Below are 72,089 nucleotides of genomic sequence, written 5' to 3'. Positions count from 1 at the left end.
TTCGGTGAGGCGTTGTAGCAGCTCATCCATCTTCCAAGGGGAGAGAGGGCGCCGATCGATGCTGAGGGGGTGAACAAGAAAAAAGAAAAAACAACAAATTAATGCGGTGCAGTGCCAACACTTGTGTGTGAATTCTCCTGCAATGCCCGCATTCTCCACCAGATGTCACGGGGGAGAAAACACACAACAAGGTTGGCTGGTGAACAAAAGCCCCGGAGGGTGGATTTATTAAAATTGAAGTACGTGGAGAGGTGAAAAGGGGAATTAAAGTCTGTTGTGCTGTCGTGGCTGGTGCTCCTGTGAAGTCCTCGTGCTCGTGAAGGTGGGTGTCCAGACGTGCTCAATCGGGCTGTCGGTCACTTCGCTGCCTTCTGGGAGAGGAGAAACAAAGGGTTAGTGCCAATGCGATCAGCATGAGACGGTTGTCTCTTGAAGTGTGTTTGGTGGTGGCTTTTAAAGCCACTTGATGACTGCCGGCAGCTGGGACCGATCAGCCCGTGATGAGGACGTGCAGGTGAGCTGCGTTGGTTGCCAGGGCGACGCTGATCAGCCCAGAGAGACTCGTCACATCACATATATATATATATATATATATATATATAACTCTGCAAGTTTGTTTGCATTGCAGTCCAAGCTGATAAACGGTCAACGCTGAGCAGCTCAAACGTGTCGTGTTAGTTTCACTTTCGTTTCGCGTGCCATTTTATGTTTCTCATCTGAGACAGAAATGGCAGAGCTTATGAGTTGAACAACGCGGTGGTCGCGCCAGTGTGACCGCTCACGAAAATTAGTAACACTGGCAGAAAAATTGGTCACAGTCTGGAGCCCTTTAATATTACCGCAAGTGTCCCGCGCGCTTCAGTACAAGGAGTAAACAAAACACGCGCCTGTACAATTCATTAACACAGAACCACGCATTAATTCATATTTAAACAGTCGGTTTTTGGCTTAATATTAGTCCATATCACGATTTGATTTAAGTGTAATGAACTACCTTTGATTAATGCATCAAACTTTGACAAATTCCGTGACGTTCCGCATTAAACTGTAAGTTCCATTTTGACTGGATTCCGCGATTCCGTCCGTGTTTTCCGCATCGCAGAAATCATAAAGCCCTACATATGAGACATGCTGCCGTTTTAGCAGACAAACTGCTAGCACATTTGTATTTCTTCTTCGCTGCTCTAAACAGTGGTTGCTTGTGGCAACACTGTTTGCATTCTGAGCCGCGAAGAAGAACTGGCTTCTGATTTGCTAGCGGGAATAACTTATCTTAAGAAAATGGTATCGGATCGGTACGTGGGTTCAAGTACTCGCCGATTCCGATGCTAGATTTTTTTGTGGTATCGGCGGCATTTCCGATACTAGTATCGGAATCGGAACAACCCTATATATAAATATATATATATATATATATATATATATATATATACACATATACACAGTATATGTAAATACACACAGATATACATATATCTGTATATATATATATATATATATATATATATATATATATATATATATATATACACACACAAATTTTAGATGGCAGCAATCTTCCACTACACACATGTTTTAAGTAAACCAATTTAGATATTTTTTAAACAATTTTAAGTAAACCAATGTGTAAAAATCATTACAAATATAAAGGAATACATTTATAAAAATGTAGCAGGACCTCCAAAACGTTACTAAAACATAAATACAGTCATCATTTTGCATTAAAACACCATTAGCCTAATTAAACACTGGGCATATTACAACTTAAAAATTATATGCAAATAGACTTACATTTAAAGAATTGTGAACATTAAAAAGGTTATTGAAAAAATATCTTGTTTCAGTCAATCAAAACAACTTCATGATGCTTGGCTGAGCAGGTCCACCAGTTCAGTTAGGTCCCCATCAGCTCGGTCAGATGGGATGTTCAGTTTGCAGCCAGAAGTAGGCTGGAGAGGTTTCTGTCAATCTAAAAAACAAACAAAAAAAGTTATAAAAACAGGTTGGTTGATTTAACATTGCAATTTTCACATCAAAATTTGGTCTTTTTATAATTGCATCTGTTCCACAATTTAAACAATGATATTAATTAGTAATATGATATTTTGACAGAACTTACCAGCAGAGTACAGTCTTAGCATCCCATGCAACCCAACAGACAACTCTGTGTTGCACATGGCCTGAAATTCAGCCTTGAATGTCTGGTTGATCTTGTTATTATACAGATCGATCAAAACCCTTAGAGTCTGTTTGAAGTGTGCCTCATTCATTTGGCACAATGAATACCGTACAGCCGAAAGTTTACGATTGAACTGCTCTGCTACTGCCGAGTTCACTTCTGTTCTTAAGGTGGGGCAGATGTTGATTGAGGCTTCTCAACTTCTTTTCTGGACGCTTTTGATTTTTTTGGTGGAACCTGTCATCTAACGAGTATCCTTTAGATGTCCCCGTGATCGGATGTCTTGCGGTCATTCTGTCACTACTTGGTTGTTCTTGTAGTGCTAATGGGGACCTAAGGTTCTTCACCAAGTTCGAATCAACTTGTAATTGCTTGATGGCTGCAAGCGTTGTATTTTCTGAGGATGGGGCACAGAGTCTTCCATCATATTTTCGGGGGAAAAAAGCTGCTTAGTGCGATTGTTGGTGTGTCGTGCAACCTGTCCTGCTACATCAGAAATGTAACAGGTTGGAAAGTGCTTAAAACTTAGCAGTTCATCTGTATGGTCTCTTACAAAAGTCACACAAAAGTAAATGTACTTTGGGTGCTTTCATTATTTGCTATGGATGGGTGAGCAATAGGGTTGTGACGATGAGGAAATTTCCCCACCGGTTAATCGGCATGCGACAACACCGGTAATACCGGTATCACCGTGGGGTGGGGGTTTGCTCTTTTTTCTGCTTTTAAATAGCTTATAAATGCGTGCATATTATACTTTCACTTTCAGTTTTGCGGGAATTGGCAATTCGGCGTCAATTGTTTTAATGGACGACAACGAAACTACAAAAAAAAAAAAAATTTGAACCCAAAATATTGCCAAACAGGTGCTTTTGGACACTAAATCGTCCGCCATTCTCTTTCTGTAAATTCGACTCCTCGCACAGATAATTAACACGGCCAATTCACCATCAGCAACACACTCCGTATCCAAGCACTACAAGAGAATCCCTTTAAATAGCCAAGCAGTCTTACCTTCATCATTTCTTGTTTTTAGCATCCCTCTCCCTGGGCAGGGGGAGTGCCCCGGGCTCGCTTAACATGGCTCAAACATGCTTAACTTTTACGCTGTTTATTATATGTAAGCGCGAACTCCTCACGTGATAAATGAAATATGACGCATTGTAGCTATGTTCAGTTTTTTTTCAATTATATTGCATGCTCTCGTCTTAAGTAAATAATTTAGAATGATATTTTTCATTCAATTCAAATAAATATTTAATAAAAAACGAATACTTAAAAAAAAAAAAAAAAAAAAGTGGAGACGGTGTCACGGTGGAAAAGTGATGTCACCGGTGTTGCGTCTTAAAACCGGTAACACCGTCAACACCGTCTATCGTGGCAAGCCTAGTGACCAAAACTGTATGAAACTGTAAATGTATATTCTGTATATATTGTGACGAGTCTCTCTGGGCTCATCAGCGTCGCCCTGGCAACCAACGCAGCACACCTGTCACAGCTGCCGATCATCAGCAAGTGGCTTTAAAAGCCACAACTGTCTCATGCTGAACGTACTGGTTCTAATCCTTTGTCTCTCCTCTCATAGAAGGCAGCGAGTGACCGACAGCCCGACTGAGCACGCCTGGACACCCACCTTCACGAGCACGAGGACTTCACAGGAGCAGCCACGAAAGCAACACTTACCTTGATTTCCCCATCACCTCTTCACGTACTTTTTAATAAATCCACCCTCCGGGGCTTTTGCTCACTATCCACCTTGTTGTGTGTTTTCTCCCCCGTGACAGTATGTATTCCTTCACACTTTCCTTCACACTGTAAGTTTACACAAACATATTTAAATTAACTTTTCTTCTACTGCGAAACCATGTTTATGCCTGTGTTTATTTATTGATAATTTCTTCAAAGCAGCCATTTTACAATGCACATGTGATAAATGCACAATGCACAATTTGTTCCGCCTGGTTAATTTCTAAGCAGCTCAATGGAAGAGAAGCTGACTGTCGCTGTGTCTTCTTTCCCGGTACTGTATGATACATCTCTGTATTCATATAGAGACACAACAATGAAAAATGAAGCATGGCGCAAAGTGGCAGAGGCAGTCGGTGTTCCTGGTAGGTTTAAAAGTAGTAAAAGTGACATTGTTTTTGTCATAATTCGCAAAAAAATAATAGCTATAATTAAAGCCAGCTTCTCATATTAAAAATAGGCTATTGATTTTTAAAAAATATATATATATAATACTTCACTGAAATCTAAACATAGTTGTATGAAAACAACAGGCAAAAGTTCATTTTTTTTTCAGTAAGAAAATGGCTTTCAACAGTACCAGACAATACTTTTTATTTTTCAGGTTTACAAAATTCAGTTCAATATCAATTGCCTTATTTGGAAGCCTCATGAATATTAATGAGCTCTGATCTGATTGGATGTTTCACAGAGCTGCTCATCTCTATAGCTCGCACATGGATAAAAATATATATTTAATTAGGAGCTCTAGCCGCTTTTAATATGCGGTTTGTTGAATCTGCCGTTTTGAATCGCCGATATTTTAGTCTCATTACGGTGATGCATGTGCTCTGTGTAAAGTTACAATGCAGAGGGAGTGCTTGCCACACAAGTTCAGCTGTTTGTCAGTGATACTCAAGATCTGTAAATCATTCACCATCATCAGCGCAGTAATTTCTCCATCATTCACCATCATCAGCACAGTCATCTCTCTGTTTATGTGGTGAAATCCTATGTATTGCAATGTAACAGGCTAGTGCTAGCATTAAGCTAACCATGTCCCCTCAGTGGCTTGCCTTGTATAACTGATGTGCTGACGTTACCGATGATTGGGCGATGTAAATGTTGGAGGCGTAACTATTAACGATCCCAGGAAAGTTGCGTAACAGTCGGTGTTACGTTGGAATTGACATATTTTTCGGTGGTCTTTTGCAAACACTAGATTTATATAAGGAGGAAATGGTGGTGTTTGAGACTCATGGTATGTCATGTCCATGTACTGAACTGTTATTATTTAACTATGCCAAGGTAAATACAGTTTTCCATTCTATGGCACCTTTAACAGACCTGTGTGTTTTGTATCACTAGCGCAGTGTCTGTTCTCGAAGCAAGCTCTGCCTGCGTGAGGCGCGCCGCTTCCAACTTGCAATGTTCTTTACAATTTATTAATTCTGAACATTTGTCCATATTGCACCAAAATGCAACACTGCACTCCCTTGGGTCCACAGCAAAAATCGATTAGATGAACTGTTCTCGACATAATAAAAATGCAATCAGAAAGACATTCCTGCCTTTTATTAGAGAGAAGAATATGTTCAGCCCCTCCCTCCGAAGCTTCGAATATTCGGTGTTGATTACTACCGAAGCTTCGAAGCTCAAAAAATGGTATTCGGACCAGCCCTAGATGCGGAAATTGAAAGCATGCATTTCATTTGGCTATATAGTGTGATTAAGTGTGTGTTTTTCGCAAGCGGGTGGTTGCTACGGCAGGGGCGGGGCGGGGCGGGGCGGAGGATCGTGATTCGGCCATCGGCATCTTTTCAAATTTGCCCTGAGATACAAATGGATTGTTTTCGATTGTATTTCTCATGTATTTTAAATGAATTTAAATGTATTTTTTGTGCTCATTTAATGTTAAGGTCGACAAGCCTCTGGAAATGCTGGTTATGGACCTAGTGGGTAAAGTCACCAGGACCGACAAAGGCAACGAATACATTTGTGTCCTGGTTGACTATTACACAAAATGGACCGAGGCCTATGCAATACCAAATAAATCTGCTCCAGTTGTCTCTCGCTGCATCATTAACTTCTTTTACAGGTTTGGGGCACCAAAGAGGATACTCACTGACCAAGGCACTGACATTGTCAACCAGGTTTGTTGCACGCTGAATGAACCACATTTTGTATGCATGAAAACGTTGTGTATATTAAGCAGTGAACCATAATTGCTTTGTGCAAATCACAAACCTTATGCATGTTTTCAAATATATCAATAGAGAACTCTCTGCCTTCCTCAGTGTGGAAAGAAGCCTCTGTGCCCCATACCATCCACAAACTAACGGACTTGTGGAAAAACTAAACGGTACCATTCAGAGGTAAACCTTTTAACAAATGGTTTTGTGAGAATGTTCATATTAATATTGGTTGTCTTTCAAGTGTACACTGATAACTTCCAACTCCTCTTGGTTCTCTAGACTCTAGAGCCTTGTGTAAGCTTTTCAATTCACAGCCTGAAAAATGGGATGAGTACCTAGATGCAGTAATGTTTGGATTAAGAACCAAAACCCAGCTGACAACTAGGTTCTCCCCATTTTTCTTGATGTTTGGCATGGAGGCTCTATATCCTTGTGAGGTTCCCGAGACGTTTGATGTATGAAAAATGTGCAATCTGTAATAAAATTCATGTTTCAGTTACAAATTAATTACATAATTTCAATGTTCTATATTTTGTAAAGGTCAAAAGCACAGTGGAATCTGTTATAGCAGGACACTGTGTCAGGGGCCATTTCTCTTAAGGAAAAAATGGACCACATAGTGAAGGACAATGTCAAAAGAAAACAGGAGTGGAGACAGAAAGTGGCAAATCGGGCACCATTCTGTGTAGGCCAAAAGGTCCTACGGGAAAATATAAGGACCCTGCAGAGGAAGTGGGGCAAGCTCGAGCGCAGCTGACAGGAACCATATGAAATCATAGGTCTAAAAGACAAGAGTGCAGATCAGAGGGATGAGAAGGGTTCCATATACCCCAAAATTAGTACAGACCACCTTAAATCCTTTAAGGAAGACACACCCCGGTTACCCCACAGACTTACTCTACATGAACCCCAACTTAAAAGACAAAAAGAAACTGGACAACACCCTTCACCTACACCTGTTGACCTCACCATCACTAAGGAAATGCAGTCCCCACCATCACTCCCATCCTCACCAACAGCACCAATGCTTTCACCCTGCATCTCCCCCAAATCGTCCTCTTCTCTTTCTCCACTGGACTTATCAATGCCACTTAACTCTCCTGTGTCCCCCATTACTGTAGCAATGGTTATACAAGCTGACGCCAAGGATGCAGTACATAGCTGTAAGTACTGATGAAATATCACACGTTGTAATCAATGTTGGTCTGAATTTTAATACGTCAGGTTGTGTGTGTGGGTGTTTTTATTATTATTTTTTATTCTGTAGGTATCCAAAGTGCCTGGGTTGGAAATGCAGGACTGATAGCGGAAAAAATTCCTGAGCCTGAACTTTTTTCCTTGCCCCCGAGGTGAGTAGGGGTGGGGGTACTATGTATGCGACACACTTTTAACACATAACTTGTTGGCCCCTGGGCCCAAACATATAAACAGCCTATGTATAACCCTGATCATCATTATTGTCAAGTGGCTCCTTTTAGATATTTTCATATTTGCATTATGCCCCCAGTATTATTCAAGAAAACACAGCATTTTCTTCTCAATATGTTCAGTGCCTAGATTGACATTATTAGCCCATCTTAGTACAACCACTGGAAGTAAATGCTACAGCCATACCAAGACAGGTTAGTATAAGTGGCAATAATAGTACTCCAAAGTACACAGGAATTGATTAACTAAAGGACATGAAAAGGACACACATTAATTTTTCTTTAACAAATTTAATTGCAAAATATGCACCATTCAACTGAAAAACCATAATAAATAAATATACTGTAAAAGACAGTATGGGATTAACAAAAAACATTTCTCCTTTCCATTTATTTCTTCCTTTCTGAACGTAGTTTCTGGTCCAAAACAAGGTTAATTTAATTTTGCTTTTTAAAATTCGTTTTATTTTGATATAGTTTTCAAATTTTCAATAAAATTTAGCTTAATTTTTATTAGTTTCATTAACAATTTTGTTAGTTTTAATTTAGTTTCTATTTTGTGAACACATTTCTATTTAGTTTTTATAGAGTTTAGTTTCAGTTTTAGTTTTTTGGAGATCAAACAGATCACGATTTCCTTGCAATTCTAAACTAAGCAAAATAATGTGAGACAAAATATCAATTTCTGCAGTATATTTAAAAGTGTTTAATTCATTTAAATTAATTATTAATCATTTAATACATAATATTTGTATGTTACAAAAATAATATATTTAATACACCAATTTATAATATTAAATTTATAAAAAAGTGGTTTGAATAAATAAATGACTTTTGAAAAACATTACTGGATGAATCTGCGTTTTTGAATCAATCTCTATTAATTTTTTAACAGTTGTTTCCATCTAGTGGCGAAACAATGCAATCGACACAAACATTACTTGAAGCGCCAATTACTTTCAAAAGACGTGCTCTATTTTGACCTCTACCATAGACATCAATGTTTATATCCAAACTATGATCTTTAATTGCTGTGATAATATGAATGGCTGTATTTGAAAAGACTGTTTGTGAAGCTGTTTTTTACATAAACATGATGGCTGCGCTCTCTGTCCGCGGCAGTGCAAAATCTGCAAATACAGATTTAAATGTTCCGTAAGGCTTTTTCAAATCAGTTTCTGTTGTGTTCTTGCGCAATAGCATGCTCCTGGTTGCCGGAGCTTTTGACACCAGCTTCCAAAGGGCTTTCCGTCGCTAACCACATCCTCAATCCAAGCCCAGCGCCATTTATTCTTTATGCCTTCATCGATATCTTTAATGTCTTCCCCTGGCTACATAAACATAGCCATGACTTACGGTTTGAGTTGCCAGTATGAGACACACATTAGTACAGTATGGGAGCTAAAAACACCTTCGCGCATGGAGCATTGCCTTAACCTGTATCAATCTATTTGACAAAGACACAAGGCCCGCCCCTTCCCTACTTCTAATTGGCTCATTGGCTAGTATGTCTATTGTTTGAGTCGTTGAGCGTTAAAGCTACTCTCTGACCTGCGCATCTCAGATCTAGAGAAATGACAGCTCAATATCCGCGAACCTGATTTTTTTTTTTTCCGCAGCCACAGTACGCCGGAAATCCGGCGTGGTGCCGGAACGCTATCACCCCTGGAAATGACAGCCATGTACTGCTGTCCAAAGTGGGACCGTACAAGTAATTTTATCAAGACATTCTACAGATCGGCCTCGGGAAGGAGTTGGAGAGTGAGGGTTTTTTTTTAGTATTGGGGTGTGTTTGTGTGTGTGTCAAAAGACTTTCGTGCAATATATTAATAATTTGTTTCATTTTGCCAAGATAATAAATGCATATCTGAGACCAGAAGTGGGTGAAAGTCAGCCTCACCCACTGCAGGAGGATGCTACGTCATGTGGTGTGTTTGCTTTGAAGGTGTGTGACGCAGCACATATGAAATGTTCATTGAAATAGGAGGATTTGTTTTCGTTTTTTGCTTTAACCTTTTCTTTAACAGAATCGACTGCTACACCGGCTACCCTCCTTTAGGCTACTTCAGGCCTTGATGCCACTCCACCAAGTAAACGTCCTTTTCCTCCATACCCGCGAAGTATTCATCCTCATCAAAATCTCAAATATGTTCAGTTGGCAGAATTGAGAATTTTCCATCTTCCACCCACTTAATTAAGGCAAACATAATCGACTTGTTTCTTTCCGTCTCCTATCTTCAGCTCCCTCACATTGTCTGAATTCGCACCTCAGACAATGGTTATTTTTCCAAAAAATGTAAAATAAAAAAATTAATGAACAGAAATGTTGATTTTTTTTTGCACTTACATTACTTTTTTATAACTCTTTTATACTATATATATATATACAGACGCAAGAAAAACCTTCACAAGTGATTTGTGAACAGAAATGCTGATTTTTTACGCGTATTTACTTATTTTAAGGATTAAAAAAATATTTCTGTTTATATTTTCTAAATCTAATTTAAAAAAAAACATTTTAACGTCACTATGGCATTGCGCATTCGCCGATTCTGCTAAGCGGATTAACCCATGGATCTGGAAAGAAGACGCTGCATTTTTTAATTCTCTGGAAAACTTTTTGGTGAGCACAGATTCCACACTAAATAAAATACTATATTTATTAAAAATGTTTACTGTTTGTGTTTTACAATTAATCCTCACTGTTTTCTTTTATTTTGTCATCTTAATTTCCTCAGTAGGTTACATATGATTTGCTATGATGTGCACAGACACAATGAGCGAGCCTCCACAAAGGATTTCCTATAAACGTTAGCTGTGTCTCATTTAGAAGGCTGAGCCCTCCGGAGGTCGCATTTGGAGGCTGCATACGTCATCAAGGCTGACTCATTTAAGAAAAGCAAGTAGGACACTTCAAATGAGACATTCTTTCACAGGTATTCGAAGAATGCATGAGGTGTATCCTTTGCTAATACAAATTCCTTCATTTAAGTAGTGTGAGAGTTCAACGATGCTCTAAATTTGTTTCCATAGCAACGTAATAAATTCTGTTTCCTTTTCCACCTGTCCTTTTTTTTTCCCGCCCATCCTACGAAGGCCGTCTCGTTTTTGTTCTAAGTTAAGGACACTTAGTATACACATCCTACAGAGAAAGCAGCCTCCAGAGGATTCGACCTCCGGAGGGCGCAGTCTAACAAATGAGACACAGCTTAACCGTTATCTAACTGATGCTGAAGAAGAAATTCCTCCAAGAACCCAATGAAGATGGGCACTAAAAAGAAGGTGTGTGGATAATCTCTCACTGCTAAGTCCGAGATGAAAGGGTAGTTCGCCCAAAAATTCTGTCATCTGCTGTAAAAACCCAGCTTGTCTTATTTTGTGTTTTCTAAATGATATAAAATCATCCTTCATAAGGTAAACATTCTCTGAAAATGTGACCTTGATGAATTGACTTCACCGACAGGGTCACAATTATTCATTCTCATGCTGTTCACACCGCACACTTTGTCTGCGTCAGGCAACGCTCCCAACGCATCTAGTTTGACAGATGTACGTTGAAGCTTTTACAATTTTCGTACAATTTTTGGTGCATTCACACCGCACACGTCAGGCAACGGTCCCAACGCATCTAGTTTGCACACTTCCCCTGAATAAACAATGGCAAACTAGTAGGGAGTGGACATTTTGAAATCTTCTCATGACCATGTTTTGCTAGCTAACGAAATGGGAAATAATTACGTTGAGAAAAGATTTGATAACTTAGCCGACGTCCCGATCTCTTCAGCAATCTTCATCCAAGCAAGTTCCTTTACATTCCTGTCTTTATACAACGACAAGTACGGATCATACAATTCTCTGCGATTGCAGACGGCTACAATGAGCAATATATATATATATATATATATATATATATATATATTGAAAATGATTTTTTCTCTGCTCCCGCTTCATTCAAGAAACGTGTGGTGACGTCGCTACAGTGAGACGCTCTAATTGGTTGACGCACTGCGTGAAGTGCGTCAAGTCCATCAAAAGTTCAGCTGGCTGAACTTCTGCGTCGCTTGCGTTTGCGTTTGCTGCGTTGACGCTTAAAACGCAGGTAACGTTTGAAAAGTTGACGGATCCAATGCACACAATGCAACGCAGAGCCTCTGACGGACCTCTGATGGACTCAACCATAGACTTTACATGTAATCTTGCCGCAACTGACGCTTGACGTTTGGGGCGGTGTGAACGCAGCATAAGACCTTAATTTAAGACCAACATTAAGATCTTTTTGATGAAATCTGAGAGCTTTCTGACCCTGCATAGACAGCAAGAAAACTACCATGTTTATATAAACCATGTGACATCAGGGACTGGTTGCATTAAAGGTTTAGTTGTGTCGGGTCCAAAACTAGTCAAGGGAGTATCACTTCTGTTGAGTGAAAATATAATAAGAGACCATGGGCCCTGCAGCTAGTCATAGTTAGCAGGCGTAACCACTATATAAATATTTTCCGATAAACTTAAGTAGCTTACACTACCTCACAACTGTCTTTAAAACATTTTGGAGCGTCCTTACAAATGGCGTCCCCTTCCCGAAGTGCCCTTGAAGGGCGCAAAAAAGTCATTTGGAATTCGCCCCATGATTCTAACGTGATTACCAAGTTGTTAGCAGGATTAGCAATTTGCTAGCATGTTTATAACATGATTAACATGTACCAAAATGTGGGAATTTTAATATAGGTAAGAGGTAATTTTATCAGATGATTATTATTCATGCAACAATACATATTGCTGTTAAGGTTTTCATTAATAACTATCACTATATAGATGATAACTTTGTCAGGGGCTCTTATGGATGTTTTTAGCAAGATTTTGTGAGAATTTAACTTATATCCCTGCTGAAAAACAAACAGCTAAAACCAGCTTAGGCTGGATGGCTGGTCTTAGCTGGTTTAAGCTGGTGGTTTCCCAGCCTGACCACCTAAGACCAGCCAGACTAGCCTGGCCAGGATGGAAAAGTGACCAAAACCCCTCTTAAAACCAGCCAACCAGTCTAGGCTGGTTTTAGCTGTTTTTATCATCAGGTATACTGAATGAAATAGAATAGACTTCTATATGGCCAGTGTTTGAATATTTCATTTCATTCCGTAAGCTACTGTTGTACACTGTTAACTAGTGTTAAATGCTAGTTTTAATAGTATTGATAACATTTCTGACAGATGATAACATGATGTTTCTGTGGGCTTTTTTGATTACTGTCAGTTTAAGTAAACAAAAACCAAAAAACTAAAGTAAAATTGGTACAAATCTTTCGTAAACAAGATAAGATCAAAATATTGCTTGCCCTAAACTACAACTTTCTGCTTTGCTAAAACATGTCAAATTAAGTAGGAAAGACAAGTCCAAGAAAGCTTATAATAGCTGGATCTGGCAACAAGGAGACACTCATATGAGGAGTTTTAAACAGCAAATTTGTCATTCAGAGAAATTTTATTTCTAAAAATGAATCATTTAGAGAGGACCAAACCTCTGTGACCTCATAGCTGGTTCAGGCCAGAGCATTTCTTTCCATAGGTTTGCAAATGAAGTTTCAGGTCTCTTTTATATGTGAAACTCTTCTCACACTGAAGACATTTGAATGGTTTCTCTCCAGTATGAATCCTCATGTGAGTCCTAAGGTTTCCTTTAACTGTGAAACTCTTCCCACACTGATGACAAGCGAAAGGTTTCTCTCCGGTGTGAGCTCGCAAGTGAACCTCGAGGACGGCGTTGTGTGAGCAAGTTCTTCCACAGTGGAGGCACATGCAAGCATTTTCCCCAATGTGAGATTTGACATGATTCCTAAGCAATTTCTTGTTGGTGAAACTCTCTCCACACTGCTGACATCTAAAACAGTTCTCTCTTAAATGCATCTTCATGTGCTTACTAAGGGTTATTTTACACCTGAAACTATGTCCACACTGACCACAAATATACGGTTTCTCTCCTGTGTGGATTCTCATGTGATTCTTAAAGCTGTCTTTGCGTGAGAAGCTCTTTCCACACTGTTGGCAGGTGAACGGACTCTCTCCAGAATGACATCGCACATGAGTGTTTAGGTTTCCTTTATGTATGAAACCCTGTCCGCAGTGAGGGCAAGTGTAAGGCCTCTCTCCAGTGTGAGTTCTCCTGTGGACTGTAAGGCCTTCTTTTTAAGAGAATGTTTTTCCACACTGCTGGCAGATGTAAGGATTCTCTCCAGTGTGAATTTTCATGTGGACGTTAAGGGTTCGAGTTTGGTCAAATGTCTTGCCACACTCTTAGCAAGTGAAACCCTTTTTAGTTCCATTCTTTCAAACTCTTTTTCGTGAGGAAGACTTTTTAGTCTGTGAGCAAGCAGAAGTTTCTCCAGTTATGAAATCGTCATGTTCCTCATAGTAATATTTATCCTCCATTTCATTCAGTTCTTCACTCTCCTCTTTCAGCCCCATCAGGTCTAAGGGAAAAAGAGTCAAATACAAGTTAACACCAGTTTAATGGCACAAAACAGCTGGTTTCTGCACCCACTAAGTCAGAACGAGCTTTATTGCCAAGTTTTTTTGCTCAGCTCTTTTTCAGCTAAATGCTGTTTTTTTTTCTTTGTAAAAGAATCAAAGAATACTGAAAAAATAATGGTACACAACTGTTTTTAACACTGATGAAGTCTGAAATGTGTCTTAAACAGCAAATCAGCATATTGATTCCGGAATGATCTGGAAGACTGGAATAATAATGTAAATTCAGCTTTGCCATTATAAATTACATTTTACATTTTTATTCAACTAAAAAATGTTATTACAAATGGTTAAAATATTTCATAATATTACTGTTCTAATTCAGTAATTCAGCCTTGGTGACTTTACAAGTCTTACTGATCCCAATGTTGTTGTTTTTTAGAAGTCATCAAGACTGCTTTAATTTAATCAAAAATACAGAAAAAAACTATGATACAGCAAAATGTTATTACAATATTCCTGTGATACAAAGCTGAATTTTCATCAGCTGTTACTCCAATCGTAAGTAGCCTAATTTTTCATTAGAATTATAAATATTTTTGGATATTTATGTGATTATTTTTTTCAGGATTCTTTGATGAATAAAAAGTTAAAAAGAACAGCATTTAGTCAAAATATAAATCTTTTCTAACAATATAAATTTATGCTATCATGTTTTATTCATTCAATATATCCTTGGTGAATGAAAGCATTAACTTCTTTCAAATAAAAAAAGAATAAAAATTTACTGACTCCAAAATTTTGAACATATTAGATATGTAATATTGTTCGGAAAAAACTCTCAGGTATCGAAAAATTTTAAGCAACACAACTGTTTCCAGCACTGATAATAAAGCAGTATATTCCGTATATATATATATATATATATATATATATATATATATATATATATAGTGGTTTCTAAAGGATCATGTCACACTGACTGAACACTGGAGTAATGATGTTAAAATAAAAATTTCAGTTAAAAATATTTCAGCTTTGATCAGAAATAAATTCCATTTTTAATGTCTATTAAAATAGAAGAAAGCTGTTTTACTTCATAATACTATGTCACAATATAACATCTGTCTGATGGGAAACAAAGTTGTGTTTACAAGTCACTTTTACTAATAAAAAAAGAAGAGGAAAAAGTCAATTATGATCAATACATGTAAAGTTAACGTGCAGAATTATTATAAATATTGTCGGTTGTAGTACATACTTTTATAATGATACTGTACAGTCTGTAGTCTCTAGTCTCATATATTGTCTGTATTACATGTTTTTTTTCTAACACCAGTCAAGAGTCATGCTCCTAATTTCACTGTATGCAGAAACACACAAAGACAATAAAGGCTTGTAATTCAATTCCATTTAAAAGTTTTATTTAGATATTTCAAATAAAGCCTAAAACATCATGGCTTTCAACTATTAAAGCTAAAAAAAAATGTTCACATGCAAATACATCAGTTGACCACAAATTTTTTTATAAAATATAAAAAGTAAAGATAATGTATTAATAAAAAAAGTAACATTTAATAATGACTCAAAGCAAAATGATCATTAACTACTGAAAGTAAAAGTAAAACTAATGAGATTGATTTCTCTCCTACTAATTAACCAGTAGGGGTGGATATACATATACAGTACATGCCAGACCAGTATGTGTAAATCTGCCACAGATATTCTGCATGACTGTGTATAAAAGATGATTGAATAAAATGATTCTCATGTGCAGTGCAATATGGCTCATTTCCAGGGTGGATCCTCTCATGTATTTTCAGATCTGATGACTGACTAAATCTCTTGTTGCAGTGTGAGCATTTACTGTATAAGGTGTCTCTCCAGTGTGGTTCATCTCATGTGTTTTCAAAAGAACTGACTGACTAAATCTCTTGTTGCAGTGTGAACACTCATAAGGTTTCTCTCCAGTGTGGATCCTCTCATGTATTTTCAAATGTACTGACTGATTAAATCTCTTGTTGCAGTGTGAACACTTATAAGGTTTCTCTCCAGTGTGGATCATCTCATGTATTTTCAGAGATGATGATTGATTAAATCTCTTGTTGCAGTGAGAACACTCATAAGGTTTCTCTCCAGTGTGGTTCATCTCATGTGTTTTCAAAAGAACTGACTGACTAAATCTCTTTTTGCAGTGTGAACACTTATAAGGTTTCTCTCCAGTGTGGATCCTCTCATGTATTTTCAAATGTTCTGACCGACTAAATCTCTTGTTGCAGTGTGAACACTTATAAGGTTTCTCTCCAGTGTGGATCATCTCATGTATTTTCAGAGATGATGATTGATTAAATCTCTTGTTGCAGTGTGAACACTCATAAGGTTTCTCTCCAGTGTGGTTCATCTCATGTGTTTTCAAAAGAACTGACTGACTAAATCTCTTTTTGCAGTGTGAACACTTATAAGGTTTCTCTCCAGTGTGGATCCTCTCATGTATTTTCAAATGTTCTGACCGACTAAATCTCTTGTTGCAGTGTGAACACTTATAGGGTTTCTCTCCAGTGTGGATCCTCTCATGTATTTTCAAATTTACTGACTGATTAAATCTCTTGTTGCAGTGTGAACACTTATAAGGTTTCTCTCCAGTGTGGATCTTCTCATGTATTTTCAGATATGCTGTCCGACTAAACCTCTTGTTGCAGTGTGAACACTTATAAGGTTTCTCTCCAGTGTGGATCATCTCATGTATTTTCAAAGATGATGATTGATTAAACCTCTTGTTGCAGTGTGAACACTTATAAGGTTTCTCTCCAGTGTGGATCATCTCATGTTTTTTCAGAGATGATGATTGATTAAATCTCTTGTTGCAGTGTGAACACTCATAAGGTTTCTCTCCAGTGTGGATCTTCTCATGTATTTTCAGACATTCTGTCCGACTAAACCTCTTATTGCAGTGTGAACACTCATAAGGTTTCTCTCCAGTGTGGATCCTCTCATGTATTTTCAGATATGATGACTGAATAAATCTCTTGTTGCAGTGTGAACACTCATAAGGTTTCTCTCCAGTGTGGATCCTCTCATGAGTTTTCAAATGTACTGATCGACTAAATCTCTTGTTGCAGTGTGAACACTCATAAGGTTTCTCTCCAGTGTGGATCCTCTCATGTATTTTCAGGTCTCCTGACTTACTGAATATCTTGTTACACTGTAAACACTCATAAGTGTGGATCCTCTTATGCAGTTTTAAATAAGATACTGAAGTAGAAATCTTTTCACACTTGGAACACATGGATTCTCTCACACCAGTATTTATATTCTCATATACTTTCAAACTTTGTAGACGGCAAAATCTTTTACCACACAAATGGCATGAATGTGGCTTCACCTTTGTATGAACTTTCAAGTGATTCCTCAGACCTGAAGCAGCTAAATACACTTTACCACATTGATCACATGGATGCTTCTCTCTAGTGTGGATGTTCATGTGCTTCTTAAAGTTTGATGAGCTTGAAAAACTCTTCCCACATTGATCACAAGTAAATGGTTTTTCTCCAGTATGAATTCTCATGTGACGCTCAAGATTTGTTTTTCTAGTGAAACTCTTTCCACACTGAGTGCAGGTGGAACATTTCTCTGCTCTTCTTTTCTTTAAATCTTTCTGTTTGGCTGGAGGTTTTACTCCAGGTTTGAAATGACTTTTCTCCTCAACTTGACTTGATTCTTCGTTCTCTTCTTTTTCTTTAATCAACTCTGAAATAAAAGTAAAAAGGGTTCATTTTCAGTAACTTGTTATAAGCTGGGAAACATGAACAAACTAACATTTGAGAGCAGTGCCAGTAAGTGCTACAGATGGTGGCACCAGAAGCAGATTAGGTAGAGCTGGTGTGTTGGATATCAATAACAAAGATAATCTAAAGGGGTCATATGATGTGGTTTCCTTTGGAGTGTTACAAGCTGTTGGTGCCTAGATAAGATTTGTGAAGCTGCAAAGCTTAAAGTCTCAAAACCAAAGAGAAATTTATGATAAAAGTTAAGACTTAGCCACAACTCCCTAAAACGGCTTGTTCAAACACCCCCCCCCCCCCCACACACTTGTCCACGTCACTGTGTGAGCAGATTAGCGTAACACATCCCATAAAAAAATATGAATATGAAAAGAAAGGCGTAACTTTACCGGCTGTAGTAGAGTTTAAGAGCCATGTTGAGGAGTCGCAGAACGTTTCATTGAAAAAGCAAACGTACTTGATTTGGCCTTTCAAATGTGGACACAACTTGAAATCAGTGTTTAAGTTATATTTACTTAACTGTTCTGGAACAGTAAAATGCAAATATTTGAGTGGGTGATGCACATTTCACGGAGGACTGTTTCCTGAACCTGGGAGAGCAGCTTACAATGCCAGATGAACACAAAGCGTTAGGCTATAAAGGTGGCCTGGACCAGAATATTAGATTATTCGATTATTCTAATATTCGTTCGGTGAGTTGGCATTCGATTTTAAATTTTGAGATGCGAATATTCTATTTTTTACATACACTTTGCATCCCCCCGCGAAACAGTTCTCATTCACACTTAAATATGAATGAAGATCAGACTTCTGCCACTAACATAGAGACAGCAAAAAGAGAGAGAGAGAGAGATTGAGCAATATTTGAGAGACACTACTAAAGTACAGTCGGGCTCACTTGAATGGTTAAAGCTAAACTAGGGCTGTGCTGTCACAATAACAACCGCGCCTCTGCGTTCAAATGCACACAGTAGGCTAAAGCTGACCGCTAAAATAATCACCATGAATGTGTCGGGGGAAAAAGCAAGGAGATATTCAAATTATTTATTAATAAACTAGTATTTGACACAAATATAAAGTTGCCGATCCTGACTCGTCATCTGCTCACTGGACGCGCCTTTAATGCCTAAATGTATATTTATGGATTAGGCCTATAGCTAATGAAAGAGTTTTGTTTTTCAATTTGAATTATTTAAATTATTTCTTTACAGTTCCGGATGATATATTACTCTTACCTGTATGAGAAAAAATTTAGTTTCACATCGCACCAGCCTCCGTGTCCTGCAAAGCGCGCTTCAGCTTTACTCTCCGCACAAACGACTGGATATGCGCCTAATAGCACACGTTTATCTAGGTTAAACAATTAAACTAATATTGTGATATGCTTCAAGTTTTTTATATTTATGGATTTTAATTTAAATCAGGATGACTTGAGATTGCTAAATTGATCTGTTTGGCGCTGGCCGCTTGGTCGTTACTTTAAAAAAACAATTTGAATTTGACAAATAAAAAGTGTTACAAATATATTTCTAAAATAACTTTATAACCAAAAGAAACAAATATAAATGTAATCACATTGCTATTACAGCAGCTGTGCAGTGCAGAAGAGAAAGAGAAACAAGACCGGTTCCAGTCGGACTCGGGCCAGTAATTCTCATGAGATGTCGGAATAGGTCTTGGCAAGGTTTTAGGAATTTTTGCAACTAATGTTTGTTGAATAGCCTATTTAACACTCTTATTTAGGCTAGTTTCTTATTTAAATGTATTATTTCTTTGATTTATTATAGCGTTTTGTAGGCTGCTTGTTCTGCTTGTTCACTGCCGGAAGTGCTCAAATAAACACGCACGTTTGTTAATAATGTTTGAGCCTCATTTATTTGGGGTTTCAAAATAATATACATATGTATTTTATATATAGGCCTATATACACATACGTTATATACAATTTATATTTATTTATAAATAATTTATATATATATATATATATAAACACCGCGCCATTTTTTGTTCTTCTTTTATTTAAATAGCCTACACTTTACGGTGTCAGTAATTACTGTGCTGCTAATTTCTCATGTGGGAGTGATTTGTTTGTTAAAATATGTTAGGCTACCTTATTAAAAGTATTGCTCTTAACAGACCTGTGTGTTTTGTATCACTAGCGCAGTGTCTTTTCACGAAGCAAGCTCTGCCTGCGTGAGGCGCGCCGCATCCAACTCGCAATGTTCTATTACAATTTATTAATTCTGAAAGTGTTATGTGTTCATATTGCACCAGAATGCCACACTGCACTCCTTTGTGTCCACAGCAAAAATCGATTGGATGAACTGTTCTCGACATAATCAAAATGCAAACATAATAAAAATGCATACACACAGACATTCCTGCCTTTATTAGAGAGCAGAATATGTTTAGCCCCTCCCTTCGAAATATTCTGTGTTGATTACTGCCGAAGCTTTGAAGCTCAAAAAATTGGATTCGGACCAGCCCTACTATAAAGTGGGCCAATCACAATGTTGCATGAACAGTCTGTGTTTCTGACTGATGGCCTGTAAGTACGTTTTCATATTTAAAGAATTCAGTATTGACTATTCAAACATGCTTGTTGTTTGTTGTTCTACGATCGCAAAAGCAGACTGCATATACACAATAATAACTGCACAAACACATAGCATTATAACACACACAAAATAATGCTCTTTTTAGCATCATCATATGCCCCATTTAATCATAAGATTACTACCGTTTTAAATTCATAAGCGCAGTTACTAAAAAAATATTACAGGTTTATTTCTTGGTAATACACATTTGACAGCTAAGCACTGAACCTGAGTTGGGAAGCATGCAAAATGTACCTTTATTACCATCAGTGACGTAAAAAAAAATCCAGTCTTCAAATAGAAAATTAATATATTCTATTCTTAGTAAAAGTATTAACTGACCAACAATTTAAGAGATTATAACTGATGTGCAATTCAGTCGCAAAGTTAAGTCTCCCAAAATACAAACTCAAACTAAAGATATTATAGCATTGGACTATTTCAGCCGCACCACCATGACTTTAGCTAACACTACTGTTTCTGCATCAGCCTTGTTTGATCTGTTCATAAAAAATTCAGTACCACTTTCTTTGAAACCCATATTTATAATATATTATAAAATACTATAATGAATGCATAATGCATTATAAAAAACCTTTTTGTATGTTGTATTATATCATGAGTATTCATAAGAACAGTTTTTATGCATTATAATTTCTCTTTATTTGTGGTTATAGCTAGGGCTGTCGCGATAACCGCAATATCGAAATACCGCGCTATTGACGTGCATAACCGCAGAGGAATGCAACAACCGCAGCAACCGCGATATTTGCCTGTTTTCTTTTTTCCTAAGGATTTGCCCTTCTCACTTAATGCCTGTGTGCTGAATATTAAATTAGTAATAAGTTAGTAATGATAACATAATGTGTTTATTATGAGGCTCAGTAGATATGCACTTAACAAGCCTAAACAGACAGCGAATGAGAGAGAGATCGACTGAGCTTGTGCGATTACCTGCGTCTGTCTTTCAGATCGAGTCAGGTATGTATGTGAAACTAGCTTGTCATGTCCAAGGAAAGTGAAATCTCTGTCTTAACATCGATGCTCTGCTGGTCAGCTAAGCCTTTAAAAGTGGCGATTAAAGTTAAAATTATTTTAACATCGTGTTTCATTACGTCTCTCTTTGAATAAATAAGCGTTTTGAAGGTGTAGTTGAATGAACGGTTTAAAGACTTACTCAAAGATAGTCTCTTGCCTCCATCTTGTGGCGTAAAAATGAAACTGCACTGACTGACAGCTCGCCTAGAACACGCAGGTGAAATACTGACAGAAAGTCTCTTGTCCAGTCAGACTCGAGGGAGCGCGCTAACTGTTGTATATACGAAGATTTCAGATGCAAAGCCTCTAAATATGTCTGACATTTTTCTTCAAAATTTGCATTTCTTTCTTGGCTAGGTTTCTATGTAAGTACTGTTTACTTCACTTCATGTATCAACGCGATTTGGTTTCGGTTTACTTCACTTCATGTATCAACGCGATTTGGTTTCGGTTTATTGATTTCTGAATATGACCTTACATTGTAACAGCCTACACACAATTATATATATATATATATGGCGGTAATACCGCATACCGTGCTACTGAGCCACTCAAAATTACCGCAAGGGAAATTCCTTAACCGCGACAGCCCTAGTTATAGCTTTTAAGAGTATGATTACCTCCTGATAGTTATAACATATTACAAGTCACGTATCTTACCATGTTACGCATGTCACTTTACTTAAAGCACAGAGAGCACTTATAAGTAATAATAATAACACTAATAATATTTCTCAAAGAGCCATAATTTGATGTATCAGATGAATGTGTAACATGACACATTTGTTTTATCAGTTTGATTTTTTTGAAGGTACCCTTTAGACAGCTTTTGAAAAGTAACTCTGAAACTGCATGTCAGCTAGCAATAATTATTATTAGTAGTATGCTAAATACTGTATTTTGATGGTTCCCCAAAAGACAAACTGATATGTAACTTTGCAAGTATGTGAATCTTCAACCTAGCCTAACCTTAACCTAAGTCGAATAATACTAGACTAATAATACTAATAATAAAGGAGTGTTAGTGTAGTTGGAAAGTTGCTTCTAGTCAGTAGACCAGGGGGCCCATCATAATAAAATATATTGTAAAAAAAAAAATTGGTATAGGATAAAGTCCATTAAAAATTGCGTAGATTTAATATGCCGCCCATTGTGTCTAATAAATAATCATATTCTTAAAAGTTAGAACCCCAAATACTCAAGTACTTTAGTATTTTGTAATTGTTATGATTATTCATAAGATGATACAACATATTATACGATTATTATTTTTTATTTTTTATAATGCATTCATTACAATGCCTTAGTAATACTTTATAATGGATTATAAATAGGGGCTTCATAGAAAATGTTACCAAGACTTCTGTGCAGAATTTAAATGTTTCTTACTAGATCTGGAAGTGTTTTTGCTCCCCCATCTATACTTTAACAGACTGTTCAGCTTTAAAGATTGTTTCTATTACAATTAACTAAATCTAAAGCAGCTTGAAACTCAGTATTAATAAAACTTTGAAATAATGTACCACAAACAGACATTAAAGATGAATGAAGATTAAACACCAACCTCCTTGTTCCTCCTGTTTTATTCTCAAAGGTTCTGGTTCCTGTTTTATTCTCAAAGGTTCTGGTTCCTCTTGTTTTATTCTCCAGGTTTCTAGTTCACTCGTGTTCTCCTCACTCTCCACTTTAACAAACTCCATCACATCAACAGATCTCAGTTCAGCAGATACTTCTCCAGATATTCCTGCTCGCTTCCAAACCTAGTCACAGCTGTGAAGAATATTACAGATATTTACTGACTTGATTCAAAAACTGTATTTTTCTATTTACAGAAACTTCATTTCTCACAGATTGAACTAAAACAGAATCCCAACAAAACAACAGAGAGCAGTGAAACTAATCTTCTTCTTCTTAGGTTTAATGGTGTTTATCAAACAGAAGTGTGTGTGTTAGTGCCACCTGCTGGACTGGAGTGAGAAGCGCCGAAAGGAGGGAAAATATTACGGGGAATGACTTTGTTTGTCTACAAGATGCAAAGAGAATAATATTCTTTCCTACAATATACAAAAAAGTATTTAACCCACAATGCCCCAACCTCAATTTACAGTTTAACTGAGTCCCTACAGGATGAACAAGTACAAAAACATTTGAAAAATGTGTCTACCCTTGATTTCCTTTTCCCATCCTCTCTGCCATTCCTTTATTAAACTTGATTATGACCTTTTCTGCATCTTTAATTGGCAAAAACCATGTCAACATATTCAGTTGTTACTCCTCATCTTCCCTTTTAACAGTGAACAGTTCAGTGAATAAATACAATATACAATACCTGCTTTACTAGAAACTTAATCTCTAGAAGTGCATTCATTAAAAAGTATAATTGTGTACGATCAGTGTTATGATTTTAGTGAAGTTACAAGTTTTGAAACCAAAATACCTGCAACATCCAGTTATACCTTTAAGAAACTCAGAAGAGAAGATCAGGAGACTCTTGATTGAGATATTACTAAAACACTCCATCACTGAAGTTTTATTCAGATTTCAGGATCGTCATTAGAAGATAAAATATGCAAAGGATGTAAGCAGTTACAGGGATTTGCCCAGATTTTCAGCGACTCTAATCCAATCAGCAGAACTATAGACTCATTATCACAGAGATCAGGGAAAGTCTCACCTTCAGCCTCTGCATTCATATTTAACTCAGATATTGATCAGAAACAAAGACACCAATTAAAGAAATGAGGCAGAAACATCAACAGCCAATAAAGACAAAAGATGACACTTACCATCATTTCACATTCATATTCACACACTCCTAAAGCTAAAAATATTCATTTAAAACAAACTGCTCACATCCCTTGAATACTGTGTTTAAGCTTGTGATCTGAGAGCTTTGTCTTCATCTGTAAGAACGGCCTCCTGAAATCTGAATAAAACTCCAGTGATTGATTGTTTTAGTCAGTCTGGATGATCACAGCGACACACAGGACCAGCTCAAACAAGTCTCCTGATCTTCATTTTCCTGCAGGTGTATTAAAGGTATTTTGTTTTCAAAACGTCTAACTTCACTAAAATCATAACACTAATACAACATGACATATTTTTTTTTCTTTTTCTGATGGATGTACTTCTAGTTAAAGTTTCTAATAAACTGTTTATTGTGTCTTGTATTTATTAGCCAAACTTTTCAATGTTAAAAAAAGAAGAGAAGGAGTAACATATGTTTTTGCCTATTAACGAAACTGAAAAGGTATAATCAATGGACTATTCCTTTTAAATTTGCCATCACACAACCTTTGTAAACGTTACACAGCAGCATTGACTAGTTTAATGTGAATTTAATGGCAAGGTATATAAAGCATAGTCTTATAAATGAACATTAATAAAGAATATTATTAATAGATTTACAATGTTAGTAACTTTATAAAAGCATCATCATATGAGTTCGAAATTCTATTCTATATACAACATTTCTATGATATATTTGTGATTCTAGAGAGCAGTGAACCAATGGGACTTTTATTTTGCTCTTGTGATGTGACGTCATAAAGATGCGCCGAGCTCCTTGTCTGTTTGTGATTCGCCTGAAGAAAGGTTTGTGCTTTTAAAGTTTTTAAACCAATGGACATTGTTGCGTTTTTAAAGCTATGTAAAATAAATCATCCTTATTAAATATAACCAGAAATTCTTTATCCAGTGTTACTGAAGACGTCAGCCTTTAGCATTTCTCTCTCTCTATCATGAATCAATCGTGTGATGATAAGAAGTGACGAGAGAAACTGAGAATCCGAATCATTTGAATCAAATATTTGTGAAATAATTCAGTGATTCGATTCAGCGGCACGCGGACTACAAACGACAACAACAAACTCAAACGAGTGAATCACAACCGAGAATGATTTCATGAAAGGGTAATATTTTAGATATGAAAAAAACAAAAAATGTAATACCAAATATAAAAAAAAAAAAAAAACTAAAATTATAATCTAAATATGAACCTTTGGTGTTATTTGTATATATTTTATAATTTTTATATAAAAGTCTATTAACTCTCTGAGACTCTGACTGTCTTTCCAGGGCACTGACTATACTGAATTAGGAGCTGATTGAGACTCACCCAGAGATCTAGTTTGCATTGATTTTTCTATTATTTATTCTCATCTTAAACAGGACAAAGTGTACAAACACACAGAAAAACACCTGGAGAATTAACAGAGATACACGTGACACTATTATAAAGATGGCGTTTATTAAGGAGGAGAGTGAAGACATGAAGATTGAAGAATCATTCAGAGTCAAACATGAAGATACTGAGGAACAAACAGGTTGGTTTTTATTCTCAAAGCTGGACTATATCTTCTTATTAAAATGTCCAGCTCTACAGAAAAAAAAAACATATTTTTTGTAACATTAAACACAATATCTACTTTTGATTAGAAAACAATGAAAGCGGTATCTGACAAAAAAAAAAAAAAAAGTTATTTTGCTTGAAGCAAACCATGACACTTCAGTTTTTAACTTGACATTTGTTTTATTGTAAGTGATTTTTTTCTGCTGTCATCAAAAGTGTAATATTAAAATGTAAATAGCAGTGAATGTTCATTACAACAAGCAATAAATAGTCATATTTCAGAAACACCAGCTTGTAGCTTAACTGAATATGCAGGACAGCCACATAGTAGTGCGTTACAATAGTCCAGTCTAGACGTCATGAATGCATCAAATAACTGTTCTGCATCTGAAACAGGTAACATGTTCTGTAATAGTTATTCATCTTGTATTTTAAATATGAAATGACGTTACATGTACTTTGTTACTCTCCAAATCTGGAGCCAAACAATAAAATAGAAACCGAAAATCTCTCATCGCAACCTTTGTGGGTTTAATTAGGAAATATTTCTTACTTGAATGCTGCTTTTAAATTCTCTAACGTGAAGATAAACATGGCAGATTATGTGTGGGTTTTTTAAAAGGAGTGTTTTTGCACAACAATATACATGTTACAAATAATTGTTTTTAGTTATAGTTATAATTAATGATTAAAATTGGAAGGAAATGCGTTTAATAGAGACAGATCAGCAGCAGTATTTGTATCAATGAGACTGGTTTTCAAAAACAATTGGCTACTTGGTAAAAAGATGCCAATAAGCCACATATTTTAAATGTACAATCTTTATGTTTTCTTACATTAATTTGGAGATTCAATGTGAAATTGTTTATTGTCAAATAGTTTTTTAATTAATTGACAGCATTAGTCTAAGTGTTTTGATGTCTGTTGCTTTGTGCCTTTAAACTGTTGTTAACTTACATTTTTCTCATTTCACCTCAGACCTGATGGCACTGAAAGAGGAGAGTCAAGAACGTCTAGGTTACGTAGGTAACCCTCGTTCCCTGAAGGAGGGAACGGAGACGTTACATGGGAATTTGCTTAGAATCCAATCATCTCTGAGCCTTATACAAAAGGCCAATGAAAATTGGCGAGTGGCATTTGCATGACGCGCCACGCCCCGTACATACGGGTATAAATAGCGACGTCATGCGCCAGTCAGACAGGTTCTTCGCTGAGGAGCCGGGTTGAGCCGGCGTCAGCGCGACGACATGGACGTGGCAGGGGATGTAACGTCTCCGTTCCCTCCTTCAGGGAACGAGGGTTACCTACGTAACCTAGACGTTCCCCTTCAGTCGAATCACTTCGACGTTACATGGGAACTGACCCTATGGAACAAGCCACGTCCCTGCGCCGCGTTACGCAACGACCACGTGCCGGCAGGCGGACGTGTCAACAGGCGGACGTTAACGTAACCTTCCCAACGCCCTAGGGCCCGGGAAGGGGGGTCCCCAGGGATGCCAGAAACTGAAGCAGGGGTTGGGGGGGGCGGAGACATGAATTCTGTTCATGTGAAAATAAGAAATTCAATATATCCATAAGGAGTTTAGGGATATACGAGGAAAACAGAGGCCTTCTGGTTGGCCCCTGGAGAATATAAAAAAGATAGCCACAGCCTGCGGGGCGAAGGAGACCCGGCAGGAGCACAGTCAAGAGCTACTCCGCATCTAGCCCAGACTGCGGGGCATGGAGGACCAGGTTCGCCGGAGGGAACATACTGGGAGATAGCGCACGGATCCACGAGGAATGGCGCAGCAAGCCGACACTAGCCGTCCTCTCGGTCACCTGTCAGAACTCGGGAGGAAACGGCCTCTAAGCGAAGGTTGTAAAACCTGGCGAAGGTATTCGGTGTCGCCCAGCCGGCAGCTCTGCAGATGTCCGCTAATGAGGCGCCATGTGCCAACGCATAGGAAGATGCAACACTCCGTGTGGAGTGGGCATGCAAACCTAAGGGGCAAGGCTCTCCCTGGTATAAGTAGGACAGGGAGATGGCTTCTACCACCCAATGCGCCAACCTCTGCTTGGAGACAGCATTTCCTTTCTGCTGACCTCCGAAGCAGACAAAGAGCTGCTCAGTGCGTCTGAAGTGCCGAGTGCGGTCTACGTAAGTGCGCAGAGCACGGACTGGACACAACGATGCAATTGCTGGGTCTGCCTCCTCCAAGGGCAGAGCTTGCAGGTTCACCACCTGATCGCGGAAAGGCGTGGTGGGAACCTTGGGCACATAACCGGGCCGGGGTCTCAGGATGACGTGAGAATCGCCGGGCCCGAACTCAAGGCACGCTTCGTCGACAGAGAAAGCTTGTAGATCCCCCACCCTCTTGATGGAGGCCAACGCGGTCAGGAGCGCTGTCTTTAAGGACAGAAATTTAAGCTCGACTGAGGCGAGGGGCTCAAAGGGAGGTCCCCGCAGGCCCTGGAGGGCGACGGAGAGGTCCCAAGAGGGTACGAGGCGCGGTCTGGGAGGGTTAATCCTCCTAGCGCCTCTGAGGAATCTCACGACCAGAGGGTGCTTACCTAGGGATGATCCATCCACTGCATCGTGATGTGCGGCGATAGCGGCAACATACACTTTGAGAGTCGAAGGGGACAGCCTGCGCTCCAACTTCTCTTGCAGGAAGGAAAGCACTACTGCAATCGTGCATCTCTGTGGGTCTTGTCCTCGTGAGGAACACCAGTCGACGAACAGACCCCACCTCAGTGCGTACGCCTGCCTTGTAGAGGGGGCTCGGGACTGAGTGATGGTCTCTATCACGGCCTGAGGAAGGCCGGCGAGGTCTGTAGCGTCCCGTCCAGGAGCCAGACATGCAGGTTCCATAGATCGGGACACGGGTGCCAGATTGTGCCCATCCCCTGAGAAAGAAGGTCCTTCCTCAAGGGGATTTTCCAGGGAGGGGCTGCCGCGAGGGAAATAAGTTCTGGGAACCAGGTCCTGGCAGGCCAGTATGGGGCGACCAGGAGAACCTGCTCCTCGTCCTCCCTGATCTTGCACAGGGTCTGTGCAAGGAGGCTCACTGGGGGAAAGGCGTACTTGGGCCCCGGAGGCCAGCTGTGAGCCAGAGCGTCCCTGCCGAGGGATACCTCGTTGAGGGAGAAGAACTGCTGGCAGTGAGAGGAGTCGGGGGAGGCAAACAGATCTATCTGGGCCTCCCCGAAATGGCTCCAAATCAGCTGGACAATCTCGGGGTGGAGTCGCCATTCTCCAGGGAGGGTGGACTGCCGTGAGAGCTGATCGGCTGCACGGTTGAGTTACCCCGGAATGTGAATGGCTCGTAGCGACCTCAGCCACGTTTGACTCCAGAGGAGCAGACGGCGGGCGAGTTGTGACAAGCGACGGGAGCGGAGGCCGCCCTGGCGGTTGATGTAGGCCACAGTCGCAGTGCTGTCGGTACGCACAAGCACGTGCTTCTGACGCAACGTCAGTCGGAAGCGACGAAGGGCCAGAAGCACAGCCAACAACTCGAGGCAATTGATGTGCCACTGCAGTCGAGGTCCTGTCCAGGAGCCCGAAGCTGCTTGCCCGTTGCACACAGCACCCCAACCTGTGGTGGAGGCATCCGTGTAAACCACGATGTGCCTGGACACCTGCCCCAGGGGTACTCCGGCCTGGAGAAAGGCAGGGTCTGACCACGGGCTGAATAGGCGGTGACACTGCGGGGAAACGCCAATCCGGAGTGTGCCACGGTGCCATGCCAGTCTCGGGACTCGGTCGTGTAGCCAGTGCTGAAGCGGTCTCATATGAAGCAAGCCCAGCGGCGTGACCGCGGCCGCAGCTGCCATATGCCCCAGGAGCCTCTGAAAAGTTTTTAGAGGAACCGCTGTCTTGTGCCTGAATAAATCTAGACATCTCAGCACCGACTGAGCGCGCTCGTTGGTGAGACGGGCTGTCATGGAGACCGAGTCCAGCTCCACACCGAGAAAAGAGATCCTCTGCACTGGGGAGAGTTTGCTCTTTTCTCGGTTGACCTGAAGGCCCAGGCGGCTGAGGTGCTGAAGCACCAAGTCCCTCTGGTCGCATAGCACCTCTCGAGAGTGGGCTATCAGAAGCCAGTCGTCGAGATAGTTGAGGATGCGGAAACCTGACAGCCAAAGAGGGGCCAGGGCCGCTTCCGCAACCTTGGTGAAAACGCGAGGAGAGAGGGACAGGCCGAATGGGAGAACTTTGTACTGGTATGCTCGACCCTCGAACGCAAACCGAAGAAAGGGCCTGTGGCGAGGAAGAATCGAGACATTGAAGTACGCGTCCTTCAGGTCGATGGCTGCAAACCAATCCTGGGGACGAATGCATGAGAGCATGCGCTTCGTCGTAAGCATCTTGAACGGCAGCCTGAGAAGGGACCGATTCAGTACTCTGAGATCCAGGATGGGTCTTAACCCATCACTCTTTTTGGGCACGATGAAGTAGGGACTGTAAAACCCTGACCTCATCTCGGCTGGAGGGACAAGCTCGATCGCATCCTTCGCCAGTAGGACTGCGACCTCTGCACGCAGGACAGCGGCGTGGGTGTCTGAGTGGACACGAGTGTGAAGGACACCTCTGTACCTGGGCGGAGCTTTGGCGAACTGAATCTCATAGCCGAGACGTACCGTCCGTATCAACCACCGCGAGGGGCTGGGAAGCTGAAGCCAGGCCCCCAAGCGCCTCGACAGGGGTGTCAAGGGAACGTTGACCGACGTGACCGTGGTGGGGCAGCCTAGGGGGGGAACAGGGAGGGGAGACAAGCTGCTCTGAGCAGGGCCTACCTTCTTCCCAGGTTCCCGCGCTGGCGACAGACAGCTCCGTATCCGGCTCCGAGAGGGCATCCTGGTGCCGCCCGGAGCGAGAACACGGGGCCGAGGCCCCGGAGGTGAAGGAAATTGCTCTTTTATTGAAGTTGTGGGTACCGCCGACCCGTGGGCCGGCGGCGACGTTAAAGTACACAACAACCCCCGGCCCTCCACCGGGAGCGGGGACGCAGATGTTTTCGCCCCCTGAAGAACAAACTTCTCCACCTCCGAGTTGCCCCGCGTCAGGGACGTTTCGCGGCTCTTTTGCGGGTGTTCTTAGCAGGTCCCTGAGAGGCGGGCGGCGCCCCGCCCCCGCGGCCGGCTCGACGTCGGGCCGTCTCCTTCTTGGGTTCAGCAGGCGACGGAGCAGGTTTGGTGGGGGCCGCGGGGGGCGCCCTCGGCGACGAGCGGAGGGAGGCTGGGCCACCGGCGGCGGGATGGGTTTGGACTCGCGGCGGGGCAGGATGTGTTGGATGGCCTCCCTCTGCTTCTGGACTGCCGAGAACTGCTGGGCAAAGTCCTCGACAGTGTCGCCGAACAGGCCACTCTGGGAGATGGGAGCGTCAAGAAAGCGAGCCTTGTCGACGTCTGCCATCTGGGCCAGAGTGAGCCATAGGTGTCGCTCCTGGACCACGGCTGTGGACATCACCTGACCAAGGGAACGCGCCGTGACCTTCGTGGCCCGTAGGGCGAAGTCGGTGGCGGCGCGGAGTTCTTCCATAACCCCCTGGTCGGGACCAACCTCGTGCAGCTGTTTCAGGGCCTGAGCCTGATAAACTTGTAAAATCGCCATAGCATGCAGGGCGGTGGCGGCCTGTCCAGCGGCGTGATAAACGCGGCCCGCAAGAGCGGACGAACGCTCACACGCCCTGGACGGGAGATGCGGACGATCCCGCCAGGTGGCAGCGCCGCGCGGGCACAAGTGCACCGCTACAGCGCGCTCGACCCGGGGAATCGCTGCATACCCCCTGGCCGCCCCGCCATCGAGGGTGGCGAGGGGAGAGGAGCTGGGGCGGGGCCGTGATGAAAAAGGGGCCCGCCAGGATCTTGTCAGCTCCTCGTGCACCTCCGGGAAGAATGGGAGGGCGAGGTGGAGCCGCGGGGGCCCTCCCCAGGAACCAATCATCCAGCCTAGAAGGATCGGCCAGATATTGATCAGCAGAATCAAAGACACCAATTAAAGAAACAAGGCAGAAGCATCAATAAAGACAATAGTTGACACCATGATTACACAGTTCCATTCATGCACACATTAAGCAAAATATATTCAATTAAAATTATTTATTTATCTATCTGCTTTTTTCTTAGGGTTTGATTATACAGTGACCAAAATAATTATATTTTATTATATTATATTTACAACTAAGTACAACTAAGTAACAATAATATAATAAAACTATTACTATTGCTTACAGTAACTATTGCTTATTCCTGTGGTTATTTTAATCTCCAAGGTACTAGAAAAAAAGTTGTGTTAGGCCAATTACAGTCTTTTCTAAATACAAACCGTATTTCTGAAAAATTTCAGTCAGGTTTTATTTTAGTTGCTATCGATGCAGGGGACTTTGATACTGTTGATCACCCATTCCTCTTATACAGATTACAATCCTATGTGGAGTTAAAATGTTCAGTCTTCCAATTCTGCGAATTCTCTGGTTGAAAAGTAACTTTAAACGATTCTAAGACTGAGGTTATAGACTAGACTTATCTTCTTTTTTAGGAGCAAAAATCTACAAAGTGGTGTGGCTAAAGAACAACAAACATCATCTGAAGGTACAGAAAGCCAATGGTACTTTTACATATTTATTGTGCGATCATATAAATAAGAATAATTTAATACAAATATATTCATATGATATACTATATTTTAATAAAAATAATCTTAACGTAAGATTAGCGCAATTTAAAGTGTCTGTGGAAGTTTAATGTGGTCCCACACGTCTCAGTGATTAGAATGAGACAAAATTTGCACTCAGCACTGTGTTTTTTCTTTAAACTTCCCGATATTACTGTTTTGTGGTTCAAATATCCAAACTTTATAATCGCCGATTGCGCACTCATCTTTGCTAGTTGATAAACAGAAACATATTTCAACACAACACAGAACAAAAAGTGTAACAAAGACAAAGAGACAGACCATAAAACATATAACAATAACTAATGCTAACATATTCAATAAATATTAAATAACATTACTTATGTTATACCTGCTTCTTCTTCCTCAATCTGCATTGCAACTGCAACTTCTTCATCCACTGTATCTTTTTTGATTACTGGTTGCTGAGGAACCAGAGTGATAACTCGAAGAGTCAGAACTAGATCCAACGAACGTATTTATTTATATAAGACAGGGAATCCAGATAAATGGCAGCAAAATAACTTAAAGACGACACAAAGACACAGAAGGGCAAACGACTTTTAAAGGGTAAAACTAACCCCCAATTTCCACCGGCTCCGGCACGGCGGCGGAGTCAATAGGTTTCCATTAAAGTCAATGAGTGTATTTCCACTGAATGCAGTACAGCTGCGTTCCGACTCCGACGATCCGCAGCCCTCCGGAGCAGATACGCATGGCTTCTATTTTTGCCGGATGCCGGAGCGCTCCGCAGCACTACAGGGCAGAGTACGCAGGACAGGAAGTCGAGTGACAAAACAGAACAGCCAGGAACAAAATAAAAGATCCGTTTAATTTCCAAAATAAAATACACCGCGCTCATATTTCCCTACACTACACCTTGAAAACGTCATAATGGGTGGAGACAGGCTTGTTGAAGTTTTAACCACGTTGACACGATGGATGAAGAAATGCTGATTATTGAGGTACAGAATCAACCCATCATCTATGACCCCTCACATCCTTTTTATAAGGACAACATTAAAAAGGATGCGGCGTGGAAAACTATAGCAGAAGTGATTGGTGTGGATGGTAAGTCAGAAAGCAAATAGCTAGTTATGTACTCGTAATGAGGAGTAATATAGCTATACTGGTTAAAAAAAACATTAAAATTTAGAATTAAGTAGCCAGAATTTGCGAGATTACATGGGGCCTCGTGACGTCAGCTGTCAGTCATGACCGCAGCCGTTCCGCAACAAATCCGGACCTGGTGGGTATTGACGGACGACGGAACACGGAGCTGTCACGCAGCGGAGGCCAGTCGCACGTAGGTGTAGAGCGCTGACTAGCCAATAGGAACGAAGGACGGCCCATGGAGGCGGGCCGAATAAACTACACACAATTAGAGGTTCGAATCCCGCCTCAGCCACAAATACCACAAAATGAATTTGTAATCGTTTTTCATCTAGATGCACTTTCAGAACGATTTACATATAATAAACAAAATAAAAAACAAACCGAAATATAAAAATAAACTTGTAATAGTTGTTCTTGTGTAAGATTTTTATAATGTGCAACCATCTTAATAAACATTTACAATATAATAGGGTATATTAACCTTTAATACAGAAAATATTTAAATGTGAATAATTGAAAAGAAGATTTCAATAATGTTTTAGACTTTTATTTTTTTAAAGAGACATTCACTTCATATTTGTATAACTATGTACAGAAAGCCCATATATATGAAATATAATTAATAAACACCAACAAATAGTGCGTTTTTCATTTTATTGATAGTACAATAATATACATATTACATAAAAATTTAAAAATGTCATTAGTACAGTATAGTACTAACCAAAATATATAATAATTAAATAAATATACTTAAATACTTATAGAATAAACCACAACAAAAAATACAATAAAATTTAAAGATGTGGAAAACACAGAAAAAACAAGAAAAATATGTATTTTAAATTAAATAATTATGTACAATTGCATATGTTTAATAGTAACCATTTTTAACATTTCGTGTTTACAAATGTGATCAAGATAAAATAACAATGCAAGTCAATAAAATAAAATTAAAAACAAGTAAAATACAATGCAAACAAGTCCATTACTTCTGTATTTTAATGAACAAATGGAAATAAATGAAACAATTTAAATGTATAGATTCAAAAATAAGAATTATATATATATATATATATATATATATATATATATATATATATATATATATATATATATATATATATATATCCCAAATACAACAAATGCATTAGTATTGTGAAATATTTTTACTATTTTTTTTTCTATTTGAAAATATTTAAAATGCAGTTTATTCCTGTGGTATTGAAATAAATTATAGAGATAAATACTTTTATCTAGCAAGGTTGCTTTACATTGATCAAAATAATATAATAACAAATGATAATAAAGACATTATAATGTTACAAGATATCTATTTCAGATAAATGCTGTTCTAATGAACTTTATATTCATCAAAGAAACCTTGAAATCAGAGGAATAAATTATATTTTTAAATATTTTTAAAATCAAAAACAGTTATTTTAAATAGTAAAAAATTTAAATATATAAAAATGGAACTGCTTTTACTGTAACTTGGATCAAATAAATGCAGGCTTGCTGAGAAAAAGTGACTTCTTAAAAAAAACAATAAAAATCAAAAACTTTTGACTGGTAGTGTACTTTAAAATAAATAATTATATCCCATTTTGATGGGTCGAGATGCAAGCTGCACGGAGAGAGGCAGCCATGGGCAAAGATGTTGTGCTCAGCAATTCTACAGATTAACAGAAATAAAATATTTGCTTAAAATATTAATAAATTTGCCAAAAAAATGTGCCTTTGTGTGCACATAAATGAGACATTTATGAATAATTTATATACCTGAATCTGGTAGAAACGTTTCTGTCTTTCAGTCCTTTACTGGCACAGTGCCTTGTGTGATGTTAAGGTGCAATAGTTTTGGATTTTGGTGGCCTGTACTGTAGGAGGATGGTTCTTCAGAGCATGCATCAAATAAACATTCCTAAAATATATCAAGTGTATTTTAATATTCACAATGTGTATATATATGTGACCCTGGAACACAAAACCAGTCATAAGGTTAAATTTTATAAAACTGAGATATATACATCATATGGAAGCACAATAAATAAGCTTTCTATTGATATATAGTTTGTTAGGATAGGAAAATATTTGGCCGAGATAAATCCATTTGAAAATCTGGAATCTGAGGGTGCAAAAAAATCTAAATACTGAGAAAATCATCTTTAAAGTTCTCCAAATTAATTTCTTAACAATGCATATTACTAATCAAAAATTACATTTTGATATATTTATAGTAGGAATGTTACAAAAAATCTAAATGGAACACGATCTTTAATTAATTTCCGAATGATTTTTGGCATAAAAGAAAAATCAATAATTTTGACCCATACAATGTATTTTTGGCTATTGCTACAAACATACCCCAGCGACTTAAGACTGGTTTTGTGGTCTAGGGTAACATATATATATATATATATATATATATATTCGTATATATATATATATATATATATATATATATATATATATATTCCATGGAATGTCTGGATACTGGATTCTGATTGGCTGGCAGGTGTGCAGTAAAACCGTTCAATGCACAGGTAGTTCCAAGTCAGTTTAATCACCGTTCTATATTAATGCGCTGCTTTAACTGATGTGCGCAAAAGCACACACAGAGAGAGAGAGAGAGAGAGAGAGAGAGAGGTCGGAGATCGCATTGTGCTGCGCACATACATAAACTTCTTGTCAGCGTTTGCCGGCGATCCTTATTAAAATATCCTAGATACTAGATCGCTACATTATATTCCTCAGCAACGCGGTGGTAAAACTGCTGTTTTTGAATGAATTGTTGTTTGTAGAGAGAGACGCACAGCATGCAGGTACGCACACACACACACAACCCAGATAGCAAGAACGTTTGGGCCAAATGTGGCTGATTGCTGTCACGTTTGGCCTAGGTATGGCATGGCTGAGCACATATGGGCCAAACTTGTACCATATATGTTTTGCCATGGCTTTAGAATTCGAGGGAATTTTCATTTGGGTGACTTTTTGTATTAAGGTATATGGCCCATATGACAGTACACAGACAAGAGCCATATTTGGCTAGGCTATGGCACATCCTGAAATATGTTAACTTATGGTTAACATTTGGCTTTTACTTGGAAAAACACACATAACCTGCTATAGTCATGTGTGGCTGGTTTGTGGCAGTCCAAATGTCAGCCCATTCATTCATTATTCCTGTATTACTATTGGTGGATTACTGAAAATTTGAAAATATATGTCCGTTATTTCCCGCTCTGCTCCTGAGTCTACAACAGCCTTTGCCCAGACACATTCAGGTAAGTGCAGTTTTGGTGTTTTAAATGTTTTCTAGGGATGTAATGGTACGCTTATTCGTACAGGAAAAAATTGTGTGCTTAGGTATGTGTACCGAACAAACACAGTTTCGTTTTGACCACGATCATGTGCTGAATTCATATGCGTGAATAAAACGTCAATATACATACCTGCTGTCCAGAAATCATGATAAGATTTGGGTTTTGTTATTTTCGATAAGTCTCATCTTTAAAATTATGTCTATTATATCAGAAAATTTAAACGATAAATGCCTTTTTGACGCTCTTTGATGTTACGTGACAGACCGCTGTAAGTAATGTTACAAGCGGAGAGCACATGAATGCGATCATCCTTTCTCCTTTCTTCTAGTTATAAAGTGATTTAAAAACTAACAAATCTTTCGTCTCACGTAATCTCAATTAGTTTGAATACCGTCAAAAAAATGCTAATAAAACAGGATTACCTTTACCACCAGCGAGCACTCATGTCATGGCTTGTTTTAATATTCAAATATCTAATACTAATTATGATATGCTAATAATCTTTTTTCTCTCCTTTTTCCTGACAGATTGTGAAAGAAAGGCTGGTGAGACTTACTAAAAGTATCCATTTTTGTACATTTATTTACTCATTTGACATTTACACCACATTTTATGTTCTGTATTGTACTTCTGTTATTAAAATTGTATTATATTAAAAATGTCTGTGAATCAATTTTGTTTAATACGTGTTTAAGATTTACTGTGTAATTGGTATTTTAAATAAATAATAAGTGTGGCATAAATATGGTTAAATTATGGCTTTTGATCTATCAGCCACATGTGGTCCACATAGGGGCCATTGCCCTTTACAGAACTCAGCCATATAAGAATACCACATAAGATCCATATAACAGCCACATCTGTTTTCATGATTTGGCTCATTTTAGGTTGGGTTATGGCACTGTTTTGGTTTGGTTCTGGGTAAAAAGATGTGGACCAGTTTTGGGCCGGGGAACCTAAACTTATCTGGGCCACACTTTAGCTGTTGGTATGGGCCAGATCCGGCCCAGAGGAAATTTGCTGACTGGGAACTGTCATTTCTCTTGCCTTCATTTCTCTCTCTCTTGGTCGATCGATAATCTACTGAAACAAATGCTATTTTTCATTCAAATAAATGTGATTTTACCGGACTATTTAATCTCTGAGTCTGATTTGAAGCGGCCAGAATGCTAGAGCTGCGTGTCATAACTGACGAAAATAACAGTCTTTTTTATCCATTCAGTCAAATTTTGCGCTGCAAATATCAATCCTAGTTTTAATTTGTCTATAACCATGGAATAAGCGGGATAATCAACGGCTTGCCGTGCGTTAAAGGATTTAAAATGCACTTCGCGGAGGCAACCACCCTCCGCTTCGCGTCGGGCGGTTATTAGCCTCCACGTCGTGCATTTAAAATCCTTTAACGCACGGCAAACCGTTGATTATCCCTTACATATATAATATTACAATACTATGTACATAGTAGTATTGTAACATTATATTTATAAGGATATATATATGCAACAGTAAAAGCTTTTTTAAAAAAATAATTTTAAATGAACTGTTTTAGATTTCAATATATTTTAAATGTTTTGTTATTTATGTGGTAGAAAACTGAATTCTCAGCATTATTACTTTAATCTTCAGCATCATCATAAATTGGTGTTATTATTTAATATTTATTATTTTAATTGCATAAAATTTGTGTGTGTGTGTGTGTGTGTGTGCATGCATGTGCATGTATATTAATTACAATATAATGATATCACATTACACTGTTAACATTGTTTTAAACGATAATATACATACAATTTAAATGATACAATATATAAATGATAATGTATATACAATACAGTAAGTTAGTATTGCTAAGGCATTCAACTTACTGTGTCGGTTTGACAGCTTAATTGGGTTGATCTTGAACTCTCACATAAAAACAGTGGTTACCTGAGGTAAAATGTCAGGTAAAACCTGTCTGAAGGAAGTTTAGACTGTAAATACTTGTTGACAATTCGGTAAACAGATCTCTCTCTGATCGTAAAACGGGTCTCCCCTGGATAATGAATGATTGACAGATGACACTACCAACGCTTTTCCCCCGCCATGGAAACAGACAAAGCAGCGCCATGAAGTCTAAGTGTGGCCAAAAGTATATCGCATCCGTAGTGTTAAGCACTACCATAGAGAATGAATGGGAAAAGTTAAGGTAAGTTAAGCTTAACTATTTTCGGCTGCCGTAACCGTCTGTGGTACCTCGTGCTTGCGCCCGACTTGTTGGTTTTCGACGTGTCAGAAGCCTGTATTGCTGTCTGCTTGTTCTCATGGTATTAGCAGGCCAGCGATTGATATGCTCTTCCCTGGTGGTCTAGTGGTTAGGATTCGGTGCTCTCACCGCCGCGGCCCGGGTTCGATTCCCGGTTAGGGAATGCGCTTTTGCCTCCCCCCCCAACGGCAGACTGTGAAATCAAGCTCTCTTGGCCGCTTTCAGAAGGCCAAACCCCCCAAAAAAAGGTGGGCACGTGAAAAACGAACTCCTTCGAGCCGGAGTCGAACCAGCGACCTAAGGATTGCCGACGCTCCTCCTACAGTCCTCCGCTCTACCAGCTGAGCTATTGAAGGCACGGGTCGGTGGGGTCACAACCTCGGCCTATTATGTTTCTGCAGCTCGACTACTGGCCAAAAAATGGCTTTCGATGCAGAAAAACGTGCGGCCCGATTTGAAGAGGCAAGCAAAGAGGAGCCCGCCTTCCAATACCGGGAGTCAAACCAAGGACGCCTGGGTGAAAACCAGGAATCCTGACTGGTAGCAAAAAGGAGCTCGCCTTCCCTTACCGGGAGTCAAACCAAGGACGCCTGGGTGAAAACCAGGAATCCTGACCGCTAGACCATATGGGAACTGGTCAGTGGAAGCCTTGTCCGGGTAAATTTTTTTTTCCAAAAATACTCACGCCACGCATTCGAAAAAACAAGCGTGGTCTTGCATTGTAACCGTTATCTCAAGGAAAAACACCCTATTGCCGATCTGTCAAGGTTCAGAATAGAAAAAAGCATGAGATTAACGATGAAACTGAGACCCGCTTTTAACCGGGTAAATTGCTGATTATTGGCTAGTTCGGATTTCATTTCGTGTCCAACTTTTCCTCAAAGCTCGGGTGGCACGTAGGAATAGGGCAACAATTTGGCAAGCCCGTGACATCAAAACCATACTGCATTACGCAAAAAGAAGAGAGCGAGCCAACCAGGAGTCGAACCTAGAATCTTCTGATCCGTAGTCAGACGCGTTATCCATTGTGCCACTGGCCCACCGTCTGGGGGCCCTCGTGCTTGCACCCGACTTGTTGGTTTTCGACGTGACAGAAGCCTGTATTGCTGTCTGCTTGTTCTCATGGTATTAGCAGGCCAGCGTTTGATATTCTCTTCCCTGGTGGTCTAGTGGTTAGGATTCGCCGCTTTCACTGCCGCGGCCCGGGTTCGATTCCAGGTCAGGGAATGCGCTTTTGCCTCCCCCCCCCAACGGCAGACTGTGAAATCAAGCTCTGTTGGCCGCTTTCAGAAGGCCAAACCCCCCCAAAAAAGGTGGGCACATGAAAAACGAACTCCTTCGAGCCGGAGTCGAACCAGCGACCTAAGGATTCCCGACGCTCCTCCTACAGTCCTCCGCTCTACCAGCTGAGCTATCGAAGGCACGGGTCGGTGGGGTCACAACCTCGGCCTTTTATGTTTCTGCAGCTCGACTGCTGGCCAAAAAATGGCTTTCGATGCAGAAAAACGTGCGGCCCGTTTTGAAGAGGCAAGCAAAGAGGAGCCCGCCTTCCAATACCGGGAGTCGAACCCGGGCCGCCTGGGTGAAATCCAGGAATCCTGACTGGTAGCAAAAAGGAGCTCGCCTTCCCTTACCGGGAGTCAAACCCGGGCCGCCTGGGTGAAATCCAGGAATCCTGACTGGTAGCAAAAAGGAGCTCGCCTTCCCTTACCGGGAGTCAAACCAAGGCCGCCTGAGTGAAAACCAGGAACCCTGACCGCTAGACCATAGGGGAATTGGTCAGTGGAAGCCTTGTCCGTGTAAAAAAAAAAGATTTTAAACTGCATTACGCAAAAATTTGGATTAGGCGGCGATCACACCGAACGCGTTTTTGCAGTTAGAGGCGCCTTTTTGAATGGTTTTCTGTTGGCAGTGAGCGTTCTGCGCGCTGTTTATGCGCCCCGGCGCCTCACGTTTGTGCAGGAGCGCTCTGAGCGCCTGAAGTTGAAAAAAAAAATCAACTCTGAGCGGAAAAATGCCCAACGTCATTCGCGTTCTTTTCCATTGTCCAATCGAATGAATGGAGAGGCGGGTCTTCTGTTGTGGTGACGAAAGTTTACCGTTGCTTAAAAAGTCCGGAGACTACAAGAAATGGAGGAGAAACCTTTGGTGTCTATCGTGGGTAACCCGGAGCTGTATTATTTATGTTTCTGCTAATATGTCAGTATACTTAACGGCAAAAACTAAGATTTTAGAGCACTCGCGTTATAATCCTTTGATTTGACTGACAGGACAGCTGTTTTTGTCGTTGCTTAAAACTAAAATAGGCGTTTGGTGTTTTTATTTAAACCTAAATAAGTTCGTCTACCAGCTGAGCTATCGAAGGCACGGGTCTGTGGGGTCCCAACCTCGGCCTATTATGTTTCTGCAGCTCGACTGCTGGCCAAAAAATGGCTTTCGACACAGAAAGACGTGTGGCCCGTTTTGAAGAGACAAGCTAAGAGGAGCCCGCCTTCCAATACCGGGAGTCGAACCCTGGCCGCCTGGGTGAAAACCAGGAATCCTGACTGGTAGCAAAAAGGAGCCCGCCTTCCCATACCGGGAGTCGAACCCGGGCCGCCTGGGTGAAAACCAAGAATCCTGACCGCTAGACCATATGCAAACTGGCAAGTAGAAGCCTTGTCCGGGTGAAAAAAAATATTCCAAAAATACTCACGCCACGCATTCGAAAAAACAAGCGTGGTCTTGCATTGTAACCGTTATCTCAAGGAAAAACACCCTATTGCCGATCTGTCAAGGTTCAGAATAGAAAAAAGCATGAGATTAACGATGAAACTGAGGCATGCTTTTAACCGGGTAAATTGCTGATTATTGGCTAGTTTGGATTTCATTTCGTGTCCAACTTTTCCTCAAAGCCCGGGTGGCACGTAGGAATAGGGCAACAATTCGGCAAGCCCGTGACATCAAAACCATACTGCATTACGCAAAAAGCAGAGAGCGAGCCAGCCAGGAGTCGGACCTAGAGTCTTCTGATCCGTAGTCAGACGCGTTATCCATTGCGCCACTGGCCCACCGTCTGGGGGACCTCGTGCTTGCACCCGACTTGTTGGTTTTCGACGTGACAGAAGCCTGTATTGCTGTCTGCTTGTTCTCATGGTATTAGCAGGCCAGTGTTTGATTTGCTCTCCCTGGTGGTCTAGTGGTTAGGATTCGGCGCTCTCACCGCCGCGGCCCGGGTTCGATTCCCGGTCAGGGAATGCGCTTTTGCCTCCCCCCCCCAACGGCAGACTGTGAAATCAAGCTCTGTTGGCCGCTTTCAGAAGGCCAAACCCCCCCAAAAAAGGTGGGCACGTGAAAAACGAACTCCTTCGAGCCAGAGTCGAACCAGCGACCTAAGGATTGCCGACGCTCCTCCTACAGTCCTCCGCTCTACCAGCTGAGATATCGAAGGCACGGGTCGGTGGGGTCACAACCTCGGCCTTTTATGTTTCTGCAGCTCGACTACTGGCCAAAAAATGGCTTTCCATGCAGGAAGACGTGCGGCCCGTTTTGAAGAGGCAAGCAAAGAGGTGCCCGCCTTCCAATACCGGGAGTCGAACCCGGGCCGCCTGGGTGAAATACAGGAATCCTGACTGGTAGCAAAAAGGAGCTCGCCTTCCCTTACCGGGAGTCGAACCCGGGCCGCCTGGGTGAAATCCAGGAATCCTGACTGGTAGCAAAAAGGAGCTCGCCTTCCCTTACCGGGAGTCAAACCAAGGCCGCCTGGGTGAAAACCAGGAACCCTGACCGCTAGACCATAGGGGAATTGGTCAGTGGAAGCCTTGTCCGTGTAAAAAAAAAAGATTTTAAACTGCATAACGCAAAAATTTGGATTAGGCGGCGATCACACCGAACGCGTTTTTGCAGTTGGAGGCGCATTTTTGAATGGTTTTCTGTTGGCAGTGAGCGTTCTGCGCGCTGTTTATGCGCCCCGGCGCCTCACGTTTGTGCAGGAGCGCTCTGAGCGCCTGAAGTTGAAAAAAAAATCAACTCTGAGCGGAAAAATGCCCAACGTCATTCGCGTTCTTTTCCATTGTCCAATCGAATGAATGGAGAGGCGGGTCTTCTGTTGTGGTGACAAAAGTTTACCGTTGCTTAAAAAGTCCGGAGACTGCAAGAAATGGAGGAGAAACCTTTGGTGTCTATCGTGGGTAACCCGGAGCTGTATTATTTATGTTTCTGCTAATATGACAGTATACTTAACGGCAAAAACTAAGATTTTAGAGCACTCGCGTTATAATCCTTTGATTTGACTGACAGGACAGCTGTTTTTGTCGTTGCTTAAAACTAAAATAGGCGTTTGGTGTTTTTATTTAAACCTAAATAAGTTCGTCTACCAGCTGAGCTATCGAAGGCACGGGTCTGTGGGGTCCCAACCTCGGCCTATTATGTTTCTGCAGCTCGACTGCTGGCCAAAAAATGGCTTTCGACACAGAAAGACGTGTGGCCCGTTTTGAAGAGACAAGCAAAGAGGAGCCCGCCTTCCAATACCGGGAGTCGAACCCTGGCCGCCTGGGTGAAAACCAGGAATCCTGACTGGTAGCAAAAAGGAGCCCGCCTTCCCATACCGGGAGTCGAACCCAGGCCGCCTGGGTGAAAACCAAGAATCCTGACCGCTAGACCATATGCGAACTGGTCAGTGGAAGCCTTGTCCGGGTGGAAAAAAATATTCCAAAAATACTCACGCCACGCATTCGAAAAAACAAGCGTGGTCTTGCATTGTAACCGTTATCTCAAGGAAAAACACCCTATTGCCGATCTGTCAAGGTTCAGAATAGAAAAAAGCATGAGATTAACGATGAAACTGAGACACGCTTTTAACCGGGTAAATTGCTGATTATTGGCTAGTTCGGATTTCATTTCGTGTCCAACTTTTCCTCAAAGCCCGGGTGGCACGTAGGAATAGGGCAACAATTCGGCAAGCCCGTGACATCAAAACCATACTGCATTACGCAAAAAGCAGAGAGCGAGCCAGCCAGGAGTCAGACCTAGAGTCTTCTGATCCGTAGTCAGACGCGTTATCCATTGCGCCACTGGCCCACCGTCTGGGGGACCTCGTGCTTGCACCCGACTTGTTGGTTTTCGACGTGACAGAAGCCTGTATTGCTGTCTGCTTGTTCTCATGGTATTAGCAGGCCAGCGTTTAATATGCTCTTCCCTGGTGGACTAGTGGTTAGGATTCGGCACTCTCACCGCCGCGGCCAGGGTTCGATTCCCGGTCAGGGAATGCGCTTTTGCCTCCCCCCCCCAACGGCAGACTGTGAAATCAAGCTCTGTTGGCCGCTTTCAGAAGGCCAAACCCCCCCCAAAAAAGGTGGGCACGTGAAAAACGAACTCCTTCGAGCCAGAGTCGAACCAGCGACCTAAGGATTGCCGACGCTCCTCCTACAGTCCTCCGCTCTACCAGCTGAGATATCGAAGGCACGGGTCGGTGGGGTCACAACCTCGGCCTTTTATGTTTCTGCAGCTCGACTGCTGGCCAAAAAATGGCTTTCGACACAGAAAGACGTGTGGCCCGTTTTGAAGAGACAAGCAAAGAGGAGCCCGCCTTCCAATACCGGGAGTCGAACCCTGGCCGCCTGGGTGAAAACCAGGAATCCTGACTGGTAGCAAAAAGGAGCCCGCCTTCCCATACCGGGAGTCGAACCCAGGCCGCCTGGGTGAAAACCAAGAATCCTGACCGCTAGACCATATGCGAACTGGTCAGTGGAAGCCTTGTCCGGGTGGAAAAAAATATTCCAAAAATACTCACGCCACGCATTCGAAAAAACAAGCGTGGTCTTGCATTGTAACCGTTATCTCAAGGAAAAACACCCTATTGCCGATCTGTCAAGGTTCAGAATAGAAAAAAGCATGAGATTAACGATGAAACTGAGACACGCTTTTAACCGGGTAAATTGCTGATTATTGGCTAGTTCGGATTTCATTTCGTGTCCAACTTTTCCTCAAAGCCCGGGTGGCACGTAGGAATAGGGCAACAATTCGGCAAGCCCGTGACATCAAAACCATACTGCATTACGCAAAAAGCAGAGAGCGAGCCAGCCAGGAGTCGGACCTAGAGTCTTCTGATCCGTAGTCAGACGCGTTATCCATTGCGCCACTGGCCCACCGTCTGGGGGACCTCGTGCTTGCACCCGACTTGTTGGTTTTCGACGTGACAGAAGCCTGTATTGCTGTCTGCTTGTTCTCATGGTATTAGCAGGCCAGTGTTTGATTTGCTCTTCCCTGGTGGTCTAGTGGTTAGGATTCGGTGCTCTCACCGCCGCGGCCCGGGTTCGATTCCCGGTCAGGGAATGCGCTTTTGCCTCCCCCCCCCAACGGCAGACTGTGAAATCAAGCTCTGTTGGCCGCTTTCAGAAGGCCAAACCCCCCCAAAAAAGGTGGGCACGTGAAAAACTAACTCCTTCGAGCCAGAGTCGAACCAGCGACCTAAGGATTGCCGACGCTCCTCCTACAGTCCTCCGCTCTACCAGCTGAGATATCGAAGGCACGGGTCGGTGGGGTCACAACCTCGGCCTTTTATGTTTCTGCAGCTCGACTACTGGCCAAAAAATGGCTTTCGATGCAGGAAGATGTGCGGCCCGTTTTGAAGAGGCAAGCAAAGAGGTGCCCGCCTTCCAATACCGGGAGTCGAACCCGGGCCGCCTGGGTGAAATACAGGAATCCTGACTGGTAGCAAAAAGGAGCTCGCCTTCCCTTACCGGGAGTCGAACCCGGGCCGCCTGGGTGAAATCCAGGAATCCTGACTGGTAGCAAAAAGGAGCTCGCCTTCCCTTACCGGGAGTCAAACCAAGGCCGCCTGGGTGAAAACCAGGAACCCTGACCGCTAGACCATAGGGGAATTGGTCAGTGGAAGCCTTGTCCGTGTAAAAAAAAAAGATTTTAAACTGCATAACGCAAAAATTTGGATTAGGCGGCGATCACACCGAACGCGTTTTTGCAGTTGGAGGCGCCTTTTTGAATGGTTTTCTGTTGGCAGTGAGCGTTCTGCGCGCTGTTTATGCGCCCCGGCGCCTCACGTTTGTGCAGGAGCGCTCTGAGCGCCTGAAGTTGAAAAAAAAATCAACTCTGAGCGGAAAAATGCCCAACGTCATTCGCGTTCTTTTCCATTGTCCAATCGAATGAATGGAGAGGCGGGTCTTCTGTTGTGGTGACGAAAGTTTACCGTTGCTTAAAAAGTCCGGAGACTGCAAGAAATGGAGGAGAAACCTTTGGTGTCTATCGTGGGTTACCCGGAGCTGTATTATTTATGTTTCTGCTAATATGACAGTATACTTAACGGCAAAAACTAAGATTTTAGAGCACTCGCGTTATAATCCTTTGATTTGACTGACAGGACAGCTGTTTTTGTCGTTGCTTAAAACTAAAATAGGCGTTTGGTGTTTTTATTTAAACCTAAATAAGTTCGTCTACCAGCTGAGCTATCGAAGGCACGGGTCTGTGGGGTCCCAACCTCGGCCTATTATGTTTCTGCAGCTCGACTGCTGGCCAAAAAATGGCTTTCGACACAGAAAGACGTGTGGCCCGTTTTGAAGAGACAAGCAAAGAGGAGCCCGCCTTCCAATACCGGGAGTCGAACCCTGGCCACCTGGGTGAAAATCAGGAATCCTGACTGGTAGCAAAAAGGAGCCCGCCTTCCCATACCGGGAGTCGAACCCGGGCCGCCTGGGTGAAAATCAAGAATCCTGACCGCTAGACCATATGCGAACTGGTCAGTGGAAGCCTTGTCCGGGTGGAAAAAAATATTCCAAAAATACTCACGCCACGCATTCGAAAAAACAAGCGTGGTCTTGCATTGTAACCGTTATCTCAAGGAAAAACACCCTATTGCCGATCTGTCAAGGTTCAGAATAGAAAAAAGCATGAGATTAACGATGAAACTGAGACACGCTTTTAACCGGGTAAATTGCTGATTATTGGCTAGTTCGGATTTCATTTCGTGTCCAACTTTTCCTCAAAGCCCGGGTGGCACGTAGGAATAGGGCAACAATTCGGCAAGCCCGTGACATCAAAACCATACTGCATTACGCAAAAAGCAGAGAGCGAGCCAGCCAGGAGTCAGACCTAGAGTCTTCTGATCCGTAGTCAGACGCGTTATCCATTGCGCCACTGGCCCACCGTCTGGGGGACCTCGTGCTTGCACCCGACTTGTTGGTTTTCGACGTGACAGAAGCCTGTATTGCTGTCTGCTTGTTCTCATGGTATTAGCAGGCCAGTGTTTGATTTGCTCTTCCCTGGTGGTCTAGTGGTTAGGATTTGGCGCTCTCACCGCCGCGGCCCGGGTTCGATTCCCGGTCAGGGAATGCGCTTTTGCCTCCCCCCCCCCAACGGCAGACTGTGAAATCAAGCTCTGTTGGCCGCTTTCAGAAGGCCAAACCCCCCCAAAAAAGGTGGGCACGTGAAAAACGAACTCCTTCGAGCCAGAGTCGAACCAGCGACCTAAGGATTGCCGACGCTCCTCCTACAGTCCTCCGCTCTACCAGCTGAGATATCGAAGGCACGGGTCGGTGGGGTCACAACCTCGGCCTTTTATGTTTCTGCAGCTCAACTACTGGCCAAAAAATGGCTTTCGATGCAGGAAGACGTGCGGCCCGTTTTGAAGAGGCAAGCAAAGAGGTGCCCGCCTTCCAATACCGGGAGTCGAACCCGGGCCGCCTGGGTGAAATCCAGGAATCTTGACTGGTAGCAAAAAGGAGCTCGCCTTCCCTTACCGGGAGTCAAACCCGGGCCGCCTGGGTGAAATCCAGGAATCCTGACCGCTAGACCATAGGGGAACTGGTCAGTGGAAGCCTTGTCCGTGTAAAAAAAAAAGATTTTAAACTGCATTACGCAAAAATTTGGATTAGGCGGCGATCACACCGAACGCGTTTTTGCAGTTGGAGGCGCCTTTTTGAATGGTTTTCTGTTGGCAGTGAGCGTTCTGCGCGCTGTTTATGCGCCCCGGCGCCTCACGTTTGTGCAGGAGCGCTCTGAGCGCCTGAAGTTGAAAAAAAAAATCAACTCTGAGCGGAAAAATGCCCAACGTCATTCGCGTTCTTTTCCATTGTCCAATCGAATGAATGGAGAGGCGGGTCTTCTGTTGTGGTGACGAAAGTTTACCGTTGCTTAAAAAGTCCGGAGACTGCAAGAAATGGAGGAGAAACCTTTGGTGTCTATCGTGGGTAACCCGGAGCTGTATTATTTATGTTTCTGCTAATATGACAGTATACTTAACGGCAAAAACTAAGATTTTAGAGCACTCGGGTCGGTGGGGTCACAACCTCTGCCTATTATGTTTCTGCAGCTCGACTGCTGGCCAAAAAATGGCTTTCGACGCAAAAAGACGTGTGGCCCGTTTTGAAGAGGCAAGCAAAGAGGAGCCCGCCTTCCAATACCGGGAGTCGAGCCCGGGCCGCCTGGGTGAAAACCAGGAATCCTGACCGCTAGACCATATGGGAACTGGGCAGTGGAAGCCTTGTCCGGGTAAAATATTTTTTCCAAAAATACTCACGCCACGCATTCGAAAAAACAAGCGTGGTCTTGCATTGTAACCGTTATTTCAAGGAAAAACACCCTATTGCCGATCTGTCAAGGTTCAGAAAAGAAAAAAGCATGAGATTAACGATGAAACTGAGACACGCTTTTAACCGGGTAAATTGCTGATTATTGGCTAGTTCGGATTTCTTTTCGTGTCCAACTTTTCCTCAAAGCCCGGCTGGCACGTAGGAATAGGGCAACAATTCGGCAAGCCCGTGACATCAAAACCATACTGCATTACGCAAAAAGCAGAGAGCGAGCCAGCCAGGAGTCGGACCTAGAGTCTTCTGACCTCTAATCTGTTCCGTAGAAACACGGTGCAGCAACCCGTGGCAGGAGACTGTTTGTGCGGCAGTTTATAGCTTGCTACCACCTTGTCGGTTCACATCCACGTAGGTGCAGAAAAAGGTCACGACCGTCACCGGCATTCTTTCGCAGAGGCAATATTGTAGCCTATGAGGTTTGTCCGAGGCGCGATCATTGCTGGTTGAAAACTTTGTCCAATACCCTGCCAGGATGACTTGAAATACAGTTATCCTTGGCAATTTTTGCTTGTCTCTCTGGAGGCTTAGAGTTTTGTTGAGAAATATAGCCTTGTTTCGTTTAGGTTTTTTTTTTCCTCGCCGAAAAAACGGTCTGCTGATGATAGTGCGCCAGAGCCAGAAGGTTTTTTTGTTTTGTCAATATGTTCTCAAGACAAGTATCGTTAAACTGCAGCGCAATTGCAGCTCACCGTTACCCATCGTAAACATGTTGGGCCTGTCTGGTCCGGTGGCCTCTCAGTGGCGCTAAAGCTTCGAATGCATGTCGAGCACAATGTATTAGCCTACCACCGCCTTAACCACTGGACCACCTCGTCATCCGGCGGGGTTTCTTTATTTAACATTCCTGATTCATGTGCATGTGGATGCATTCTTCGTCTTTTGTTTCAGCCGTCGAGGGCCTGTTTTCCACTGAGGCCCTGCGCCAAACTCCCTATGAGACACAATCGAACGTTAGTAGTAACCTCCGATTACGGCCGAATGTGGATTCTGCTCGGACGACGGGGCACCGGTACATCCTTTGTAGCTTTAGCTTATTAGCCAAACGCTACACCAGTTTGCCATTTCCCATGAAATCATCCTTGATTTCCATAAGAAAGGTGCCCCAAATTGGTGGAAAATCACATCTCAACCATACGCTGTCCAAAGCATTAAACCGCCTTCACGCGGCAAAACAGAACATGTTGTTGGCCCGCACTGCTGGGTCAAACTGCGCTTCCCAAAAACAGATTGGGTCAAAACTGACAGAAGAAATCTCTAAGCCTGCTTTAAGCCCTACCCACGGGACGGGTTGACAGTCTCGCACAACGCGAGAGCCTCAGTTTCGCCTGTGTAATTTGGGGGCCAATGAAAACTGCATCCAACTAAAATTACAAACAAAATTTTAGGACTCTAATGATGTTTCAAATGTAACTTTTCTCATCTCTGTTGTTAGGTTGTAACCATCTCTGAGACTCAAAGTGTCAGAACTCGCCTAAGCTGGTTTTGCAAAATGGAGGTCAAGACTATACTTTCAGGGATCGTTTCTATAGTTTCTAACTAGGAAATGTGTTTCAAAAGTGTAGTGTCTCCCAAACTACGATGATGAGCTTTGATACTCTTTTCTGAGCGTGAATCGGGTGTGGAGTAATGGTTTATTTCATATGCTCCAAACCATTGAACGTTCTGTGTAGCATTTAAGCAGCATAGAAGAAGAGAGTATGGTCAGAGTGGTCTCTGAAAAATGTAAATATCAGATTAAAAATCTTATGAATCGTTATGATTGAGATTTTTTTTTTTTTTTTTTTTTTTTTTTAACATTTTTGTTGGTGGGTGTCACCATCCTTGATATTCAGAATGTCAGGATAAGATGTCAGCTGGTTCTATCAACTTAAAGTTGCCATAAAATGCATTGAGAGAATATTTTAATTTGTTCTTTGATATCTGCATAGAAGGTATATGGCATAGGAAAGGGCAAACAATCTCCAGAAACGGTTTTACAGGACCATTTACAACCCTAGGATTTGTCCCTAGAATGAAATGCTCTGTTATTGCCTTTTTTGGAAGCTTCATGAATATTAATGAGCTCTGCTCCGATTGGCTGTTTCACAGAGCTGCTCATCTCTATAGCTGGCACATTGATAAAAATATATATTTAATTAGGAGCTCTAGCGGCTTTTAATATGTGGTTTGTTGAATCTGCCGTTTTGTATCGCAGACATTTAAGTCTCATTACTGTGATCCATGTGCTCTGTGTAAAGTTATAATGCAGAGGGAGCGCTTCTTACCACACAAGTTCAGCTGCTTCTCGGTGATACTCTGGATCTGTAAATCATTCGCCATCATCAGCGCAGTTATTTCTCCATCATTCACCATCATCAGCACAGTCATCTCTCTGTTTATGTGGTAAGTGATATCTTTTGTACTGAAATGTAACAGGCTAGCGCTAGCATTAAGCTAACCGTGTCCCTTCAGTGGCTTGCCTTGTTTTACTGATGTACTGACGTTACCGATGATTGGGCGATGCAAATGTTGGAGGCGTAACTATTAACGATCCCGGGACTGTTGCGTAACAGTCGGTGTTATGTTGGAATTGACATATAAATCTAGTGTTTGCAAAAGACCACCGAAATATAGAAGATTTATCCTTATCCTTATATAGATTTATCCTTGATTTCCATAAGAAAGGTGCCCCAAATTGGTGGAAAATCACATCTCAACCATACGCTGACCAAAGCATTGAACCGCCTTCACGCGGCAAGACAGAACATGTTGTTGGCCCGCACTGCTGGGTCAAACTGCGCTTCCCAATAACAGATTGGGTCAAAACTGACAGAAGAAAACTCTAAGCCTGCTCTAAGCACTACCCACGGGACGGCTCGACAGTCTTGCACAACGCGAGAGCCTCCGTTTCGCCTGTGTCATTTGGGAGCCGATGAAAACTGCATCAGACCCGGTGAAGGAGACCACAACCAGCCCGGCTAGCTCAGTCGGTAGAGCATGAGACTCTTAATCTCAGGGTCGTGGGTTCGAGCCCCACGTTGGGCGGCTCTGTTGGCGCTCTTTCTTCCCAACAGGGTGGCGGGCTCCAGCGTGCCCATTCTCCGCACAGGCTAAGTGGATTTTGCGAGCTCCGGAAACATCTTTCAAAACAGCCTGTTAGTACGTGCGATTCTAATCCCTAACCCTAACCCTTGCTTTTACAACCGTGATCCCGCGGCAGCAGATGCGCAATGTCTGTCTCTGTGGCGCTACCTGGAGCAGGATCGTCTGTTTCCGTGGCCGTCTCCTCGTCCAATCGCCGATCTCGCCGTCCATTGTGAGAATGGACGAGAGCCAATCGCGACGCTCGCCGTCCATTGTAAGAACCCAGATAGCAGACCAACACTGAATCAACATTGAATCAATGTTAATGCATCAATCATATTATCATTGAATCAATGTTGACATTTGACATTGTTTTTTCATCAGTTTTGCACCCTGAAATAATGTTATTTCAATGATGAAAAATCGATCAAGATGGTCATTAAATCAACATTTCTTCAACTTAAATTAAATCACTTATTTAATATTGAATTAACATAGAAACATTATCAAATCAATCATGCTTTTTACTTTTTTCCATCAGAGAACATGCATGACTGTAATTAATATGGTTTTGATACAAGTCACTCAAAGTAAACAACATCCTTTAGTTTACATGCAAATGTGTTTATTTTTGCCCCACACTATTTGAACAATAATAAAAATAACATTGAATTCAGGTAAAACAAATTATTTAAAAAATCCAACAACAAAAAACTTTGTGGTAACTTCAAAAATTATAGACCCTGATTCACAGACAGGGTTTAGCTTAAATCAGGACTAGACCATAGTTAAATTAGGCTATTTAAACAGCTTTTATAAAATCCAAGGGAAAAAACACATTACTGGTGTGCATCTGAGACAAAACAATAGCAATGACATTTTAAGATCTGTCAGAGTAAGTTATTTTCAGTTAAGAGAGCTTAAACATGAGTTTAGTTTGGGACTAGCTTGTGAAATGGGGGACAGAGCTTAAAATACAATGTACATACAGGATATGATAAAATGAATGACAAAGTGGCTTTAATACATGGAACAGTTAATTCTGAATTTATAAAGCAAATGCCAGGAGAAGAGCCTGTAAAGCTGACAACATATAACAAATGCAACCTGCATCTACAAAATGGAACAACATTGAAATTAAAACTCACCATCAAAGCTAGAAACACTAACATACCACAGACTGAGACATTACCAGTTTGCTGTTCAGGTCTTGAAGTTTGAAGTTTTTCATGGATTGAAGCTACTTTTCTCATTAAAAAAAGATGTCCTGTCTCCTAGTCTGATAGTCTGAACTCAGGGCTTTCCACCATGAGGCAATGTCCCCAAGCCATACAGGGCCACATTAGAGCCAATGTTGCACTGTCACAGAAATGATGATATCTGAGGCCTCCTTCTTCTCAGCTTTCACTTGTTGTAAGGCATCTAAAGTATAAAAACAAACAGGATGTTAAAACTGCACAATGGTGTAAAACATTTGATTAGTAGTAGTGTAACTGAAAGAAGGTGGGTCCTAAATATTTGGAAATGTGACTTAATGTACTACAAAATTAAGTGCAAATTGTAATTAGAATTTAATATGGCAGATGAGTGCACTTAAAATAAATATTTTTTTTCTGTCTACAAAGTTAAGATCTATTGAAAACATAATTAAGGCTTTTCTCATTAGAGTTAAGATGTTTAAGACTTTTAATGGGTTTAAATTTGATCAAACTGAAATTAAGACAAAAGGACCAATGTGGACCCTGACTTACCATGCACATCTTGGAGCCTGGTGTCTGTAAATTGAGTTTTTTTGTTCAGGCTGATCTTTCAGTCTCCCACTGCCCAGTTCATCTGAGAAGCCAGCTCACTGGTTAGAGTACAACACAGCATCCTAACACGTGCCTCCAACAGGAAAACAGCCAACCTAAAAGGGTGTCAGGAACATATAAACATGGATAAGTTACAAATAATTGTCATGGGAATGTAGTTGTTGTTGTTTTTTAAGTTATAAAACATTAAAAACAGCATTCACTTGGTAGATGCATATTGAATAAAAAAACATGCTTTTGTCAATAAATAAATAAAATAAAATAATATAATCTTAAAATGTAAATTACCATCACACATCTGGCATCTTCACATTAAAGAGTCCACGCTGGTAGCTGCTATCTCTTGAAACCCCAGACACTGGTTCAGCCAGTCTTCAGTCCTGATGTGAGCAAAGCTGTGAAATGTCCTTCTGATGGGCCTACGAAAAGGAAAAAATGGAGGGTGAAAAACACTGTTATTAGGTTAAGCAAATCCGTTTTGTGACACACTGACTTAAGGTGTTAAGTATTAACGTTATATTAAGCTAATATATTAAATAAAATAATCAAAAATGTGACCCTGGTCCACAAAACCAGTCATAAGTGTCAATTTTTCAAAATTGAGATTTTACATCATCTAAAGGCTGAATAAATAAGCTTTCCATTGATGTAAGGTTTGTTAGGACAGGAAAATATTGGTCTGAGATATAACCATTTGAAAATCTGGAATCCGAAGGTGCAGAAAAATCAAAATACTGAGAAAATCACCTTTAAAGTTGTTCAAATGAAGTTCTTAGAAATGCATATTACTAAACCCAAATTAAGTTTTGATACATTTAACGTTATGGTAGGAAAATTAGAAAATATCTTCATGGAACATGATCCTTACTTCATATCCTAATGATTTTTGACAAATCGATCATTTTGACCTATGCAACGTATTTTTACTTAAGACTGGTTTTGTGGTCCAGGGTCACATATATTAAAGGAACCATATGTAAGAAATTTATGTCAGTTAATCATAAAATGGCCCTGACATGTCACTAGACATTAAGAAATCATGTTCATTTCAAATACTTATATCACTGACAACAGTGGTCCGGCCAGGATATTGTCATTTAAAAGTGAGAGTTGCAGCCCTCAACTGATGTTATTGTTGTCATTTTGTGTTTTGGTCTGAGGCGCCACCCTCCAGCTATCTACCAATCACGAAATCAGTAGAGTTTTGTGAGACGGGTTGCCAGCTCTGTTACAGCTGCACGAACGTGTCGGATAAAACATGTATAACATTACGAAACCTAAAAGACCTCGTTATGAATCCGAAATACGTCGTGACAAAGTCCGAAATAAAACAAGGATTTGTATAGGAGATGCCTTTGAAAGATGGAGACGGCTGAAAACGTAGAAGAATTTGAAGATAGACGCCAACGTTGCTGATTTTCTCCTGGACAGGTAAGATTCATCTATGTTTGGCTAACTTTGCTTCCGTACACAGTGGATTTTCCACGGTCGGCAGTGCTAAATGCGTTCATAAAAAGCTTTATATCGCACCACTAGCAGGGTATGAAAACAATCTATGTTCCGACTGAAATGTGGTATTACAGTACATCTTTGCGAAACATTTGGCTAATCGCCATCTATAAATTTTTGCGATACATAATTACTTCGCAAAACATCTCTTGTGAAGAATAAACATAATTAACAGAAGAAAACAAATTACTGTGTAGGACTCGTCACTTGCCATTGAAGCTCCTTGTAGCACTAGCAGCCTACTCCTGTAGCTTAGCTGGCAACCTCGAGTCAGGGGGGAGCGGGAGGGGATACACCGTTCTACAGTATTTTGAAAGTGATTGCAGTACCAGTTTTGGCCACAATCCTACATACGGTTCCTTTAAACTAATTACATAAAAATGAGAAAATCAAACAATGCAAGGTTTCCCCTATATCAGTCCTATATATCAGTCAAAGAAGGAGCTGAGAGAAATTCAAAATAGGTCGATAGCATGAATAAGAAATTTGTGAAAATATTTATTACATTAAAATTTTCCATTCTATATTTTTTCAGGATAGAAAGTCAAAATCGCGATCGGTCTGCTTGTGCTGTCACATATAGTGTTGAAAAACAAACATTCAAACAACACTCTCACTGTTGTATCTGCTAGAGGTTGGTGGAAAAACAAGCCGAAATGTATTATATTTTCTGAAAATCCTTACCTGGCCGTTCGTTGCGGACAGCGCGCGTTCATGTGACTCATCGCAGACTCGCAGTTCACTCGGACTTGTCCAGATAAAAACACACAAGTTGCAAGGAAGATGAATAACGTTAGTGAAATAAACGCATAATTAAATAAAGTCCATGTAACGTTAACTTACTTCTTTTCTCTGAGATGAATCAATACACATCTGTGAACTGTCGTCAAATAAAGGGAACTCTCTGTAACGGAAGTAAATGGATTATTTTATTATTATTTATAAGCGTTATATTTTACGTCAATTTTTTGTGACCTTTTATAACTTACCTCTAATAAAACAGTTTGACGTTGCCTCGTCTGCGTCCGTTTCGCATTTGAAATCTGTAATGCCGCGCTTTGATTTGATTGGCGGTTGGCAGCCAGCTTTAAGTTGCATTACTGCCACCTAATGGATTGGATTGAGGCGCATAAAAAAAATCTGAATTCTCTCTATTAACCTGTAGTCTTTTAGGTGATTCATTAAATGTATGCAAATTCTATATGATTTAAATCTCACAATTATAATGAATATATAAATCATAAATAATATAAATAGTTATAATTTAAATGTTTAATTATAATTTGGAAGTATTTTGCTTTAAAAAAAATTAAAATGTTTAATTTAATATTATAATATATATACCTGGATGACCACAATAATCATAAAGACATTCATTGGAGCATTTATTCATTATCAGTCTCTGGCTGAATTCTGTGCTCCTTTAGCTATAGCCAAAAACAGCTAGCTAATGAACACATTATTAGCAGCAGTAATAGTAGTAGCTATGTTGGTTGGTTTTTAGTAATTAATGATTAAATGCAACTACTACTACTATTACTTTTGCTAATAATATCCTGCTGGTTTATCTGACCTATCTAATGGTAACAGTTAATCTACACACTCTGTAGTTTTATTTGTGTATTTATTGGTGCTGCTAGTGGTGATGATGAATGATGACAAAATTAACAGAATTTATTGTTTAATGAGCATGTGCCCAATACATTTCAGGAAAATGTGCCATATTTAAGTGTTGAATGAGGAATTGACAGTCTAAGTCCCACTAGTGAAATGCTGACCAAAAATCAACATTGATTCAATATTTTTTATTTCAACACAGAAAAGCATTGAATTATCAACATTGATCCAATGTTATTTAGCATTGATTTTTTCAACCTCAACCAAAATGATGATTCTGATGGAATTTCAACATTGAATCAATGTCACCTTGCTATCTGGGAATGGATGAGAGCCAATCGCATCGCTCGAGCTCCTTTGTTGAGAACCACTCACCATGCTTAGTTTCATTCTAAGTCAGGTTCAAAAATCAGACGAATGGAATATAGGATAACTTTTCAATGTAAGTAATACATGTTTTCTTCTTTCTTTCACTCTGTTTACAATGTTCTCAATTGGTAACTCGTTACGTTTTCGTCCGTCATTCATCCGTGTTTTGTGTTCACAAACTTTTGACTCGCGAATTGCCCATAATGAAACACCGTTTAAATGTAATCTAACTTTCTAAAGTCTATTTACACGTTCTTAAGTTCGATTTAAATGGGGGAAAAACGCGTTTCAGCTGTAAGTGCAGTCATTTCTTATGACAATTTACCTTGTTTTTACTATAGTGAATCGTAGTAACCATGTTGTGTTTTTGGCTGATCGATTACAGCTGTATGAAATAAATGAAAATCTGAATGAACAGCAACAACAAAAAACGTTGTGCTTGTGTTTGTCGTCATTTACCATGGCTTCCCAGATAGCAAACTGACATAGAATCAACATAGAATCGACGTCTCCCGTGACATCGAAACGACGTTGATCTCCGACGTCGATCCAATATCAGTTTTGCTCATCGGGGTAATGTTGAATCGACGTCAGGCACGCCATTCAAAACTAACGTAAAATCGACGCAATTGGTTCACTTACCCAACGTTGAATCGACGTTGATTTTCAATTGGTTGAAACGACGTTATAGAATCAACACATATTCGACATAAAATCGATCTAATTGGTTGGCTTACCTAACGTTGAAACGATGTTGATTTCAGGGGGGTAAAACGATGCTACACAATAAATATTTTCTGCTTGTTTCTTACATACATTTTAATAGATAAATTAGCCTGTATATGCAATAATTTATTGAACACACATCAAATTCAGTCATAATTTTTTTTTTATTTACACAAAATTCAGAAATACATGTTTGACACTCAAATACACACAAAGAAATCAAATTATTGGAAGTAAACACAAAGAAAGTAATTTACAGGCTAATAAAGAAGTTACAAATTAAAAGCTATATTCACTTCAGAATAAAAAAATGTAAAATGTTTTTGTTTAGTGGGGCACAAAAGGAGATGTAAGGCAGACAGCCACAGTCACTATTCACTATCATTGCTATCATTCTAATTACTGAGACTATGCCACTCTCTCCTTTTGTGTTCCACAAAATAAAGACATGTTGGTGAAAAGATGATTTATAAAGATTTCCGACCCTTGAAAACAGAAGACAGAGGTACATAGCAGATAAATCGATTTTCTTTTGCAATTAAAATTTAGGTTCCTTGTGATATCAGGGGTGTGAACTAATCAGGTCAGTGTCACAGCACAGAGGGAGACAGAGACGGAGGTGAGAGTATAAGATAAAAAGGTAAGTTTATTAACAGGTAGAGAGGATGTGTATATCTTATCTGAAATGTCCACTGAGTACGGAGGTGATATCTCGATCTGGAACCAGGAGAACATAGAGTCCAAACGGGGAGAAAGCCGGGGTGTGATCGGTAGATCAGACAACGAGGAGTGAATCTGTCCGGGTATAAAAAGGTGAGCTGATTGGATTCAGGTGAGTGATTAGTAGTCAGGTGATAGTGAACGTGTGTGTGTGTCTTCAGGGGGCGTGGCTGGTGCATCTTGTAGGGGTAGAACTCTGACATTACCCCCTCCTCCAGGGGCGGCTCCCGACGCCCCTCTCCGACGTCGAGGACGACCACGACCGCGAGGGGCAGGACGTCCTGGGTGGCTCTGGTGGAAGTCCGTTAGAAGTTGAGGATCCAGAATATCGTCTCTAGCCACCCATGATCTTTCTTCCGGTCCGTACCCCTCCCAGTCAATGAGATATTCCAGACGGCTGCCCCGACGTCGGGAATCCAGGATCTCCCTCACGGTGTAGATAGAGGGTTGATCCAGGATCTCTGGAGGAGGGGTCTCAGCTTCAGCTCCAGGATCATCTGTGGCAGAGGGAAAGTAGGGTTTGAGTAGTGATACATGAAAAGTGGGATGAATTCGGTACCTGGGTGGGAGCTGAAGCTGATATGTCACTTCGTTGATCTGCCTCAGGACCTCGAATGGACCAATGTAGCGGGGACTCAGCTTTTTGCAGGGTAGTCTTAGCCTGATGTCTCTCGTAGATAACCACACCTTATCTCCAGGTTGGTATAGTGGGGTGGGTCTTCTACGAGCATCGGCGAACTCCTTATGGCGTCGGATGGCCCGTTGAAGGTGTTGGTGAGCTGAGTCCCACACTCTCTCGCTCTCTCGGAACCAGTAGTCTACAGCTGGAACATTGGTGGGTTCCTCCGTCCAGGGAAACAGCGGGGGCTGAAAACCGAGTATGCACTGGAAGGGAGTAAGTCCGGTGGTCTCCTGACGCAGCGAGTTCTGTGCATACTCGGCCCACGGGAGGAACCTGCTCCAGCTGTGTTGGTCCGCGGAGCAGTATGACCGGAGGTAACGTCCAAGCTCTTGGATCTTCCTCTCAGTCTGGCCGTTGGTCTGCGGGTGATATCCTGATGAGAGATTGACAGAAATACCAAGTGCTTTGAAGAATGACTTCCATACATGTGAGATGAATTGTGGACCCCGGTCCGACACAATCTCCTCGGGGAGACCAAAATGACGGAATACGTACTGGAAGAGTAACTCGGCAGTGTTCATAGCCGTAGGTAGGCCTGCCAGGGGGATAAATTTGCAGGCCTTGGAGAAACGGTCAACTACAACCAGCACGCAAGTGTTACCTTCTGACTCTGGGAGGTCCGTCACGAAGTCTACCCCGAGATGGGACCAGGGTCTCTGCGGGATGGGTAGTGGCATCAGCTTTCCTGTGGGTAGATGACGAGGGATATTAGAGGTGGCACAGACTGAGCAGCTTTGGACGTACCTGATGGTGTCCCGGGTCATACTGGACCACCAGTACCGAGCTTGGATGAGCGAGAGGGTCCGTCTGCTACCTGGGTGTCCAGAGCCCGGAGACTGGTGAACTGTGTCCAGAAGGTGTTGACGCTGGGAGCTGGGTACGAAGATTTTACCTTCTGGACATTCCGGCGGAGCAGGCTCTTGGAGAGTGGCTTCGTTGATCCCGGTGTCGATGTCCCACTGGATGGGGCTAACGATGAGTTCTGAGGGAATGATGTTTTCAGGCTCGACCACGGCGTCGTGGGAGAATTGTCGGGAGAGAGCGTCAGCAGGTATGTTCTTGGATCCTGGTCGGTAGGTAATCTTGTACTGGAAACGTGTGAAGAATAATGCCCATCTGGCTTGGCGGGGGTTAAGTCGTTTAGCTTCTCGGAGGTATTGAAGGTTTTTATGATCCGTGATGATGGTAAACGGGTAGTTAGCCCCTTCCAGCCAATGACGCCACTCCTCCAAGGCGAGTTTGATGGCGAGTAACTCGCGGTTGCCTACATCATAATTTTGCTCCGCCGGAGACAGTTTCTTAGAATAGTAGGCACAGGGATGGAGGAGAGTGGACTCACCAGCTGCTTGAGACAGCACTGCTCCGACGCCGGTGGTAGAGGCGTCTACCTCGACTACAAATGGGAGATCCGGGTTGGGATGGTGCAGGAGAGGAGCAGTGCTGAAAATCTTCTTAAGTCGTTGGAATGCTTCGTGGGCAGAGGAGGTCCAGACCAGATGTTTAGGTCGACCACGTAGGAGGGAGGTCAGAGGGGCAGTGATGAGACTGTAGTCCTTTATGAATCGGCGGTAGAAGTTTGAAAACCCCAGGAAGCGTTGAAGTTCCTTGACTGTACTGGGTTTGGGCCACTGTAGGATGGATTGAACCTTATCCAGGTTCATTTGCACACCCTCGGGGCTGATGTTATAACCCAGGAACTGAATCTTAGTCTGGTGGAACTCACACTTCTCCAGCTTGAGGAATAGCTTATGTTGGCGCAAGACTTGAAGGACCTGACGGACGTGCTGGCGATGTTCGGCCTGGTTCCGGGAATAAATCAAAATATCGTCAATATAGACAACCACGAATTTGTGGAGAAATTCCCGGAACACCTCGTTCATAAACGTTTGGAAGACAGAGGGACTGATGGACAAACCATAGGGCATAACCGAGTATTCGTAGTGGCCAGCAGGTGTAATGAATGCTGTTTTCCACTCGTCTCCCGCACGAATACGAACGAGGTTGTAAGCACTCCGCAGGTCCAGCTTGGAGAAGATGTGAGCCCCACGGAGTTCCTCGAGGGTGGCAGGAACGAGTGGCAGTGGATAAGGTTGTTGGGTGATGTTGGCATTGAGTTGGCGGTAATCAATGCAGGGACGGAGACCTCCATCCTTCTTACCCACGAAGAAGAAACTTGAAGCAGCTGGTGAGGTGGATGGTCGAATGAATCCTTGCTTCAGAGCTTCCTGGATGTACTCCTCCATCGCCTGGCGCTCCGGGTTGGACAAGGGGTAGATGCGTCCTTTAGGTAGTTGAGCCCCAGGTAGCAGATCGATGGAACAGTCCCATGGCCGATGAGGAGGAAGTTGGGTGGCAGCTTGCTTACTGAAGACGTCCTCGTAATCCTCGTACTCCGCTGGGATCTCCACCTGGGTGTCAGTCTCAGGACTTTCAATCTTGGTTGATGCAATGGTCACAGGATCAGAAACTGGTGAGGGTAAACGTGTAAAGCAGTTCTTCAGACAGTGCTTACTCCATCCGATGATGTCACAAGGATCCCAGCGGAGTTCCGGATGATGACGGTGGAGCCAAGGACGTCCCAGGATGATGTCAACGGTGGAATCCTCCAGTACCAGAAACTTGATTTGCTCATGGTGGAATAGGCCAATTTGCAGAGTGATGTATGGAGATGAATATCGGATCCGCCCACGTCCGAGTGGTTTTCCTTGGATGGTTTTAACAGATAGTTCCGGGTTATGGCGGTGACGTGACAATTGTAACAGATCTATGCATTCTTGGGATATGAAGTTTCCCGAAGAGCCTGAATCAAGGAGAGCAGAAACACAAAGATCTTTTTTAGCAGTACGCAGCGTCACAGGTATTAGGGTGAGATGAGCAGTTTCAATGTCTGACTGAATGGTACTCACCACCGGACGTGGGGGTTTGACAGGACAGGTACGTAGAATATGGCCGGGTTGTCCACAGTATAGGCAGAGTTTTTCCCTGAGGCGGCGTTGGCGTTCGGACCACGTGAGACGAGTAGAATCAAGTTGCATAGGTTCTGGTACTGGGGAGCAAGCTGCCACCGTAGCGGACTGAGGAGCGGTTTCAGTGGGCTGGCAGGCGGCTAGGCGCTGAGATACCTTCGTAGCTCGTAGTAAAAAGGTCTCCAACCCGATGTTGTCATCATAGATGGCCATAGCGGCGCGAATATCTGGGTGGAGACCATGACGATAGGCACCCAGCAGTGAAGTTTCGTTCCAGCCACTAGCCGCCGCCAGCGTCCGGAAATGGAGTGTATATTCGTGGATGGATGAGGAACCTTGTTGCAGTCGGAAGAGCTGATCAGAAGTGGTGAGTACATCTGTGTTGGAACTGAAAACTTCAGCAAAGTGACAGGTAAATTGTTCAAATGACTGAATTAACGTCGTGTTGGCTTGCCATATTGACTTCGCCCATTGTAGAGCTTTTCCAGTGAGGAGAGAAATGAGAAAAGCTACCTTCGATTCATCATTGAGAAATTGTTGTGGTTGCATCTTGATATATAGTTGGACTTGTAGTAGGAAACCGCTACACTCAGCCGCTTCACCGGAGTATGTGTTTGGTAAAGCCATGGGACTTCCTGAGGCAGATGGCGGCGCGGGAGATGGTTGTAGCGCCGCTTTGAAGGCTTTGATGAGTTCGGTGAGTTGATCTGGTGCAGGTGTTTCCTCGTTGTCCATTTTGTTTGTTGGTCTGATCTTCTGTCACAGCACAGAGGGAGACAGAGACGGAGGTGAGAGTATAAGATAAAAAGGTAAGTTTATTAACAGGTAGAGAGGATGTGTATATCTTATCTGAAATGTCCACTGAGTACGGAGGTGATATCTCGATCTGGAACCAGGAGAACATAGAGTCCAAACGGGGAGAAAGCCGGGGTGTGATCGGTAGATCAGACAACGAGGAGTGAATCTGTCCGGGTATAAAAAGGTGAGCTGATTGGATTCAGGTGAGTGATTAGTAGTCAGGTGATAGTGAACGTGTGTGTGTGTCTTCAGGGGGCGTGGCTGGTGCATCTTGTAGGGGTAGAACTCTGACAGTCAGGTTTGAAAAGGGTGATCCAGACATAACCCACAATATAAGGCATAGACAAAGTTAACTTCTAATTGCTGTTTTATGTAATATCACTCCATATACACATTTTTAGAGGATTTTTTTTAGCATTTGCCTAAAAATATTATCTTGTGTATATACAGTATTCATATAAAACGGCAGCATTTTATTTAAAATGTACATTTCTAATCATTATTAATGAAAATAATAAGTAAAATATGCTATGTGTTTCTGTCACTTGGTGGAAAACAAATGCTTGAGTAAATGAAATGAATGAAAATTACCTGAAATTACCACTTTGAATGGCAGCAGTGGAACACTCATGAGCTCATTTACCATTTTCACTCCCTAAAGTTTTACATGCTTTTCTTTTAGATGTATAATTATGATAATTTGCATCCCTAGATATTGTTTAGTTGTTTATGTCCCTTTGTTATATTTGCATACCATACATCTATTGTATGTGGTATTATTATTAGCAAAACTGAGCACCTGGCTGTGACAGTGGAATTTGTATTTGTAGAGAATATATAAGTATGTTTTAGGAGTTGCAAACTTGTATTTTTTGTTTCTTTCACAAACACAACAAAACCTTCTCAAAATATATATTTTTTTTGCAGGAGCAAAAATCCTGTTCCACAAATGAAAAAATTCACACGCTCCGTTATACCAGATTTATGCAGGACTATATTTCATTTTTTCTGAAATGTGTATTTATTAGAACTTTACATATTTACAGACTTTATTAGAATTTAGCATAGAATCTAGCACTTAACTATTGTATTCTATTCGCTCCAATTTATTAAAAAATAAATAAAGAAAAACTTGCTGAGTGTACTGTGCTAGCAGAAGTGGGTCAAAGGCCACATGTTGTATTTATCAATGGAGAGAGCGCAAGTGTGTGAGTGGGATGTCACATACTGATTTGTCATGTGAGATACCAGTTCTCATTTACAGTCGTGGTCACAATTTTTAGCACCCTCAGTAAATATGATCAAAGAAGCCTGTAAAAAAAAGTACTTTCATCAAAAAAGATGAAAGGCTTACTCCACTCTAAAATGAAAATTTTGTCATTACCCCCATTTTGGATGAAAACCGGGGGCTTTGTGGCTGTCCCTTTGACTGCCAGGTAGATAACACTGTCAAGGCCCAGAAAAGTATGAAAGATGTCGTCAAAATAGTCAATCTGCCATCAGAGGTTCAACCATAATTTTACAAAGCTACGAGTAAACTTTTTGTACACAAAGAAAACAAAAATAGTGACTTTAGCCACCGTAGCGGCATTTTGGAGGGTATCCACTGGGCACTAACAGAGTAAGCTGTTCCATGTCAGCCGCAACACACGGATGTGTGATCTTAAATTGTGTTCGGAAGACAAACAAAGCATTTATGGGTTTGAAATGACATGGGGAAAAGTAAAAAGTAAAAAGTTCATTTTGGGTGGAGTAACCCTTTAACAATACAGTTTTATTTTCACAGGCTTCATATTTACCAAGGGTGCCAATAATTCTGACTACAACTGTATATGCAAATGTGCAAATTTTGTTCATGACTTGAGATTTTTATTCAAGCGTGTGAGTGTTTTGCCCTTCATTCACTGCAGCAACTCTAGCCTAACTGTGAGCATATAAGGTACTTAATTTGTGAATTGTAGATTAGGATCTGTGCACCTGAGAATTTGAAATGGTATAACTGTTGTGTTATGTTTGTGAGAAAGAGTACAAAAAAAATTAACTCCTATAAAATGTATTCTCTGTGGCTTTAAATTTACTGATACACATGTGTGACTATTCTTTACAACTACAAATTCCACTATCACAGGTGTTCAGTTTTGCTATAATAATACCTTCACAGAAAATGTTAGTAGTCAGCATATATGCAAAAGCAGAGAGGTCAGTGTGGTGTACTGTAGGCACATCTGTCCAGGCCAACATCTGGTGTACTGATGTATTCAACTGGAATCCCAGAAAATCTGCAATAAAAATGTTACAGTTCAAAATCCATCATACATAACTGATATAACAGGACTGCCCATTCCTGGAGATCCACCTACTTGTAGAATTGTGATCTAAACCTGATCCAACACAACCGTCTGTAATTCTCAACTTTGCAGGAAGGTAGATTTCCAGGAACTGGACTGGGTACCCTGCATTATAAAGTATCACATTTTGTATCTGGTATTACAAATTATCAATGTAAGCTTAATTTTAGTTTAACTAATTAGAAAATATTTGTGGCATAATACTGGTGTTTTGTGAGAAGTCCAGTGACCTTGTTATGTGTTTTTTTTTTCATGTGTTTTCATAAAAGACTAATGATGCAAAATATAAAACCCCCATGCATTTACAAACCTGATATGGATAAATACAACGGTGGAAATCTTGTGTCCATGTTTGTTACATAGGAAAGCCTTCCACTGACGTGCTGTGAAGTAGATTTCTTGACAAGTTCCTCCCTAAAAGTAGATCAACAACACAGTAACTGTATTGTCATAGTGTGTAATTTAATAAAGTCACTATATTACTTTTTAAAAGATCTCATTAATACCTTTGCTTAACAATATTTTTAGAGCTTATGACAAAGGCATATAACACCTTTTTAGGTTAATTTACAGTCATTTACATCTGCATCAAAAATACATACTCTGTCCCAAACTGCTGTTTAGTAAATGTAGTAAAAGATGTCCAAACTGCTAAATAATTTAATAGTAGTAGTATATAAAAAATTACAAATATGCAAAACATTGTTCATTTACATATATTACCCACACTGTAACAATACAAAGTTGAAAATCTGCAAACTTACCTTTTTGGGCAATGATTACAATATAAGGATAATATTTGGCAGGTTTGTATAGTTGACATCATCTCAAGTCTTTATAAGTGCTGGCATCTTCTGAAGTCTTCACAAGTGAAGCTGGATCCAAACTGGAACTGGTGTAATCTCTAGCAACCTTGGGATGGGCATCCCGAGATTGAAACAGGAAAGCAAAAAGAGAAAGATTAGTATAACTGCTGTTCATATTATTTCAGACAAACGATTATTCATTTCATAACATACAACTAAAGTGCAAGGTCACAAGATGTTTTTTTGTGTTAATATATGTTAAAATGTAATTGATTGCTGTGATCAAAGCTGTAATTTTTAGCATCATTACACACTGTAAAATCCAACAGTTTACCTTACTTAGATATAATTAGTTATTTTTACTTAGTTGTTATGTTTACTAGGTTTTATTAAGTTACAGCTACTTTCAAGGCAAAATAAACAATTTACTTACTGTTTTGAGTGACACTTACTTCAAATAATTAAGTAACCACAAAGGAACCAATGACATTAACACAACAGTAAGAGGCAGCAGTGAGCTAATTTGTTGCTAATATGCTACATAACAACAGAAGAAGAAAAGAAAAAGGAGGCGGGGCAATTCTTAGCCAAATAGACTTTTTACTAATTTCCTCCACTTTGGAAGTCATCTTTTTCTAGTTGCATTCTGTTTTTTCCCAAAGTTGTCTTGAATGTTAAATTGTCAACACAACTGAAAAATTAGAGAGAGCTCACTTAATAAATTGATGTTAATTTTCCTAAAATATTTTTTTTTTTTTTTTTGATCTCACCATTATAGTGGTTAGTGATCCCTTTAGTTGGGCACTTGGAACTTCATTAAAATGTTTATAATTCTCTTTCTATTGATGCAACATGAAGTCAAAATTATTTGGTTTCAAAGAAAGAGAAATAATAAATAATATTGCTTATATTAATATTATATATTAATATTATTATATTAATATTGCTTTAAAAAGATGATCTTATTTAGAATTAAAACATTAGCTTGTGTGCTTTTAATGTTAAATGATAATAAACTAACGCTTTATGATAAACACCATGTGAAGCTTTAACTGGGGTTGTTATAATCCTTTACTGTTTGTGGCAATATCTTGCAATCAGCCGCATTTGAGTCAGATACAGATTTAAACATTCAGCACACTAAACGCAACAATGGTAACAATTCCATTTCATTTATTTTCATAAATTGTAACAATAATCATTTCATTTGCTCTTTTTGTTGTGCTACTGACACAAGACAAATAAAAATCAAATAAAATAAAAGCAAATAAAATCGGCAAATACAAAAACAACAGTAAAACAAAGCAAGTTCATAATTTATTCATGCCCCAATGCATTCTAATTAGCATAGTTGCTCTCAATGTTGCTCAGATTACAGATTCAATTAAGTTAACAAAACTTAAATGACTCAAGCTAATTTAAATCAAAGTGAGTACGGAATACTTTAACTATATTAGTAGATAATACTTAAATTACACTAAATAAAGTTAAGTTAACATTACTTAATTGAATTAAGGCAACGAGTTTGCACAATTTAATTAAGTAAGATCAACAAATCACTTTTTACAGTGCAGTCTTCAGTGTCACATGATCATTCAGAAATCATTTTAATATGCTGATTTTGCACACAAAAAAACAGCTGTGCTGATTTATATTTTTTGTGTGAACCTTCTTAATGTTGTGAAATTTATTTTTATCATGATTTTTTAAAGAAATTCATTTTGTTATTCAGCAAAGATGTATTAAATTGATCAAAGTGAGTGTAAAGATTTGTTTCAAATAAATGCTTTTCTTTTGAATTTTCTGTTCAATCAAGGAATCCTGAAAGAAAAAATAGCAACACAACAGTTTTCAACATTGATAATAATCAAAAATGTATGTTAAGCATCATATCAGCATAATTACTGAAGGATCATATGACACTGAAGACTGGAGTAATAATGCTGAAAATTCTGCTTTGTTCACAGAAATAAATTACATTTTACAATATATTCACAAAGTAAACAACTTTAAAATGGTAATAATACTTTACAATATCACCGTTTTTACTGTTTTTTAATCTTGAATTTTTAAATAAATCCAGTCTTGGTACACAAAAGGAACTTATATAGAAAACTTAAAAAAAAAAAAAAATGCTCCAACTCTGGGGTGCAGGCCATCATCATGGAAAAAAATAAGAACATAAGAAGCAATTTGTCACAGAGCCAACAATATTTAGCACATGCGATATGTAGAAAAGATAAAGAATATACTGAAAATAAATTCTTAACATACAACAATTTGCTTCTAGGTTTACTTTTTGATATTGTAATAAATTCTTAACATACAATAATTTGCTTCTAGGTTTACTTTTTGATATTGTTTATATTTCTTACTTCGCAATATCAATATTTGTTTACCATGAGAGATCAAACTGCTTTTGAACTAGACTCTGTTACGTCAGTGACGTCACCGATTAACGGTACCATGTATATGTTTAGGTTATCTGAGCCTATTTCCAATCACCCATTGATAAAATACCAGTAAAACTACTACATACCTGTCAAAACTTCTTGTCTACACATAAAGACGTGATTAAAATCAGAAACTTTCATAAACTGCTCAGTTTATGGAGTAAGCATAACGTTAAGTTAACGTACCTCCTCTGACACCAGTTAAGATGCTAACGGACTTTTTCGAAGACACTAAAAACCATCTCTATGAACTAAAGTCAACAGAAGCGAGTCAAATACAAGCAAGAGAAGTGTCAGGGACAGCTATATGTAATATTTGTATGATTTTAGGAACTGACCTTACCGAAAATAATGAAAACAACAGCGAGAGACCGAGTTTCTTGCTTGTCAGTTGCTGTGTTGTTGCCCCGTTTCCATGACAACTCCCTCCGCTGTAGTGTTTGAATGGGACTCGATCGTTTGCGCACTCATTAAAACATGTCAGCAGAAGTTACAAAAAAATAAACACATAAAATTAGTGTCAGGAACAGCTATATGCAATATTTGTGTGATTTTAGGTACTAAACTTACCGAAAGCAATACAAACAACAGGGAGAAACGCAGTTTCCAGCTTGTCAGCCGTTGTGTTGCAGCCCGTTTCCATGACAACTCCCTCGCTCCAGTGTTTGAAAGCTACGCGAATGTTCAGCGTGCACGCACACGTCAGTCACGCAAAATGTACATAAATAAACAATTTAAATTTTTATTAAACTGCTATTAAATCATACATTTAAGTTTTTGTTTTGCAGTTCTGTGACCCATTTACAGGTGCAAAATGCCCTGCACCTGATAGTCAGATAAGCACTTTTATCGTTTAAGAAGTTTAAGTTTTATAGATTTAATAGTTTTATTTAATAGTTTATTTGTATGTAATATTTTTATTATTAATTTATTATTTATTATTTTTATCTTTTCTTTTCTTTTTCTTTTTTTCTTTTTGTAGAAGGCCGGATTAATACCCCTAGAACTGCCCAATATATTTTATTTCTTTATGTATTTTTCTTTAAATTTAAATTATATTTCTTATTAAAAATAATGAAACAAAACTATAACAAAATAAAACAAACAAAAACAGTAAATGAAACAACAAACAACGAAAATTTGGAGCACAATATTTTATGAAGTTCACAAAATTTAAATTGTGCTTTTATATTTTTTATTTCTTCTTTTTTTCAATTATGTAAAAGCATTATGGACATAACATTCGCATGCAAATTCAAAAACATACGGCTATATTGAACCATCTCTTAATGCAGACTTAAAAAAAACATAAGTCAATAAATGTGTTTTATATTGACATGACAAAAAAAACGAGTTTTTGGGGAGACAACATACTTTGTAGACTTTCTACAATTTACAATGCACAAGCTATAAGCAGCAATATCTGAAGGATGCAGAAAGATCGATTCATAAAACATAAATTATCTTTTTTATGTCCATTTTCGTTTTTTGTTTCAGATGAAAAATCAATGGTACGGATTTCTCCGTTAGGACTTGACATTTCTGAAACCACAATTCATGTGTCTATGAAAACGCGAATAAAATGCTAAAAATTGTAACAGACATCCAGCGTATTTAACAGGGCACAGGCAAGTTGCCTAATGATTATAAATGTGTACGGAAAAAAAATTACATTGTAATTATTTATTGTTATGAGTTAGGCCTATGAGTTTATTTGTTTCATAATCAGAAAAAAAATTGCAAGCAATCACACCGGCGCCTCCTTATCACGCACCAATTTGTGCCTAGGCTATTTTTTTTGCAATTTTAAATTAGCTTTTATTTTAATGTCCTTTTCAGTTTTGAGATAAAATTTCTTTTTTATTAGTTTAATTTTTTTTCTTAATTTTAGACACATTTCTAGTTTTCAGTTGTATATATTTATTTATTTATTTTTTCAGTTTTAGTATAAGTTAAACTGCAACGCAAAATTAATGCATATGGTAAATAAATTTCCCTCTCAACCTCAGATGCATTGATGGTCCCTTATTTCTTTTCACAGTGCACCGGATTAGAACGAAATTATAACGAAAACGATTATTTATTTTTGATAATTATTTTATTTCAGTTAGGTTTTCCTAAATTTTGTTATTTTTGTTTCGTTTTTTTTTCATTTGGACATTTCATTTTTCCACATTTCATTTTTTTTCTTTGCTTAATTGCCTTTATTTTCGTTAAATACAGTTCTTAATACAACATATATTACCATTTTAACATGTAGCCTATACAATATTTCTTACATTTAAACAAAAAATGTAGAAGTAAAAATTAAATATATAATCGTAGTAAAAAAAAACAATGTGTCTTGTTTAGGTGACTGACATCACATCTCTTTAATTTGCTTTGTATTAAATAAAATTTTAAACATACAAAAAAAAAAAAGTGTTATGAAGCAGACGGGACAACAAGGTAAGTTTAGTACAAATGGTGTTTTATTTATACAAGCAGCAGTGCCGGCGGTGAATGGTGAGTTCGTGAAGGTGAGTACGACTTGAAGTGATGAATACAGAGCTGGATGGAAACGTGAAGAGAGTAACAGGTCCTTTCCGTTACAGGTGGCGAGACTGGAGGATTCCAAGAACGAAAGCCAGAGGGGCACAGAGAGTTCGGGGATCCGCCACCCTCCGCTGACGCGGAAGTCAGCTTACGGCCACACACCACTGACGACTGGATACTGTGAAGACACAGAGGACTGGCGCTTGGAAGACTGGAACGAGACAGAGATCAGGTAAGTACAATTGGGTAAGTAATCTTGATAGTGACACTCGTTAAGAGACACTGGAAGTCCGCTTTCTCTAGAACGAGCCCGGACAATGAGTGGTGTGTGGAAAGTGGCTTTTGTGTGCTGGTGAAGATTGAGTGCAGGTGTCCATTAATTAGTATTCAGGTGAAGGTGATCTGGGAGTGATTGTGGGTGCAGAACCTGACCAATCCGTGACACTACCCCCCTCCCCAGGGCCCGCTCCTGAGGGCCGAAGTCTCTTGCGCCGTGGTGGTCTACCTCGTCCTCGGGGTGCAGGGAACTCAGGATGACTAGCGTGGAACTCCTCAGTGAGCGTGGGATCTAGAATATCGTCTCTTGGGACCCATGACCTCTCCTCTGGTCCATAACCCTCCCAGTCAACCAGGTACTCGAGTAGACCACCACGACGACGAGACCGGAGAATCTCCCGGACGGAATAGACGGCTCCATCTTCCAGCATGAGGGGGGGAGGAGGTTCCTCTTCGTGGTCAGGTTCTGTGGAGAGAGTGAGAGGTGGATGAAATGGTTTCAGTAGTGAGACATGGAAGGTGGGGTGAATGCGATATTCAGGTGGGAGTTGAAGCCTGTAGGTGACGGGGTTGACCTGTTCCAGGATGTTGAAGGGACCAACAAACCTGGGACTTAATTTCTTGGAGGGCAGTCGCAGACGGATATCTCGAGTGGAAAGCCACACTTGATCGCCTGGCCTGAATTCTGGAGCTGGGACCCTCCTCCGATCCGCGAAGGCTTTCTGTCTGCGTACT

General features: G+C 40.7%; 13 non-coding genes and 2 pseudogenes across 13 annotated transcripts; 7 read left to right on the top strand and 8 right to left on the bottom strand.

Annotated features, from left to right (window-relative positions):
- Positions 1-13,048: 13,048 nt before the first annotated feature.
- On the bottom strand, positions 13,049-13,981 carry LOC141322962 (uncharacterized; annotated as a pseudogene).
- A 1,405-nt stretch (positions 13,982-15,386) lies between these two features.
- LOC141341020 (uncharacterized) lies at positions 15,387-23,300 on the bottom strand (annotated as a pseudogene).
- Positions 23,301-39,188: 15,888 nt separating this feature from the next.
- Positions 39,189-39,260, top strand: trnae-cuc (transfer RNA glutamic acid (anticodon CUC)). The gene has a single exon. It is a non-coding gene; the product is annotated as a tRNA-Glu (tRNA).
- An 804-nt stretch (positions 39,261-40,064) lies between these two features.
- trnar-acg (transfer RNA arginine (anticodon ACG)) lies at positions 40,065-40,137 on the bottom strand. The gene has a single exon. It is a non-coding gene; the product is annotated as a tRNA-Arg (tRNA).
- A 294-nt stretch (positions 40,138-40,431) lies between these two features.
- trnay-gua (transfer RNA tyrosine (anticodon GUA)) lies at positions 40,432-40,518 on the bottom strand. The gene is given in 2 exon segments: positions 40,432-40,467; positions 40,482-40,518. It is a non-coding gene; the product is annotated as a tRNA-Tyr (tRNA).
- Positions 40,519-42,074: 1,556 nt separating this feature from the next.
- Positions 42,075-42,147, bottom strand: trnar-acg (transfer RNA arginine (anticodon ACG)). The gene has a single exon. It is a non-coding gene; the product is annotated as a tRNA-Arg (tRNA).
- Positions 42,148-42,261: 114 nt separating this feature from the next.
- On the top strand, positions 42,262-42,333 carry trnae-cuc (transfer RNA glutamic acid (anticodon CUC)). The gene has a single exon. It is a non-coding gene; the product is annotated as a tRNA-Glu (tRNA).
- A 1,341-nt stretch (positions 42,334-43,674) lies between these two features.
- Positions 43,675-43,746, bottom strand: trnae-uuc (transfer RNA glutamic acid (anticodon UUC)). The gene has a single exon. It is a non-coding gene; the product is annotated as a tRNA-Glu (tRNA).
- Positions 43,747-44,741: 995 nt separating this feature from the next.
- On the bottom strand, positions 44,742-44,813 carry trnae-uuc (transfer RNA glutamic acid (anticodon UUC)). Its single transcript has one exon. It is a non-coding gene; the product is annotated as a tRNA-Glu (tRNA).
- A 336-nt stretch (positions 44,814-45,149) lies between these two features.
- Positions 45,150-45,222, bottom strand: trnar-acg (transfer RNA arginine (anticodon ACG)). The gene has a single exon. It is a non-coding gene; the product is annotated as a tRNA-Arg (tRNA).
- A 115-nt stretch (positions 45,223-45,337) lies between these two features.
- trnae-cuc (transfer RNA glutamic acid (anticodon CUC)) lies at positions 45,338-45,409 on the top strand. The gene has a single exon. It is a non-coding gene; the product is annotated as a tRNA-Glu (tRNA).
- A 1,937-nt stretch (positions 45,410-47,346) lies between these two features.
- trnae-cuc (transfer RNA glutamic acid (anticodon CUC)) lies at positions 47,347-47,418 on the top strand. Its single transcript has one exon. It is a non-coding gene; the product is annotated as a tRNA-Glu (tRNA).
- Positions 47,419-49,057: 1,639 nt separating this feature from the next.
- On the top strand, positions 49,058-49,198 carry LOC141285178 (U4 spliceosomal RNA). Its single transcript, XR_012338564.1, has one exon. It is a non-coding gene; the product is annotated as a U4 spliceosomal RNA (small nuclear RNA).
- A 975-nt stretch (positions 49,199-50,173) lies between these two features.
- On the top strand, positions 50,174-50,386 carry LOC141348637 (small nucleolar RNA U3). The gene has a single exon (XR_012357531.1). It is a non-coding gene; the product is annotated as a small nucleolar RNA U3 (small nucleolar RNA).
- A 1,240-nt stretch (positions 50,387-51,626) lies between these two features.
- trnak-cuu (transfer RNA lysine (anticodon CUU)) lies at positions 51,627-51,699 on the top strand. The gene has a single exon. It is a non-coding gene; the product is annotated as a tRNA-Lys (tRNA).
- The last annotated feature ends 20,390 nt before the right edge of the window (positions 51,700-72,089 follow it).

The sequence above is a fragment of the Garra rufa genome, chromosome 1 (genome assembly GCF_049309525.1).
Source record: "Garra rufa chromosome 1, GarRuf1.0, whole genome shotgun sequence".
Classification (NCBI taxonomy): Eukaryota; Metazoa; Chordata; class Actinopteri; order Cypriniformes; family Cyprinidae; genus Garra; species Garra rufa.
Note: the sequence above shows the minus strand (reverse complement) of the source record. Positions and strands in the feature narration are given on the sequence as shown.